Here is a 68,387-nt window from a genome sequence, read left to right on the forward strand (position 1 = left end):
ATGAGTGTAAATATGTTTTGTGCTAGATATGCCATGTAACATATCTTTGCAACGGTTATGATCTACTGAACATATTCATCCTATTTCTATGCATGTATCAGTTTTATATCTGAAGTTATAAGCGTTGGCTCTGTTAGGCAAGAGTTAAAAATTCAGTTAGCAGCTAAAACAAAAACCCACGTAACTAACAAGCAGAAACACCAGAAGCCCAAGGACACTGACAACTGTAAACACTTAATAAACTTATATGGTCAAATGTCCACCCAGGAACTCGGTTCTTAAAAAAGAACAAGCCCTCCCTTTACAGCCCTGCAGATAGCTGTAAACACTCACCCCCAACACACCCCTTCGCCTTAAGGTAGTCATAAATAATTAATCTAATCAAAACTCTTTAATGCGTAGGTTCTGTTCCTGTCACTGTCATGTTAAGTGCGTTCTCTGTCTCTAAAACAATGTTTGTCTCTGTAAAAACAAAATAAATGCAAATAAAGTAATAAAAAGAGGTATATAATTGGTCACTGTAACCCCACACCTTTAAAGCTGCTTGTCAGTCTTCCCGATACCGTAAATAAACCTTCAGTATTGTCTGTGCCTGCCTGATTCCTGGGGAAAAGAATCTCTTTGGTTCACAGCTCGATGCTTGTATTTGAAGTGTTTGCTGTAGGAAACACAAGAGGGAGATTTGGCCAACATATTGTGAAGGGATGATTCAAGTAATTGGGAATACTTAACTAACAATGGACTTTGGGAGACGCCAATCCACATCTGAACTTTCTTGGGAATGTTCAAACTAACATGTAAACAATGGTGTCGGCCTGCATAAAGCTGAATCGTTCATGGACATATGACCATGGCACCTGGAACTGGAATCCATCTTTAACCTGGTGCTTTTCCATTTAGAAGGAGGGGTGGGAACCCAGAGAGAGACAAAGGATTCCCGCACTGTGCCAAAGCTAGAAAAGGGGGTGGAACAGAACAAAGGCCCCAGTCATGTGGAATCCCCTGCTTTTCACATAAGATGCATGCTGGAACTAACAAGGACTGTACCACGGGAAAGGATTGGTCCCACACTGTGAAGGAGTCTAGTCTGTGAGGTTTAGTCTCCCAGAAAGACTGGCTACTGGGTGCTGGGAAAGTCCCTGTTAACTGACAAGCCCCTGGACTAAGTGAATCTTAGTTTCTGTGAATTGCAGGGGCTGTGGCGCAATCTCTTGGTCTGTGCTGGAGCTGACTGGTGTGTCTAGCTCAGCAAGATGGGAGTGGAGGGAAGCCTTTTCTGGCAGGGGGGTTTGTTCTCAGTGGTATCCCAGCACATCTAGTGGCAGTCTTGAGGGAGTTTCTGTGACCCAACCCGTCACAATAATCTTTTAGCATAGATGACGTGTTGTTCCCAGCTGGAAGAGTGGGACAATTTTGAGAAGCCCCCCAAGACAGAAAAGGACCTGTTTAAGAGGGTAAAGAGACCATATATCCCAGTTTTACTGTGACAATCCCAATTCTTCTTGGCCAGTTTATATCCTTGTTGAGTGCCTATCAGGATTCACGATAACATTCCACTCAAGACAATTATTAACTGGGTCCAAAATAACTAGGTAAGTTTATGGAAGATAGATCCATCAGTGGCTCTTAGCCAAGATGGTCAGGGACGCAACCCCATGCTGTGGGTGTCTCGAAATCACTGACCCGTCAGAAGATGGGAGCAGATGACGGAGGATGGATCACTTGATAATTTCCCTGTTCTGTCCATTCCCTGTGAAGCATCTGGCATTGGCCACTGTCAGAAGAGAGGACACTGGGCTAGATGGACATTGGTCTGAATCAATATGGCCACTCTTCTGTTCTTAAATTGTTCCTGTGATAGATGGGCTGGTGCAAACAAGCCTTTTCCAGGGGCTCCCTCTCTTATAAAGCTGGTGTAACCACCCTAGCAGATGTCTGTGTTAGGGTGACCATACATCCTGTTTTGGCCAGGAGAGTCCATTTTTTAAGCTCTCTCCTAGCCACCCCAACTTCTTTTTTCAAAAGGAGCCATTTGTCTAGTTTGCTTTTGGTGACTTGAGGAGGAAACGGGACAAATGCCCAGTTCTGTGAAAAAAGTGGGGAAGTGGGGAACGGAAGAATATTCGGGGAAGGTGAGTGGAGATGGGGGGTGGGGGAAGATCAGCGTTCCAGCCAAAGGTGACAGCTTCCTGAGCTCTGGGTGGGCTCAGCGCCGGCTCTAGGTTTTTTGCCGCCCAAAGCAAAGAAATTTTTGGCTGCCCCCCACCCCACCCGCACCCCCTGCCGCCCCAGCCCTGGGCTCTCCCCCCCACCCCACCTGCACCCCCTGCTGCCCCAACCCCTGGGCTCTTCCCGCCACCCCACCCACACTCCTTGCTGCCCCAGCCCTGGGCTTCACCCCACCAGTGCTGACTCCGCCCGCTTCCCCCTCGCCTCCAGCCGGTCCGGCCCTGGTAGGGTCGGGGTAAGCAGCGGGGCTCCCGGGCCGCACCTCAGCCCAGGGTCCCTCCAGCCAGGGCTCCCGCCTCCAGGACTGTCCGGGACCTGGGACGGCAGAGCCGGGGGACCGTCCGGCAGAGGCCTGAGGAGCCGGGGCAGGGCAGCCCCAGAGGGAGCGGAATCCCGGAGAGCGGGACGCGGGCCTCGCATGGCAGCGCCCCGGGTACTGGTGCCCACTATGGCCCCGCTGCTGCTGCTGCTCCTGGCCGCCCTGCCGCAGTCCGTGGGTGGCTCGGGCCGCTTCGCCCAGCCCCAACTGCGGCGCTGGGGGGCTGCCGCCCTGCGGCACCTGCAGGCGGCTCCGTGCACCCCACGGGGTGGCCCCCAGCCCGAGTGTCCCACGCTTGGAGCCCGCCCGGCCATAAGGTGCGGGCGCAGCTCCCCGACGCGAACGGCAGCGGCCCCAGGGGCCCCTGGTGCAGGATTCACTGCTGCTGCCAGGGCCGGCTGTAGGCTTTTGCTGCCACAAGCGCAAAAGAAAAAAAAAAGGCTGGCTGGAATGCTGCCCCTGAAAATGTGCGGCCCTAAGCACCTGCTTGGTTTGCTGGTGCCTGGAGCCGGCCCTGGGTGGGCCCCTCTAGGGTTCCAGCCATGTGTAACAGTATCACGTGTGGGGGGGACATTCTTGGTTGAGCAGCTGAGCGTCTCCAGTTTTCTCATTGGTAAATATGGTTACCCTAAGTGCCTGTTCTTCATGGGAGGGCGACTCAGGGCTAGCGCTGCCACCTAGTGGTGAGGTCCTGTAGCATGAGGGACAGAAGCTCATGTGTTGAGCTAGAGCTGGGCTGGAAAACAAAGTTTTTTTCACTCCATGAAAATTTTTGACCTTGTAAGGGTTCCCTCCCCACTCTGAAATTTAGGGTACAGACATGGGGACCCTCATGAAAGATCCCCTAGGCTTATTTCTACCAGTTTAGGTTAAAAACTCCCCAAGGCACAAATCCTTCCTTGTACCTTGGATTAGGTAACACTGCCACCACCAAGTGATTTAAACAAACGTTTAGGGAGGGCCACTTGGAGCCCTACCTTCCCCAAATATCCCCCCAAGCCCCTACACCCCTTTTCCTGGGCAGGCTTGAGAATAATCCCCCAAGCCCCTACACCCCCTTTCCTAGGGAGGCTTGAGAATAATATCCTCACCAATTGGTACAGGTGAACACAGACCCAAACCCTTGGATCTTAAAACGATGAAAAATCAGTCAGGTTCTTAAAAGAAGAATTTTAATTAAAGAAAAGGTAAAAGAATTACCTCTCTAAAATCGGGATGGTAAGTACTTTACAGAATAACAAAAGACTCAAGAACATAGAGGATCTCCCCTCTAGGCAAAACCCTAAAGTTACAAATCCAGGGATAAACCTCCCTCTAGACAAGGAAAATCACAAGCCAAAATAAAAGTAAGCTAGCGCATTTCCTTATTATTACTTACTAATTCTAATTGAGTTGGATTGCTTGCCTTCTTGATCTGTCTCCGGCAAGCACACAGAACAGACAGACAAAAGAACAGACAAAACAAAGCCTTTTCCCCCTCCCCAGATTTGAAAGTATCTTGTCCCCGTATTGGTCCTTTTGGTCAGGTGCCAGCCAGGTTACCTGAGCTTCTTAACCCTTTACAGGTAAAAAGATTTTGTGCCTCTGGCCAGGAGGGATTTTATAGTACTGTATACAGAAAGGTGGTTACCCTTCCCTTTATATTTATGAGAGATCCAAACTGAAATGTTTCCTTTTCATTCACTTTTTTGGGCTGAGTTTTCGTAGAAAATGGATCATTTTTCTCTGAAAGCTCAGCTGCCATGATGCTGCCGATTTGCAACCACCTGGAACCCCAAGAGAAATTGGAGTCTTTTCATCTGCCTCGTCCTCATAACATAAATGAAGGTTGGACTGATGGAGTCTATGGCTGCACTCAGCACTTCCCATATCTGTGCAGCCCACTTCACCCTGTACAACGCCTCTACAGAAGATACTGCAGGCAGTGGCTACTGTGGTGGGCCCTGGCAGCACATCACTCATGAGCCTGTGCTAGCAGGGAGCTGGAGAGGGTCCTAGAGCAGGTGTGGAGGCCCAGAGATTGTGGGTGGGGGGCCTAGCTACCAGTGGATCACTGAGATCTGTGCATAACTTTGGGGATCCCTGGATCCTTCGTACCCCTTTTCATTCCTCAGGGAGAAGGAAAAGGACCCTCCCTCTGGAACAATCCGAGGGAAATTTCCATGTAGGGAGCCTTGTGGAATCTCCCTTCCCTGGTCTGCACCCTGGGTTTGTAATACAGGACAGGGCGCTGCCGGGGAGAAATCTGGTCCTATATTATATTATTATTATTATTATTATTATTATTATTATTATTATTATTATTATTATATTTTATTTCAGCAAGATCACAGCTGTGACAGCATCATCATTACCACTTGGCTGCCTTAGAGGTAGCCCTGTGACTAATCGGAACCGTACGAACAGTGATGACAAGCCCGGATTCCAGGAATAGAGCCTGCAGCAGGGCTGGCGCTGAAGTCCAGTTGGGAAGCATTACCACACATCCCCTGTGATTTGGTCTCCTGCAGTTTGCCATTGGTCATGAGAGGTGTTAAAGCTGGTGGACACAAAGCCAAGCACCTCAGGTTCCCTGATGGCCAAGTGGCCCCCAAGGGAATGTGCAGACATGCTTCATAAAGACAGTTGCCTCCCTGTCTGAACAGATACTGCCTGCTGCCTGTACAACTTCTCTGATAACGCCTTGTCCTTTGCGGTGAAGACGTCTAGTGTCAGTGGCTCCACGTCAAGCAGGAATTGGGTATGTTGGTAGGTTTCACTGTCTTTAAAATGCGAAGTGAATGGGAAAGGCTACAGGCTGGCTCCATTCTGGATCCACTCTGATGGGGACCTGGGTAGGCCGAGGGACTTCAGACTTCCCCAGCAATATCTGAGCGTGTCAATCTGAAGAGCTTCTCAGCATTGTGAACTCAGCAACATGGCTGGAGCCCAGAAATAGGCTCTGGCAGCATATAGCTCCGGTGTTGTCTCTCCACCTCCCTGGAGTGGGGTGTGAGAGACAGCTTTTCTTGAGCTATTATTTCTTTTCCAGCAGCCTGCTATTAAAGTAGGAAGAGCCAGACTGGTTTCACCTAATACAGCCATAGCATAAATACCCCAATAGTCAACCCAATATAGCTCTACAGCAAACATCCTAACAACTGGGTTTTACAGGCACATTCATTATGGCAGCTCAGCTCCATGTCTGTCCCAATGTCATTCCCGTGTCTTATGTATTTTATGAATACAGGACATGGACATTCAAAGAGAGAGAGAGAGAGAGAGAGAGAGAGAGAAATAGACTACGTTCCTGTGTGAAATGAAGTTCCATTTCCATGAATATTCATGCATTTGACTTTGAAATCCACTTCCTGCAAACCCTCATCGTGCCTATATAACAGGTGCTGAGGTCACTATGTACTGGAGAGTGAGAGCTCCGGGAATGAATATTTCATATACTGATCCCAATGCCTGTTACCATTCCAGATAGAGGCTACAGACTGACAGAACAGAACCTGAGGAGAACCAGTCAGCTATTTACCCAAAGATAGAGGAGTTACTGGACTTTTGTTGGAAGACAAGCAACTGAATGAGGGCTGAGACGTGCAATCATTACAGGTCCTGAAGAAATCCAGATGACAAACACTACACTGTAAGTCGCACTCTAACATGAGAAGGAGAAATCATCTCTGAAAGATGAGAGGGGAAAGAAATGGTTGACATGTGTGTACCAAAGTACAGATGTGTAAATGTTATGCCAAAACATTTCATTGTAATACAAATATTATAAACTAAACTTTCATGACATGAATGTATGTTGAGAGCCAGCTGCAGAGTTGTTGCAATCTCTAAGGCAAGGAGCAGTGGTAACTTTGTGCTTAATGGCTTTTACTCTAGAAAGTATTTCAGAAGTACTCCAAAGACTATTTACAATGGGTTTGAGCTATTAACACTTGGTTCAGTGAATAGTTGTATGATACTGTCTCCTGGTAACTGACCAGAAGCTGTTTCTAACACTTACATTCAGGGTCATGAACACAATCCCTCTGCAATACCTGGGTAAGACTTTTCAAAATGTCCTGAGAGAAAAGAACTGATAGTTTTGGCACCTTAGAGACTAACAAATTTATTAGAGCATAAGCTTTCGTGGGCTACAACCCACTTCTTCGGATGGGTTGTAGCCCACGAAAGCTTATGCTCTAATAAATTTGTTAGTCTCTAAGGTGCCACAAGTACTCCTGTTATTTTTGCGGATACAGACTAACACGGCTGCTACTCTGAAAACTGATAGTTTGTGTTTCAGCAAACACTAGAGCTGAGGGGTAGGAAAGGGGAGTGTAATAGAGATTGTATGTAATTTATGCCCATCACCTGTTACACGAGCATGGCTGAAGTAACTTGCACACTCAGCTTGATATTAGTGCAAACCTAGTGTTTGCATATTCACACTTTTGTGATGCCATCCCTTAACCTGCCCAGCTGAAGTAACTCGCTGTATTACCTTGCAACTTGCAAAAAATCTACAGACCCTAACATGGGGAGAGGATGCAGATCCTGTGAGGAGGTAGAGAAGCCTGTAGGATGATCAAATTCTCTGGATTCAGTGGACATTAGCCAGGCAACGCACTTCAGCTTCTCTTGGAGGAATTCTTGTGGGTTAGCGTGTATCACCGGGAGCATTTGGTAAGGGAAAGTTAAATGAGCCCAGTTCTGATGGAATATACAAATGTAAATCTGGATTGACACAGTTGAAGTCAATGCTATTGAATTCAGAACCTGGCCCTAAGAATTTATCCCATGTACTGCAAAGAGGCAGTGGCCTAATTTGTATTGTCAGGGGTGGAGAAAATAATATATATATATATAATGAGGCAATGAAACATTTTTATAAATAGCTTCAATGCAGGACATATAAATACAACTGTTTTCACCATGCACTTGCTGTGGGTTTACCCACATGTGATCATACAATGGGCTACACTCAGAACTGGAGGGCCAGAAAGGGTGTCTGTGCGAATGTCACAATTGTAGAATCGCACAGTGCTCAAGTAGGCTGTGGAACTCCCAGCCACAAGATATCAATGGGGCTAAGAGCTTAGCAGGATTCATAGAGGGACTGGATGTTTATATGGGTAACCAGAAAAACCAATTACATTAGTGAGGATTTTTAAAAAAAAGTCTTGGAAGGACTATAAACCTTCCTGATTTACACCATAAAATATGTCTAACTACTGGGTGTCAGGGGGAAATTTTCCCTGGGAGCAGGTTATTCATAGCTGCCCATTGCAGGGTTTCTTCCACCTACCTCTGAAGCTTCTGGAACTGGCCACTGGGTAGTGGGCTAGATGGACTGCAGGTCTTACCCAGTCTGGCAATGCCTATCCTCCTATTGATGCCGCAAATCCAAGACTATGTATTTGCTGATCTTCCTTAAGCTCCCGGGAGTCTCTCAAGTTGCACTGAGAACAGAAAAATGTCTTGTTAAATATCATCTAGTCTCCTGTTCTTTTTTCTTTTAGGAAGGAAATCTCAAAACTCTTTTGAACAGCCCAGTCCATTATGTCAGCTGTCAATGACACCAAATTCAACTCTGCAGTGTTCCTTCTCACTGGGATACCGGGGAAGGAAGACATACATCTCTGGATTTCTATCCCCTTCAGCTTAATGTATGTTATTTCGATAGTAGGAAATTCAGTCATTCTGTTCATTATAAAAACAGATGCAAGCCTCCATGAGCCCATGTACATTTTCCTTTCCATGTTGGCCGTCACAGATCTTGGCTTATCAATATCCACCATACCGACCATCCTGGGCATATACTTGTTTAACTCTAGGGAGATCAGCCTCGATGCCTGTTTTGCCCAGCTGTTCTTCATCCACTTTCTTGCAAAAATTGAATCCTCTGTGCTCTTGTTGATGGCCTTTGACCGCTTTATTGCGATCTGTAACCCACTGAGATATGCCTCCATCTTAACCCTGCCGATAATAGCCAAGATGGCATTGGTGTTTGTGCTAAGAGGGGTGGCTGTAGCATTACCATTCCCCTTTCTCCTGAAACGGTTCAGATACTGTCGAGAAAATGTCCTCTCCCATTCCTACTGCCTACACCAGGACGTCATGAAGTTGGCTTGTTCAGATATCAAAGTCAACACCATCTATGGCATGTTTACTACAGTCTTCACACTGGGGTTGGACTCGCTGCTCATCTTCCTCTCTTATGTGATGATCCTCAAAACAGTGCTGAGCATCGCGTCCCACACGGAGTGCCTCAGGGCCCTGAACACCTGCGTCTCTCACCTCTGTGCCATCCTGCTCTTCTACATACCAGACATTGGCCTGGCTGTGATACACAGATTCGGGAATAGCTCTTCTCACTTATTTAAGATTCTCTTGGGCTACGTATACCTGCTGGTGCCCCCCCTGATAAATCCAATTGTGTACAGCATTAAAAGCAAACATCTTCGTGTGAGGATAATCAGGGCGTTCGTCAAGTGAAGGGTCAAATCATCACCCAACTCCAGCGCCTGTGACACAGGAGACAAAAAACATGAGTGACGGCCATGGCCAGATATTTCATCCTGGTTCCTTTTCCCCTGAGGCTCCTCCCTTTGCCTCATCTCTTCCCCTAGGGCCCCACCCCTACTACTCCCCTCTACCGAGACTCTGCTCCCTCTTCTGGCTGGAAGCCAGAGTTGGGCCATGGCAAGAGCTGCCCAGAGATTCACAGCCACTGTGAGGTGCCCCAGACCCTGCACAGTTTACTCCCCAGGATGTACAAGCCAGGGAAAGTGGACAGTCCGGGGTTCCTCACAGCAGCCTGTGCTCCCGGAGCAGCTCTTACCATGGCCTGACTCTGGCCTAGCTGGAAGGCGGAGCATTGGGGAAAGTGGAGAAGCAGGGGGGAGGGCTTGTTGGGAAGAGATGCGATACAGGATGGTGCTCCAGGGGATGTGGCAAGTCTGAAACAAATCTCACCCCAGCAAGCAAGATGGTGGGGATGTTCCTGAGTAAAGGAGGAAGATGGGGCTGGAGAGCCTGTGTTTTGGAGAAGACTAAATTAATGTGACCTAACGAAGGGGGCTCCTCTTTTAAGTCTCCCAGGCTGCGAGTAAGTCACTGCAAGGATCTCAGAGGGAAGGTCAATGTGCCTGCAGGGCCACCTCAGGCCCGAAGGAGGCACCGTGGGGTGGCATATGTCCTCAGGGACTTGGCCAGAGTGTGTTGTGCTCTAGGAAGCTGTTACCAATGGGAGCAGGTGTGATGCTATTGACATGAACTGTAACCGTATTGATCATTGTTGCAACCAAGGTCCTATAGTGGCACCAAATATTGTACAAAGGTTGTCGTGGAAGGTGTCTGTGAAAAGGTTGTGATTTGCTGGTTATGATTATGCTATCTGTATGCACGTATCATTTTGTATTTAAAGTTATAAGTAATTGTTCTATACTGTCTATATTTCAAGTTTGTGCTATACTTCTGGGTGAGACCCCAGATAATTTGGCATCAGCACTGCCTGGCCTGTTTGATGGCCCATTAAGGACCATCAGCTATATAACTGACCCATTGAGAGAAGGCAGATATGCCTTGTAACTCAGCAAGGCGTGCAGGGACATGCCTATGGAGAGAACTCTCAGGCTTTCAAGCCACGTGCTGGGCCGCTTGTGTCTGTAACAAAGGAAGCACAGGCTGCATGGCAAGAGACTATAAAAGGCAGCTGCATCTTCTCCATTTTGTCTTGAATCCTGCTTCTTATGTCAGGAGGAACGTTGCTACACACTGAAGCTCTGAACAAAGGAGTGAATGACCCATCCCAGCTGGGGATGTATTCCAGAGACTTGATTTGAACCTGCAGTTTATTCCATCACTGCTACAAGCCTGAACCAAGAACTTTGCCATTGCTGTACGTAATTTTATCTCTCATCTATATTTCTTTCTTTTATGAATAAACTTTTAGGTTTTAGATTCTAAAGGATTGGCAACAGCGTGATTTGTGGGTAAGATCTGACTTGTATATTGACCTGGGTCTGGGGCTTGGTCCTTTGGGATCGGGAGAAGTGTTTTCTTTTACTGGGGCACTGGGTTTCATAACCATTCGTCCCCATAAGGAATGGTGCTGGTGGTGATACTGGGAAACTGGAGTGTCTGAGGGAATTGCTTGTATGACTTCCGGTTAGCCAGTGGGGTAAAACCGAAGTCCTCTCTGTTTGGCTGGTTTGGTACCTTGGTAATAAAGAACACCCAGACTTCAGCTGTGACTGCCCTGCTCTAAGCAATTTGTCCACAGGTGGATAATACCCTGCCCTGCCTCACAGCAGTGGCGGGAGGATGAATACATTCAGGGTGCTCAGATACTCTGACATTGGTCTGTAAAAGGCTTCTTATCGCAGTCTCCTGTGACAGCTGCTTCTGGGAAGCCCCGTGATTCCAGCATCTTAGTGTGTGTGGCAGATGTGGGGGTGCTCGGGGGTGACAGTGAGGGGTAGGTAGTGGATTTCTGAGGGGAGCGATGAAGTGTCAGAGGGATGCCGGGAGTTTCAGCACAGTCACCTGATTGGTATTTGCAACCCGTTGAGACTTAATGCATCTAACTGCCAAACAATGGAGCAAGTGTCACTGGGGCCTCATCTTAGACGTCTGGCTGAGAGGAAGCAGTCTCAGGACAAAGGTCAGTTTCACACCTTGGCTCTGTAACATGGACATGGCTGAGCACTGTGGTGACTGGGCCAAGGCTCACACAGGTTTCAGCAAAGGCTGCTTCCACAAGAAAGGGCCCAAAAGATGGGAAGATGCTCTCAGAGACACAGGGAAACTAAGCTGTGTCCAAAGAGCTCCTTGGCTTTCCACAAGAATATAAGATGGGTCAGTTCTGTTCCTCTATCTCCAGAGCAAAGCCTGTCTAACTCAGCTTATAGTGATACGTGAGATAGAGGAGTGTAGACGTGTGACAGCTGCCTACTATTTTATAACCATTTTCTCTAATGCTTTGTGGTATTTGATAATAAACCTCCTACTTTTAAGGAGGCTGGGTTTGACTGTATAGCTATGGTCACAAATCCCCCTAAAGGTAAGAGACTTGGCTATCCAATCGAACCTGCTTGGTGATACATTTTTAGCATAGATGAGGTGTTGTTCCAAGCTGTAAGAATGGGACCATTATGAGACTCCCCTCAAGACAGGAAAGGACCTGGTTAAGAGGGTAAAGAGAACATATATCCCAGTTTTACTGTAACAATCCCAACTCTTCTTGGCCAGTGTATGTCCTTGTTGAGTGCCTATCAGGATTCATAGGAGCATCTTGTTCAAGTTGCATCCAAGAGATAACATTCCACTCAAGACAATTATTAACTGGGTCCAAAAAAATAACTAGGTAAGTTCATGGAATATAGCTCCATCAGTGGCTCTTAGCCAAGATGGTCAGGGACACAACCCCATGCTGTGGCTGTCTCGAAACCTCTGACTGTCAGAAGATGGGAGCAGATGACGAAAAATGGATCACTTGATAATTGCCCTGTTCTGTTCATTCCCTCTTAAGCACCTGGTATTGGCCACTGTCAGAAGACAGGGCATTGGGCTAGATGGACATTGGTCTGAATCAATATGGCCATTCTTCTGTTCTTAAATTGTTCCTGTGATAGATGGGCTAGTGCAGACTAGCCTGTTCCAGGGGCTCCCTCTCTTATAAAGCTGGTGTAACCACCCTAGCAGACGTCTGTGTTAGGGTGACCATACTTCCTGTTTTGGCTAGGAGAGACAATTTTTTAAGCCCTCTCCCAGCCACCCCAACTTCATCTTTCAAAAGGAGCCATTTCTCTTGGTTGCTCTTGGTGACTTGATCAGTTGGGAGGAGGAAATGGGACAAATGCCCAGTTCTGTGAAAAAAGTGGGGAAGTGGGGAACAGAAGAACTTTTGGGGGAAGTGACGGGAGATGCCAGCCCAAAAAGGGTGAGGCAGAGGTGGGGGGAGAGCGTTCAGCATTCCTGCCAAAGGTGACAGCCTCTTGAGACCTAAGTGGGCCTCTGTAGTGTTCCAGGGACAGTCAACAGTCTTGTATGGGGGGAGAAACTGGGGGTCTCCAGTTTTCTCATTGGGAAATAGGGTCACCCTAAGGGCTGCTCCACATGGGAGGCCAATGGAGGATGAGTGCTGCCACCTAGGGGTGTGGTCCTGTAGCACGAGGGAGAGGGGCTCATAGGTTGAGCGAGAGCTGGCCTGGAAAACAGAGAGGTTTTTCCCCCATGAAACATTTTGACTCAAACTAAAATGTTTCCTTTTTCTCCATTTTTTGGGGTGAATTTTCATAGAAAATGGATCATTTTTCTCTGAAAGCTCAGCTGCCATGATACTGCCCAGCTGCAGCTGCCTGGATCCCCAAGAGAAATTGGAGGCTTTTCATCTGCCTCTGCCTTGTCATGGAAATGAAGGTGGCACTGACGGAGTCTATGGCTGCACTCTGGGCATGGAAAGGTCGAAACCTCGTGACCAGTCTATGGCTGGGGTACTGTGCCCATCAGCTACTCTAACCAGCCCTCCCATCTCTGTGCAGCCCCCTCCACCCTGTACAAAGCCCTTTCAGCAGATCCTGAGGGCAGTGGCTACAGTGATATGCCCTGGTAGCACATCTCTGATGAGCCTGTGCTAGCAGGGAGCTGGAGAGGGTCCTAGAGCAGAAATTGGGGGTAGGTGGGCCGAGCTATCAGAGGATCACTGAGATCTGTGCCTAACTTTGGGGATCCCAGGATCCTGGGTCCTCTTTTTCATTCCTCATGGAGAAGGGAAGGGATCCCCATCCACCGTAACGATCACAGGAATTTTTGTGGAATTCCCCTTCCCTGGCCTGCACCCTGGGTTTGTAATGCAGGAAAGGGGGCTGCCAGGGAGAATAATATAATTATTATTATTCTATTTTATTTTATTTTATTTTAGCAACTGTGACAGCATCATCGTTACCACTCAGCCACCTTCGAGGTAGTCATGTGACTAATCAGAACCATACGAACAGTAATGACAAGCCTGGATTCCAGGAGTAGAGCCTGCAGCAGGGCTGGCGCTGCAGTCCAATAGGTAGCATCACCACACATCCCCTGTGATTTGGCCTCCTGCAGTTTGCCATTGGCTGTCTGGGGTTAAAACTGGTGCACGAAAAGCCAAGCAGCTGAGGTTCCCTGATGGCCAAGTGGCCCCCAAGGGAATGTGCAGACATGCTTCATAAAGACAGTTGCCTCCCTATCTGAACACATACTGCCTGCTGCCTGTGCAACCTCTAAGATGACTTCTTGTCCTTTTGGGTGAAGACCTCCAGTGTCAGTGGCGCCTCTGCTAGCAGGAATTGGGTACGTTGGCAGGTTTCACTATCTTTCAAATGTGAAGTGAAGGGGAAAGGCTGCGAGCTGTTTCCATTTGCAGAGGTTCTGTGCAGCGGCAGAGGACTCAGCTGGGCTGTCTGGGTGGCTCAGTGATGGGGTTGGAGGCCAGGCAGCACTAGGTAGCTTGGGAACCCCTCCCCTGCATCTGCACATGCTCCACGGGGCTGGTGAAGCTGCACAAAAATCTCACATTGAAAGTGAGCAAGCTCCGAGTGTTAAAACCCGGATGCCCCAAGTCAGGATTTCTCAAGGGGTCCTATTTCTAGAGGTGCCGTGTGCTCTGGGCCTCATCCTGCCAGGGGCTGAGAGAGACGAGACCCCATGGAATGTCAGTGACTAGTTCCCAAATTGCCTCTGGTTTATTTGCTCCTGGAAATTTAATCAGCAAATGCATTTTCAAAGGTTTTAATCTCTGGCTCGACTTGGAACGTAGGAATTCAGAGCTGCATTACTCTGTGATAGCAGGTCCAGTAGGGCATATTTCTATTTCCTAACTGGCTGAGGGCTCCAGCACTTGTGCCCTGTAGATACTGCTCAAAGTTACAGGGCTACCGGCATCTCTGCCCTTCTCTGGTCTCTAAGAACCAGATGTCAGACCTCGGACCCTGCCCTCTCATAGGGTGGAATCCCATGATCCTTCCACCCTCAGACTGTGCCCTGGGCTACAGGACACTGCAGGTCGACTCTGCTTGCCCCTGGGCTACAGGACACTGCAGGTCGACTCTGCTTGCCTCTGTGGGCTCGACACCAATGGTTCTTCCTTCTGGAAGTCTGTGAGTTGTGGTGAGACAAGTGACCAGCCAGCCTCCTTGAACAAAACTACTGTTTAGTCCAACCAGTAGGAATAAAGAGTAACATGGGCGAAAAAGAGGGTTTTCAAACAACAGTACCCTTCTAGACTCCAAGCCCTCCCACTCTGACCGGGACTCAGGCAGGCTGAGGGCCTTCAGACTTCCCCAGCCATGTCCATAACTGCCAGTCTGAAGAGCTTCACAGCATTCTGAATTCAGCAACGTGGTTGGAGCCCAGAAATAGGCTCTGCCAGCGTGTAGCTCCGGTGTTGTCTCTCGACCTCCCTGGGGTGGTTACTTAGTGATGGCTTTTCTTGAGCTATTGCTTCCCTTCCTGCTTGTTTTCCAGCAGGCTGCTGTTAAACTAAGAAAAGCCATACTGCTTTCACCTAATATAGCCATAACGTGAACATCCAAATAGTTCACCCAATATCACTATGCAGTAAAAATCCCAAGAACTGGGTTTAACATACACATTCTTTATAGCAGTGCAGCTCCTTGCCTGTCACAATGCTATTCCAGTGTGCTAGGTATTTTATGAAGAGAGGACATAGGCAGTCAGAGAGAGAGAGAGAGCGAGAGAGAGTGAGAACAATAGACGACTTTCCTGTGGGAAATGAAGTTCCATTTCCATGAATACTCATGCATTTGACTTTGAAATCCACTTCCTGCAAACCCTTATCATGGCTGAATAACAGGTGCTGAGGTCACTATGTACTGGAGAGTGAGAACTCAGAGAATGAATATTCTCTATACTGACCCCAATGCCTGTTACCACTCCGGATAGAGGCTACAGACTGACAGAACAGAACCTGAGGAGAACCAGCCAACTATTAACCCAGGGACAGAGGAACTACTAGACTTTTGTTTGCTGACAAGTGACTGAATGAGGGCTGAGACTCTGCGACCTTTTCAGGTTCTGAAGAAATCCAGATAAGAGATGCTACATTTAAGTCCCACTCTAACCTGAGAAATCATCTCTGAAAGAAGACCAGAGGGGAAAAAATGGGTTGACATGTGTGTATTAAAGTACAGATGTGTTAATGTAATGCCAAAACTTTTCATTCTAATACAAATATTACAAATCAAACATCCATGACATGTTTATCGAAAGCCAGCAGCAGAGTTGTTGGAATCTCTACTGGAAGGAGCAGTGGTAAATTTACTGCTTAATCGCTTTGGCTTTAGAAAGTATTTCAGAAGTATAGAATCATAGAATCAGAATATTAGGGTTGGAAGAGATCTCAGGAGGTTATCTAAGATTCAGTGGCATAATTTGAACACTCAGCAGTGGAGAAAATAAAAAAAAATACAGATAATGAGGCCATCAATGCAGGACAAATAAATAAATACATAAATTCAATGATTGTTTTCACCATGCAGTTGTCTTGTATTTACACAGATGTCGTGATACAATAGGCCACACTCAGAAGTGGAGGGCCAGAAAGAGTGTCTGTGGCAAGGTCACAATTATAAAATCACACAGTGCTAAAGCAGGCTGCGGAACTCCCAGCCACAAGATATCAATGGGGCCAAGAAGTTAGCAGGATTCAAAGGGGACTGGATGTTTATATGGGTAACCAAAAAATCAAATTACAGTAGTGAGGATAGTGTTAAAAGAGTCTTGGAAGGATCCTAAACTTTCCTGATTTATACCACAAAATATGTCTAACTAGTGGGTGTCAGGGGGAAACTTTCTCTAGGAGCAGGTTATCTCATAGCTGCCTATTGCAGGGCTTCTTCCACCTTCCTCTGAAGCACCTAGAACTGGCCACTGGATACTGAGCTAGATGGACTGTAGCTTTGATCCCGTCTGGCTGTGCCTATCTTCCTATCGGGGGTGTAAATCCGAGACTATGTTTTTGCTGATCTTCCTTGAGTTCCTGGGAGTCTCTAGACTTGCACTGAGAGCAGAAAGATGTCTCGTTAAATATCATCCAGTCTCCTGTTCTTTCTCCTTTCAGGAAGGAAAGTTCAGAACTCCACGGACCTGCCCAGGACATTATGTCAGCTGTCAATGACACCAAATTCAGATCTGTTGTGTTCCTTCTCACCGGCATACCTGGGCAGGAATACCTCCATCTCTGGATCTCTATCCCCTTCTGCTTTATATATGTTATCTCAATATTAGGAAATTCAGTCATTCTGTTCATTATAAAAACAGATCCAAGCCTCCATGAGCCCATGTACATTTTCCTTTCCATGTTGGCTATCACTGACTTTGGGTTATTGATATCCACCATACCAACGATACTGGGCATATTCTTGTTTAACTCTAGGGAGATCAGCCTTGATGCCTGTTTTACCCAGCTGTTCTTCATCCACTCGCTTGCAAAAATTGAATCCTCCATGCTGTTACTGATGGCCTTTGACCGCTTCATCGCAATCTGTAACCCACTGAGATATGCTGCCATCTTAACTACACCGAGAATAGCCAAGATGGGGTTGGTGTTTGTGCTAAGAGGGGTGGCCGTAGCATTGCCATTCCCCATTCTTCTGAAACGGTTCCGATACTGTCGAGCCAATGTCCTCTCCCATTCCTACTGTCTGCACCAGGACATCATGAAATTGGCTTGTTCAGATATCAGAGTCAACTACATCTATGGCTTGTTTACTACACTCTTCACGTTTGGGTTGGACTCACTGCTCATCTTCCTCTCTTACATGATGATCCTCAAAACAGTGCTGAGCATCGCATCCCACGCGGAGTGCCTCAGGGCCCTGAACACCTGCATCTCCCACCTCTGTGCCGTCCTGCTCTTCTACACACCAAACATCGGCCTGGCTGTGACACACAGATTCGGGAATAGCTCTTCTCACTTGCTTCAGATTCTCCTGGGCTACATCTACCTGCTGGTCCCGCCCCTGATGAACCCAATCGTGTACAGCGTGAAAAGCAAAAACCTTCGTGCGAGGATAATCAGGGCATTTGTCAAGTGAAGGGTCATTTCATCCCCCATCTCCAGGACTGGACACACAGTAGACGAGAAACACAAGCGACAGCCACGGCCACCTATTCCATCCTCGTTCCTTTTAACCTGGGGCCCCTCCCTCTGCCCCATCTCTTCCCCCAAGACCCCACCTTTACTATTCCCCTTTACCCAAGACTCTGCACCGTCCCCAGGCTAGAGCCCAGAGCCAGGATGTGGTAAGAGCTGCCCAGAGAGCCACAACCCTTTGAGGAGCCAGAGACTCTCCACATTTTACCCGCCCAGGATGTGCAACCCAGGGAAGGTGGATAGTCCTGGGCTCCAAACAGCAGCCTGGGCTCTGGCGGCAACTCTTACGATGGCCCGACTCTGGTTTGGCTGAGAGGCAGAGAGTTGAGGAAAGTGGAGGAGCAGGGGGCAGGACTTAGTGGGAAGAGATGGGGCAGGGAGCGAGGCTTCAGAGGAAAGAGGGAAGAGGGGGCAAGTCTGAACAAACGCTGACCCCAGCAAGTAGGATGTGCGGGGTGGGGGTGGGGATTTCTGAGTAAAGGAGGAAGATGGGGCTGGAGGGTTGGAGAGCCTGTGTTTTGGAGAAGACTAAATTAATGTGACTCCACAAAGGAGGCTCCACTTTTAAGTGTCCCAGGGTGAGAGTAAGTCATTGCTTGGACTTAGAGGGAAGGTCTGTGTGTCTGCAGGGCCACCTCAGGCCTGAAGGAGGCACCATAGGGTGGCCTCTGTCACAGGAACTTGGCCAGAGTGCGCTGTGCTCTAGGAAGCTCTTACCAATGGGCCGCTGTTAGCCCAGCCCTTAGGCTGCTCTAAAGTCTGCTGAGTCAGGGGGAGAACAGGCCAATGAATCAAACCCCTGTACCTGGCTTCTGGCCCTCCCGGCTCTCTGCAGTGGAGGAGTGAGCTCTGCTGGAGCAGCAGAGAAGTCAGCCGGGCCTGTCACCATTCAGGTGGCTGGAAGGCTGGTCCTGTGGTCTGGGCACGGCTCTGCAACACAAGAGAACTTGGTTTGATTCCCTTGCTGTGTCTTACTGTGGGAAAGCCATTGGCTGTCTCTGAGCCTCTGCTCAGGTGGATAATACCCCTGCCCTGCCTCACAGCAGTGGCAGGAGGATAAATACATTCAAGGAGATCAGATACTCTGAGACCCAAAGATCAGGCTGTGTGAGGGTTCCATAGAGCAACACCTGACTCTGGTCTATAAAAGGCCTCTTATCACAGCCTCCTGTGACAGCTGCTTCTGGGAAGACCCGTGACTCCAGGCTCACACAGGTTTCAGCAAAGGCTGTTTCCACAAGAAAGGGGCAAAAATATGGGAAGATGCTCTCAGAGACACAGGGAAACTAGGCTGGGTCCCAAGAGCTCATTGGTTTCCCTAAAGAATATAAGTTGGGCCAGTTCTGTTCCTGTATTTCCATAATAGCCTGTCTATCTCAGCTTGTAGTGAGACGTGAGATAGATGAGTGTAGACCTGTGACAGCTGCCTGCTATTTTATAATCCATTTCTCCAATGCTTTGTGCTGTTTGCTAATAAACCTACTAGTTTTAAGGAGGCTGATGGTGATTGTATAGCTCTGGTCACAAGCACCCAAAGGGAAGAGACTGAGGTGTCCAGTCAGATCTGCTTGGTGATAAGCGTTTAACATAGATGGGGTATTGTTCCCTGCTCAAAGAGTGGGACAATTGTGAGACTCCCCCCAGGACAGGAAAGGACCTGGTTTAGAGGGTAAAGAGATGATATATCCCGATTTTATTGTGGAAGTCTCAATTCTTCTTGGACAGCATCTATCCTTGTTGAGTGCCTGTCAGCATTCAGAGGAGCAACTTGTTCAAGTTGCAGCCAAGATAACGATCCACTCAAGACAATGATTCATAGTCATAGAATTTAAGGCCAGAAGGAGCCATTAGAGCATCTAGTCCAGATGTTCCGAAACTGGGGGGTGGGCCTCCCATGGCGGGTGTGAAATGTATTGGAGGGGGCGTGTGAGGAATTTTAGGGAGAAAAACTTCCTAAAATGTTCACATTTTACCCTCAGCAGTGAATAACTAGCCTAATTGTTCCCTCCAGACAGATCCGGTCTTCAGACAGTGCTGCGCATTGGACCCTAGGTGACGCTGTCCATTTTGACAGCTTTCTGATAAGTTTGTATAGTATTATACAGAGTCATTGCCAGTTGTATGTGGATCCATTTGCTATGGTGCGGTGTGCACATTTCATTGTAAGCAGGGACCACACTGGCAGTTTTGCTTTGGCTCTTATTCCAATTGATCGCTGGCTCATTCAAGTGAAGCCCCATCCCCACATATATCAGTATATGTATTTGTGTGGAGGGCGGGGGGGCGTAAACTCTTACAGACACAAAGAAGGGGGGGGTGATCAAAAAAAAGTTTGAGAACCACTGATCTAGTCTGACCTCTGTATATCACAGGGTGCAGAATTTCACCAATTTCACCCTGTATTGAGCCCAATGACTTGTGTTTGACTAACGCATAACTTGTATTAATCTAAAGCGGATCTTCCAGGAAGGCATCCAGTCTTGGATTGGAGGTATCAGGAGAATCCACCACCTTCCTCGCGAGTTTGTTCCACTGTTTAAGCACCCTCACTGTTAAAAACGTGTGCCTCATTTCCAAATTTAATTTGTCTGGCTTTAGTTTTCAGCCATTTGTTCTTTTCTATAGCTTTCCCTGCTAGATTAAAGAGCCCGTTAGTAGCTGGTATTTTGTCCTTGTGAACGTGGTACACTGTCATCAAGTCCATTCTCAATCTTGCTGAATTCTCCGTACTACACCCCTGTTCACATAGAAAAGGATAAGTTGGAAACGACAGAGCAGGAGAAAGACCTAGGTGTATTAGTCAGTTCCAGGATGACTGTGAGCCACCAATGTGATGTGGCTCTGAAGAAGGCAAATGAGATCCTAGAATGTGTCATCATTTTATAGACCTCAATCATCTCTCCCCTTAGCCATCTCTTTTCCAGGCTGAAAAGGCCCAGTCTTATTAATCTCTCCTCATATGGAAGCCGTTCTATACCCCTAATCACTTTTGTTGCCCTTTTCTGAACTTTTTCCAATTCCAATATAACTTTTTTGAGATGGGGTGACCACATCTGCACACAGTATTCAAGATGTGGGCATACCATGGATTTATGTAGAGGAAATATGATATTTTCTGTCCTATTTTCTATCCCTTTCTTAATTATTCCCAGCATTCTGTTCGCTTTTTGACTACCGCTGCACACTGAGTGGATGTTTTCAGAGAACTATCCACAATGATTCCAAGATCTCTTTCTTGATTGGTAACAACTAATTTAGACCCCATCATTTTATATGTGTACTTGGGATTATGCTTTCCAATGTGCGTTACTTTGCATTTATCAACATTAAATTTCATCTGCCATTTGGTTGCCCAGTCACCCAGTTTTGAGAGAACCTTTTGTAACGCTTTGCAATCTGCCTGGGTCTTAACTATCTTTAGTAATTTCGTATCATTTGCAAATTTTGCCACCTCACTGTTTACCCCTTTTTCTAGATCATTTATGACTATGTTGAATAGGACTGGTCCCAGAACAGACCCCTGAGGGACACCACTATTTACCTTTCTCCATTCTGAAAACTGACCATTTATATCTACCCTTTGTTTCCTATCTTTTAACCAGCTACCAATCCATGAGAGCACTTTCCCTCTTATTCCTTGGCAGCTTACTTTGCTTAAGAGCCTTTGGTGAGGGACCTTGTCAAAGGCTTTCTGAAAATCTAAGTACACTGTATCCACTGGATCTGCTTTGTCCACATGCTTGTTGACCCCCTCAAAGAATTCTAGTAGATTGCTGAGGCGTGATTTCCCTTTACTAAAACCATGTTGACTCTTCCTCAACAAATTATGTTCATCTATATGTCTGACAATGTTGTTCTTTATTATAGTTTCAACCTGCTTGCCCGGTACTGAAGTCAAGCTTACCGGCCTGTATTGCCGGGATCATCTCTGGAGCCCTTTTTAAAAATTGGCATTACATTAGCTATCCTCCAGTCATCTGGTACAGAAGCTGCTTTAAATGATAGGCTACATACCACAGTTAGTAGTTCTGCAATTTCACATTTGAGTTCCTTCAGAACTCTTGGGTCAATACCATCTGGTCCTGGTGACTTATTGCTGTTTAATTTATCAATTTGTTCCAAAACCTCCTCTAATGATACCTCGATCTGGGACAGTTCCTCAGATCTGTCACCTAAAAAGAATGGCTCAGGTTTGGGTTTGACAGTACCTCCCATAAGGCTTCATGGAAATATGCTTAGAATGTGTTTTATGCTACATATGCCATGTAACATATCTCCGTAAAGGTTATGATCTATTGAATGTATTAATCTTATTTGTATGCATGTATCATTTTTGTATTCTAAGTTATGAATGTTGGCTGTGTACTGGCTTGATTTCTAAATAACCTTAGTAGAGCATTTGGTCAGTTCCTGGAGAAAGGAATGTTGAACTTAAGTACCTAATCAAGAGACACTTAAAGGACAATGAATCTTGGAATGCTCCAATCCACATAAGAAGTCTACTTGAGGACGTTCAAGGTAGCATGTGACCCATGGCTGCTACCTGGTAAGAAACTGTGAGTCATGCATGGACATGTGACTTGCCCAGGTGACTCCTAAACTCCATTTTGGAGCTGGACTTGGCATAGGAGTGAGGAGGGGGTCTCCACCCACAAGAGGAAGTCTATTTAAACCCCTGGGAGACCCCTCCATTTTGTCTTCAGATGGCTAAAGAAAGAGCCTCTCCACCCCCACCCCCCAGGATACCTGAAAGAAATTGGAACAAAGGACAGTGACTGCAAGGGGTGTGAGTGATTGCTGGACCCAGTCTAAAAGGAGATTAGCCTGTAAAAGGGAGCATTCTGGAACTGATGAGGATCTTATCTGTATTCAGTTTGATTAGACATACATTTGCGCATTTCCCTCAGATGGCTGTTCCAAATCATTCTCCGCCATAGTACCTGTACAGAGAGCCAGAAAATGGTTTCTTACCTCTATCTACACTGGGGAGGATGGGTTCTCCTCTTTCTTCTTCTGGTGGTAACATACTGCCTGTTTTCTTAACTGTTCTGCACTGCCCTCTCTGATTCTTCAGTATGCTGTGCCTGCAATACCAAACGCTGACTTCTATCCAGAAAGTCTTCATTTTCTCCGATATAATGCAAGGTTCATACTTGGGTCTCTAGTCCTTTAACCTTCTCTTCCAATATGGAGACCAGCTTGCACTTCACACAGACGAAGTCACTTCTGTCCTCTGGGAGAAAGACAGACATGGCACATCCTATCCAGGTCACAACAGCTGATCACTCACTATCCATAATGTGTTCCTTCTAAGAGCCTCTTCAGGTGATAATGTTGTACTTACTGATCACAGAAGCCTGAAAAGCAACCCCCCCCCAACATTCTGTGGGATCTCCCCCCAGGCAAACTCCCAGGCAAACTCCCTATATTTAGCTATTCTAACCAGCCTACCGATCTCTGTGCAGCCCCATCCACCATGTATAATGTCCCTTCAGTAGATCCTGTGGGCTGTGGCTACTGTGAGAGGCCCTGGAAGCACATCTCTGATGAACCTGTGCTAGCAGGGAGCTGGAGACGGTCCTAGAGAAGATGTGGAGGCCCAGAGATTGTGGGTGGATGCAGGGGCGGCTCTATGGTTTTTGCCGCCCCAAGCATGGCAGTCAGGTGGCCTTCGCCGGCATGCCTGCGGGCGGTCCACGGTCACGTGGATTCGGCGGCGTTTCTGCGGGTGATCTGACGGTCCCGCGGCTTCGGCGTACCCGCCGCCGAATTCCCGTCAAAACTGCGGGACCGGCGGACCTCCCGCAGGCACGCCACTGAAGGCCGCCTGACGGCAGCTGCCCTCATGGCGACCGGCAGGCCGCCCCCTGCGGCTTGCCGCCCCAGGCACGTGCTTGCTGCGCTGGTGCCTCTAGCCGCCCCTGGGTGGGTGGGCGTAGCTACCACTGAGATCTGTGTCTCACTTTGGGGATCCCTGGAACCTGGGTCCCCCATTTCAATCCTCAGGAAGAAGGAAAGGGACCTCCCCTCCTGGAATGATCTGAAGGAAATTTCCATATAGGGAACCTTATGGAATCTCCCTTCACTTCCCTGGCCTGCACGCTGAGTTTGTAATGTAGGACGGGGGCTGCTGGTGCGAAATCAGGTCCTATATTATTATTATTGTTTTATGCTATGTTATTTCAGCAAGATCACAGCTGTGACAGCATCATCGTTACCACTCGGCTGCACCCAAGGTAGCCCTGTGACTAATCGGAACCATACGAACAGTGATGACAAGACTGGATTCCATGAATAGAACATGCAGCAGGGCTGGCGCTGCAGTCTGGTTGACTAGCATCACCCCAGGTCCCCTGTGATTTGGCCTCCTGCAGTTTGCCATTGGCCATGAGGGGAATTAAAGCTGGTGTTCAGTAAGTCAAGCAGCTGAGGTTCCCTGATGGCCAAATGGCCCCCAAGGAAATGTGCAAACATGCTTTATAAAGACAGTTGCCTCCAGATCTGAACAGATACTGCTTGCTGCCTGTGCAACTTTGCTGATGACTCCTTGTCCTTTAGGGTGAAGACCTCTGGTGTCAGCGGCTCCCCTTCTAGCAGGAACTGGGTACGTTGGCAGGTTTCACTATCTTTAAAATGCAAAGTGAAGGGGAAAGGCTGCGAGCTGTTTCCATTTGCAGATGTTCTGTGCAGCGGCAGAGGACTCAGCTGTGCTGTCGGGGTGACTCAGTGATGGGTCTGGGGGGCAGGCAGCGCTAGGTAGCTTGAGAACCCCTCCCCTACATCTGCCCATGCTGCTTCGTGGGTTGTTCAAGCTACACAGAAATCTGACATTCAAAGTAAGCTCAGAGTGTTAAAATCTTGATGCCCTGAGTCAGGATTTTTCAAGGGGTCATGTTTCTAGAGGTGCCGTGTGCTCTGGGCTATACCAGGGTTCTCAAAAGAACTAGATACATTCATGGAGGATAGGTCCATCAATGGCTATTAGCCAGGATGGGCAGGGATGGTGTCCCTAGCCTCTGTTTGCCAGAAGCTGAGAATGGACGACAGGGGATGGATCACTTGATGATTCCCTGTTCTGTTCATTCCCTCTGGGGCACCTGGCGCTGGCCACTGTCCCAAACACTGTGTTTAACTCACACATTCATTATTGCAGCTCAGCTCCATGTCTGTCCCAATGCCATTCCTGTGATCCACATTTTATGAATACAGAACATAGGCAGTCAGAGAGAGAGAGAGAGAGCAGTAGACTACTTTCTTGTGTGAAATGAGGTTCCATTTCCATGAATACTCATGCACTTGACTTTGAAATCCACTTCCTGCAAGCCCTCATCATGGCTGAATAACAGGTGCTGGGGTTACTATGTACTAGTGAGTGAGAGCTCCGGGAATGAATATTTCATATATCGATCCCAAAGGCTGTTACCACTCTGGATACAGGCTACAGACTGACAGAACAGAACCTGAGGAGAACCAGTCCGCTATTAACCCAGGGAGAGAGGAGCTAATAGACTTTTGTTTGCTGACAAGCAACTGAATGAGGGCTGATGAAACACACCACTTTTTAAGTCCCACTGTAACCTTAGAAATCATCTCGGAAAGCAGATCAGAGGGGAAAGAATGTTTTCTGACAAGCGACTGAATGAGGGCTGAGACGCTGCGATCGTTTCAGGTTCTGAAGAAATCCCGATGACATAAGCTAGGTTTTAAGTCCCACTGTAACTTGAGAAATCATCTCAGAAAGAAGATCAGAGGGGAAAGAATGGGTTGACATGTGTGTACTAAAGTACAGATATGCAAATTGAATGCCAAAACTTTTCATCATAATACAAATATTACAAACCAAAGGTTCATGACATGCATGTCTAGCCAAAGCTAGCAGTAGAGTTGTTGGAATCACTATAGGAAGGAGCACTGGTAACAGTTCATGGCCTTTGTTTTAGAAAATATTTTAGAATTACTCCCCCCCCAGCTGAAATAACTGTCAGTGTTAGCTTGTAACTTGCCTGATATCTACAGGCCTGCAGTTCCTGTGAGGATGAAAAGAAGCTTGTTGGATGATTGAGTTTTCTGGAATCAGTCAATCCTGATCAGGCAAAGCACTTCAGTTTCTCTTGGAGGGATTCTTGAGAGTCAGGATGTATCACTGGGAGCATTTGGTAAGGGAAAGTTAATAGAGGTTGGTTCTAAGCTGAGAACTCATCTCTGAAAGAAGATCAGAGGGCAAAGAATAGGTTGACATGTGTGTACTAAAGTACGGATATGCAAATTGAATGCCAAAACTTTTCATCATAATACAAATCAAAGTTTTATGACATGCATGTCTAGCCAAAGCTAGCAGTAGAGTTGTTGGAATCACTATAGGAAGGAGCACTGGTAACAGTTCATGGCCTTTGTTTTAGAAAATATTTTAGAATTACTTCAAATACTGGTTGCGATGGGTTTGTGCTATTCATTTTTTTGTTCAGTGAGCAATTGTATGATACTGTCTCCTGGTGACTGACAAGAAGCTGTTTCTAACACTTACATTCAGTGTCCTGTATTCATTCACTCTGCAAGACATGTGCAAAGCTTTCCAAACAGTCCTGAGAGAACAGAACCGCTGGTCTGTGTTTCTGCAGAGTAGAACTGAGGTGCAGCAAAAGGGAGTGTAATAGAGATTCTATAATTTATTCCCATCAACTGTTACACACTCATGGCTGAAGTAACTTGCACACTCAGCTGGATATCAGTGCACACCGAGTGTTTACACTATTCACCCGTTTGTGAAGCGAACCCTTCCCCCCAGCTGAAATAACTGTCAGTGTTAGCTTGTAACTTGCCTGATATCTACAGGCCTGCAGTTCCTGTGAGGATGAAAAGAAGCTTGTTGGATGATTGAATTCTCTGGAATCAGTCAACGCTGACCAGGCAAAGCACTTCAGCTTCTCTTGGAGGGATTCTTGAGAGTCAGGGTATATCACCGGCAGGGCCGGCTCTAGGCTTTTTGCTGCCCCAAGCAAAAAAAATTTTGGCTGCCCCCCCCTCCCCACACCCTCCTGCCGCCCCAGCCCTGGGTCACTGGTAACTCGCTCCCAGGGCAGGTCATTCAGCAGGAATTTTGGATGTGCACAGAACACAGACAGGATTGGTTCCCATATGGTTACAGAACTGCAGTAAAGTGGAACAATTTTCAGCTTGTGTGATTGAAGGCTATCTGGATGCATATTATAAGACCGTCCTACATAAATGAGGAAAAGTTGAGGTGCCTTTATTATTCTTTTGTTCCATTCTTTGTTTCTATGGGGAATTTGCCAATGCAATATCACTGTCTTCCTTTTAAACAAATAAAACTAAAACTTAAAAATAATAATAATAATAATAAAAAGCAATGGCTGTTGAAAATAGCAATTCCAGTCCTAATAACCACTGGGAAGCATTGCTTGCTCAATTTATTCTACTTTTTCCTACAGCAAATTACAGTGGATCAGTATATTTGATTTGGGAGAAATGAAGTAACAGCTGCGCGAATTGAGCTTGAGCTCTCCTGAATTTTGAGGGTGTTCGAATCTGGAAGGCAGGTGCTGGATTCCCTTTCTGAATATTAGCTAAATCTGGAAAAGAAAAGTCAATTTCTGCTTCCATGGCTCAGAAGTGTAAATCCTCCTACGTGCCTGGTACTGTATCTAAAGCTGCCCAGTCTAGTAGAGCCTCCCCTCCCTTACTTTTCATTTTAAATTCTAGTGGGATCCACGTACCTGCCTTGCTAGGCTTCAGATAGAGAGGGGCACTGTCCATTTAGTCCCCCCAATTGTTTCTTTCGGGGAGAGCCCAGGGCTGGGGCGGCAGGAGATGCGGGTGGGGTCCAGAGCTGTGGCAGCAGGGGGTGCGGGTGCAGGAGGGGGAAAAGAGCCCAGGCTGGGGCGGCAGGAGGTGCGGGTGGGGGCCAGAGCTGTGGCAGCAGGGGGTTCGGGTGCAGGAGGGGGAAAAGAGCCCAGGGCTGGGGTGGCAGGAGATGCGGGTGGGGGGAAGAGCCCAGGCCTGGGGTGGCAGGAGGTGTGTATGGGGGAAAAGAGCCCAGGGCTGGGGTGGCAGGAGATGCGGGTGGGGGTTGTGGGGAAGAGCCCAGGGCTGGGGCGGCAGGGGGTGCGGGAGGGGGCCAGGGCTGGAGGGGCAGGAGATGCAGGTGGGGGGGAGAACCCAGGGCTGGGGCAACACAGGGGTGTGGGGGGAGCCCAGGGCTGAGGTGGGGGGCGGCAAAAAACCTAGAGCTGGCTCTGTTCCTACCATTTACTGCAAGCTGTGGCATGGGGTTTCAGTTCTACACTCCTTTCCTGCTAATTGCGCCCGAGGGAATGCTGTGAAATGTAGTTCTTTCCCGGCTCCAGGGCTGGCTCTATAGGCAGGGAGCTAACCAAGGAACTACAGCTCCCAGGGCTCCCTGTTGGTTCTCAGCTCTCATGCTGGATTCTTCCGCCCCTGCAAATTTGCCGCCCCAAGCACCTGCTTGCTTTGCTGGTGCCTAGAGCCAGCCCTGATCACCGGGAGCATTTGGTAAGAGGAAGTTAATGGAGCCCGGTTCTGATTGAATTTACACATGTAAATCTGGAGTGATGCAGTTGAAGTCACTGTTACTGAATTCAGAACCTGGCCCTGAGAATTGATCCCATGTGCTACAAAGAGGCAGAGGCAGAATTTTGACTGAGGAGTGGAGAAAGTAAAAAAAAAAGTATCTAAAGAGGCAATGAAACACATTTATAAATCGCTTCAATGGAGGACAGATAATACAATGACCACTTTCACCATGCACTTGTCATGTTTTTATGCACATCACGATACAATGGGCCACACTCAGAAGTGAAGGGCCAGAAAGGGTTTCTGTGTGAAAGTTACAACTGTAAAATCACAGTTATCAAATAGGCTGTGGAATTCCCAGCCACAAGATATCACTGGGGATCAGAGCATAGCAGGATTCAAAGAGGGATTGGGTGCTTATAGCAGTAATTAGAAAATCCAATTTCATTAGTGAGAATTTTTTTTTTAAAGTCTTGGAAGGGCTCTAAACCCTCCTGATTTACACCACGAAATATGTCTAACTACTGGGTGTCAGGGGGAAATTTTCCCTGGGAGCAGGTTATTCATAGCTGCCCATTGCAGGGTTTCCTCCACCTACCTCTGAAGCTTCTGGAACTGGCCACTGAATACTGAGCTAGATGGACTGCAGGTCTGATCCCGTCTGGCAGTGCCTATCTTCCTATCAATGGTGTAAATCCAAGACTATGTTTTTGATGATCTTCCTTGAGATCCTGGGAGTCTCTAGATTTGCACTCAGAGCAGAAAGATGTCTCATTAAATATCAGCTAGTCTCCTGTTCCTTTTCCTTTCAGGAAGGAATGTTGAAAACTCCTTGGACCTGCCCAGTCCATTATGTCAGCTGTCAATGACACCAAATTCCAATTTACAGTGTTCCTTCTCACCGGGATACCTGGAAAGGAAGACGTCCATCTCTGGATCGCTATCCCCTTCTGCTTAATCTATGTTATTTCAGTAGTAGGAAATTCAGTCATTCTGTTCATTATAAAAACAGATCCGAGCCTCCATGAGCCCATGTACATTTTACTTTCCATGTTGGCCGTCACAGACCTTGGCTTATCAATAACCACAATGCCGACGATACTGGGCATATTCTTGTTCAACTCTAGGGAGATCAGCCTCGATGCCTGTTTTGCCCAGCTGTTCTTCATCCACTTGCTTCAAGATATGGAATCCTCCTTCCTCTTGTTGATGGCCTTTGACCGCTTCATTGCGATCTGTAACCCACTGAGATATGCTTCCATCTTAACTCCACCGAGGTTAGTCAAAATGGGACTGCTGTGTGTGCTAAGAGTTGTGGTCATAGTATTCCCACTCCCTTTTCTGCTGAAACGGTTCCAATACTGTCGAGCCAATGTCCTCTCCCATTCCTACTGCATACATCAGGAGGTCATGAAGCTGGCTTGTGCGGATATCACAGTCAACAATATCTATGGCTTGTCTACTGCACTCTTAACCGTGGGCTTGGACCCGTTGCTCATCTTCCTCTCTTATGTGATGATCCTCAAAACAGTGCTGAGCATCGCATCCCATGCGGAGTGTCTCAAGGCCCTGAACACCTGCGTTTCCCATCTCTGCGCCATCCTGCTCTTCTACACACCAAACATCGGCCTGGCTGTGACACACAGATTTGGGAATAGCTCTTCTCACTTGCTTCAGTTTGTCCTGGGGTACTTCTACCTGCTGGTCCCGCCCCTAATGAACCCCATTGTGTACAGTGTGAAAAGCAAACACCTTCGTGCGAGGATAATCAGGGTGTTCATCAACTGAAGGGCCAGTTCCTCACACTCCTCCCATTCTAGTGACCTGGGAGTCGAAAAACACAGGCCACAGCCATCTATTCCATCCTGGACCCTTCCATCCGAGAAGACATGAGCTACTGATCTCCACTCTGTAGAGAGAGGTTCAGATGGTGTCTAAGCCCCAGAGCAAGGGGAGAGCGGCTGGTGAGGGAGGAGAGCGCAGTGGGGGAAGTAGACCAAGGCAGGAAGCAGCATTTACAAAGTGACTGTGTTCATGGAGAGCCAGGGGAGTGGTGCCCCTAAAGAGCAGTATCGGTGGCTGCTCCGACCTCAGAATTCGTGTCGATACAGTCAGTAAAGAGAAGGGATGTGGATGTGGTTTCCCATTACACCTGTCCTCTCACTGTCCCGTCTCTGGCTAAACATCCAAGGGCCATGAGAAAAGCTGCACAGCTGTTCTGCAGTCACTGTCCTGGCCCTTCCTGAGCGCTCTGTGTGCTGCGTGAGCCATGGAGCTGCACCAGCTGTGGACAGGGGCTATTCCAGGGGCATAGACACCCACCCATCCCCTACGCCCTCAGCCAGATTCTTGTGACTGAATTGTGTCAGAGATGATTAACACAGGAGCCCCAGGAGAAGCCATTCAGGTATCCCCTCTCCCACTGATGGCTCTGCACACAGTACACCTGCTGAGCCCTCTTCCCACCGAGGCAGAGCAGAGCTACATGTGTGAGTGAGGGTCTGACACACAGGAGTCCTGGCAAGAGACTCAGGCCCAGATTCCCTCCATTTGTGCTGCCCCAGCTGCTTGGAAAGGGTGGAAACACACCTCAAGTCCCCCAGAGAGGCACAGCTGGCTCCTATCCCAGCCTAGCTCATGCAGTTTAGGGTGACCACCTTTTCAAAAGGTAAAAGCAGGACACATGAAGGAGTCCTGCCTCCCTGTGACCCTGCCCCTGCCCCTCTTCTTCCCCCTGAGGCTCCACCCAATCCTCCTCCTCTTCCTCTGAGGACTTTGCCCCATCTTTCCCCCCACAAGGCTTCATGCTCTGCTCCTCCTCTTCTCCTTGAGGGACCACCTCCTGGTATTCCTGAAAGCCAGAGCTAGGCTGTGTTAAGAGCCACCCAGGGATCCCGGCCCACCATTGGGAACCATGGACCCTCTATCCGCCCTGGGTGTGGTGGGGGGCAAGAAGAGGAGAAGGAGCAGGGGCCCGAAAACAGCCCCCATCCCATGACCCTGACTCCCCACAGGTACCAAAATGGAGTTTAGTGTCATGTGGTCTGATCACATGTCTTTGCATTCCCTGATGAGTCATAGCAGCCATTACCCATAGGCTGTCCCGAGCGTTCTCAGGAAGGCTCGCTTGGTAGGGGATAAGCTTCTCCTAGGGCCTATTATTTCCCCTAATGGCCCATTACTAAGAATAGACCCTTCATAACCAGCTCTCTAGACTGTAAGTATTTTGCCTAGTGGGTGTCATCCAGGTGTAACTAGACAGATTCATAGATTCATAGATTCTAGGACTGGAAGGGACCTCAAGAGGTCATTGAGTCCAGTCCCCTGCCCTCATGGCAGGACCAAATACTGTCTAGACCATCCCTGATAGACATTTATCTAACCTACTCTTAAATATCTCCAGAGATGGAGATTCCACAACCTCCCTAGGCAATTTATTCCAGTGTTTAACCACCCTGACAGTTAGGAACTTTTTCTTTTTCCTATACATAGTCAATATTCATAACCTCAGATGCAAAAATAAAAAAGGCATATGCGTGGGATAATCATATTCTGCCAGTCATAACTTTTCCATAGACCGCTCCCAGGACACATTTTGAACAAGATGCGTTATAACTATGTCATAATCGTATCACAATGATGAATATTGTCACAACTTCCTCCTCAGCGGCCCTGGAACCTGCATGGCACATATAGAAAGCTCAGGTTCTTCAAGAAGAGACAACTGCGTGGGAGCAGACTGGGGCGGGGGGCGGGGATACTGGGCTGGAGTCACGGGGGCCAGGGAGGCTCTGTGATTCTCTGGGAGGGGGGCTCTTGGAAGCCATTACCACCTGGTGGAGGTCAGCCCAGCCCAGCCGTCAGGCTGCTGTAAACTCCACTGATGCAGGGGGAGAACAGGCCAGCGAATCAAACCCCTGTAACTGGCTCCTGGCCATCCCTGCTCTCCGCAGCACAGCGAGGAGCTCTGCTGGTGCAGCAGAGAATCCAGCCAGGCCTGTCACCGCTTGGAAGGCTGGTCCTGTGGTCTGGGCACTGCTGTGGTAATCCATAGGCTGTCTCTGCACCTCTGCACAGGTGGATAATAGCCCCACCCTGCCTCACAGCGGTGGCGAGAGGATAAATACATTCAAGATGCTCAGATACCCTATGACCCTTAGCTCAGGGCTATGCCAGGGTTCCACAGAGCAACACCCCTGACACTAATCTATCAAAGGCCTCTTATCACAGCCTCCTGTGACAGCTGGCTTCTGGGAAGCTCCCTGAGTCCAGCCCCTTGGTGTCTGTGGCAGATGTGGGGGTGCTCAGGGGTGACAGTGAGGGGTAAGTAGTGGATTTTTGAGGGGAGTGTTGCAGCGTCACGGGGATCGGTGTTTGTGAGCCATTGAGGCTGAATTGATCTAACTGCCGAGCAATGGCCACAAGGGGTTCATCTTAGATGGTCTGGCTCGAAGGAAGGAGTCTGAGGGAAAAGGTTACTATGGTAACTGGGCCCAGGCTCACACAGGTTTCAGTAAAGGATGTGCAATGGGCTTGGTCACAGAGATCCCCTTGGGACTGTCACCTGATGTGCTGAAATTATCTCTGAGCTAGTTTTCCCTGCCAGCTTGGGACCTGCTCAGCAGGTTACCTGTCTCCAGGACCCAGACACCCAGTTCCCAATGGGATCCAAACCCCAAATAAATCTGTTTTACTCTGTATAATGCATATCTAGGGTAAATTCATAAATTATCCGCCCCCTATAACACTGATAGAGAGATATGCACAGCTGTTTGCTCCCCCAGGTATTAATCACTTACTCTGGGTTTATTAATAAACAAAACTGATTTTATTAAGTATAAAAAGTAAGATTTAAGTGGTTTCATGTAATAACAGACAGAACAAAGTAAGTCACAAACAAAATGAAACAAATTCGCAAGGCTAAGCCTAATACATTAAGAAACTGATTACAGGTAATATCTCACCCTCAAAGATGTTCCAATAAGCTTCTTTCACAGACTAGACTCTTTCCTAGTCTGGGCCCAATCCTTTCGCCTAGTACAGTCTTTGTTAGACCAGCAGACATCTCGGGTGATAAGCAGGGGTTTTCTCATGACTGGCAGGCCCCCCTGTCCTGCTCCACCCCCTTTTATAACCTTGGCACGAGGCGGGAATCCCCCGTCTCTCTGGGTACCCGCCCCTCATGCTAAATGCGAAAGTACCAGATCTAAGATGGATTTCACCACCATGCGATACGGCCACATGTCTCCGAGATCTCCAGTCTCCACCTCCCACAGGCCAGCCCACACGCACACGGGAAGGCCCGCAGGCAAACAAACCATCCACCATCAACCGTCACAACCAATGGGAGCCATCAAGCTCCCAATGTCCCATTGATGGCCCCACACACACACGGTGCTACCACAACAGTGACACAAGTCCACATCCCAGCTCCCCAACTCCAGTCACAGAAACAACACATGCAAACAAACATGATGAACACACCCAGCAGACCACAAGCTTTCCAATGACATCACACAAGAGACCTCTCGCATAAAGCACATTCCAGCCACATCACACTCACACTCACAAGCATACCTCCCCAAGCATGTGGAGTGCAACATCACAGGCTGCTTCAACAAGAAAGGGGCAAACCGATGGGAAGATGCTCTCAGGGACACAGGGAAACTAGGCTGTGTCCCAAGAGCTCCTTGGCTTCCCAAAAGAATGTAAGTTGGGCCAGTTCTGTTTCTCTATCTCCAGAGCAAAGCCTGTCTAACTTAGGTTGTTGTGATACATGAGATAAATGAGCATAGACGTGTGACAGCTGTCTTTTATTTTAAAACCTTTTTCTCTGATGCTTTCTGCTGTTTGCTAATAAACCTATTAGTTTTAAGGAAGCTGGGGGTGACTGTTTAGCTCTGGTAACAAACCCCGAATGGAAGAGACTGAGGTTTCCAGACGTGCCTTCTTGGTGATTAGCATTTAGCGCAGTTGGGATTGTGTTCCCAATTCGAAGAGTGGGAGAATTGTGAGACTCGCCCAAAGACAGGAAAGAACCTTGTTTAGAGGATAAAGAGACCATATATCCTGGTTTTACTGTGACAATAGAAACAATAGAGACTCCCGCATGCATCCATGGGATGGTGAGTGTGGGAGGCTGATAGGGACCTTATGCTGCCACCTACATGTGTGGTCCTGTAGCACAAAGGAGAGAGACTCATGCTTTGGGGGTAGGGTGACCATACTTTTTGGCCGAGGCAGTCCATTTTTTAAGCCCTGTCCCAGCCATCCCGACTATTTTTTTTTGTCAAAAGGAGGCATTTGTATAGTTTGCTCTTGCTGACTTGATCAGTTGGCAACAGCCAATGGGACAAATGCCCACTTCTGTCAAAAAAGTGGGGCAGTGGGGAGCGAAGGAATGTTTCCTTTTCACCCATTTTTTGAGGTGAAATTTAATAGAAAACAGATCATTGTTCTCTGAAAGCTCAGCTGCCGGGATGCTGCCCAGCTGCAGCTGCCTGGATCCCCAAGAGAAACTGGAGGCTTTTCATCTGCCTCGTCCTCGTAACGTGAATGAAGTTTGCCCTGACGGAGTCTATGGCTGCACTCTGGGTATGGAAATGTCAAAACCTCCCGACCAGTCTATGGCTGGGGTATTGTGCCCATCATAGAATCATAGAAGATTAGGGTTGGAAGAGACCTCAGGAGGTCATCTAGTCCAACCCATGCTCAAAGGAGGAGCAACACCAACTAAATAATCCCAGCCAGTGGTTTGTCAAGCCGGGCCTTAAAAACCTCTAAGGATGGAGATTCCGCCAGCTCCCTAGGTAACCCATTCCAGTGCTTCACCACCCTCCTGGTGAAATAGTGTTTCCTAATATCCAATCTAGACCTCCCCCACTGCAACTTCAGACCATTGCTTCTTGTTCTGTCATCTGCCACCACTGAGAACAGCCGAGCTCCATCCTCTTTGGAATCCCCCTTCAGGTAGTTGAAAGTTGCTATCAAATTCCCCCTCACTCTTCTCTTCTGCAGACTAAATAAGCCCAGTTCCCACAGCCTCTCCTCGTAAGTCATGTGCCCCAGCCCCCTCATCATTTTCATTGCCCTCCGCTGGACTGTCTCCAATTTATCCACAACCTTTCTGTGGTGGGTGTTGTCAGACATCACTGATGTGGTGCTCTGCTCTGTCAAATGTGGAGGCCCAGAGATTGTGGGTGGGTGGGCGTAGCTACCAGTGGATCACTGATATCTGTGTCTCACTTTGGGGATCCCTGGATCCTGGGTCCCCCATTTCAATTCTCATGGAGAAGGAAAGGGACCTCCCCTCCTGGAATGATCTGAAGGAAATTTCCATGTAGGGAGCCTTGTGGAATCTCCCTTCACTTCCCTGGCCTGCACGCTGAGTTTGTAATGTAGGACGGGGGCTGCTGGTGAGAAATCAGGTCCTATATTATTATTATTGTTTTATGTTATGTTATTTCAGCAAGATCACAGCTGTGACAGCATCATCGTTACCACTCGGCTGCACCCAAGGTAGCCATGTGACTAATCGGAATCATACGAACAGTGATGACAAGCCTGGATTCCATGAATAGAGCCTGCAGCAGGGCTGGCGCTGCATTCCGGTTGACTAGCATCGCCCCACGTCCCCTGTGATTTGGCCTCCTGCAGTTTGCCATTGGCCGTGACGGGGGGGTAAAGCTGGTGTTCAGTAAGTCAAGCAGCTGAGATGCCCTGATGGCCAAGTGGCCCCCAAGGGAATGTGCAGGCATACTTCATAAAGACAGTTGCCTCCAGATCTGAACAGATACTGCCTGCTGCCTGTGCAACCTCTCCGATGACTCCTTGTCCTTTAGGGTGAAGACCTCTGTTGTCAGCGGCTCCCCTTCTAGCAGGAACTGGGTACGTTGGCAGGTTTCACTATCTTTAAAATGTGCAGTGAAGGGGAAAGGCTGCGAGCTGTTTCCATTTGCAGATGTTCTGTGCAGTGGCAGAGGACTCAGCTGGGCTATCGGGGTGACTCAGTGACGGGGCTGGAGGGCAGGCAGCGATAGGTAGCGTGAGAACCCCTCCCCTACATCTGTCCATGCTGCGTGGTGGGTTGTTCAAGCTACACAGAAATCTGACATTCAAAGTAAGCTCGGAGTGTTAAAATCCTGATGCCCCGAATCAGGATTTTTCAAGGGGTCCCATTTCTGGAGGTGCCGTGTGCTCTGGGCTATAACAGGGTTCTCAAAATAACTAGATAAATTCATGGAGTATAGGTCCATCAATGGCTATTAGCCAGGATGGGCAGGGATGATGTCTCTAGCTTCTGTTTGCCAGAAGCTGGGAATGGGTGACAGGGGATGGATCACTTGATGATTCCCTGTTCTGTTCATTCCCTCTGGGGCACCTGGCGCTGGCCACTGTAAGAAGACAGGATACTGGGATAGATGGACCTTTGGTCTGACCCAGTATTGTCATTCTTGTCTTTATGTTCTTATGGTCCCAATCCTGCCAGGGGCTGAGCGAGATGAGACCCCACGGAATATCAGTGACTAGTTCACAAATCGCCTCAGGTATATTTGCTGCTGGAAATTTAGTCAGCAAATATATTTTCAAAGGTTTTATTCTCTGGCTCGAGTGTGAACACAGAATTCAGAGCTGTGTTGCTCTATAGAAAGAGGTCTGATAGAGCGTATTTCTTTTTCCTGACTGGCTGAGGGCTCCAACATTTCTGTCCTGTAGATACCCCTCAGAACTACAGGGCTACCGGCATCTCTGCCCCCCCTCTGGTCTCTGAGTGCCAGATGTCAGGCCTCAGACACTGCCCTCTCATGGGGTGGAATCCTGCGGTCCTCCCACCCTCAGACTGGGCCCTGGGCTGCAGCACACTGCGGGTTGACTGGGCTTGCCCGAGCTTGCCCAGCAGGTCCAAGTGCGTTCGGCACCTGTGGTTCTTCCTTTTGGGAGTCTGTGAGTAGTGGTGAGACGAGTGACCAGCCAGCCTTCTTGAACCAAAATACTGTTTAATCTGAACAGAAGGAAGAAAGTGTAACATGGGAGAATAAGAGGGTTTTCAAACAACAGTTTGTACACGTCTCTGAGTCCAAGCCCTCCCACTCTGACGGGGACCCAGGCAGGCCAAGGGCTTTCAGACTTCCCCAGCGGTGTCTGTGCTTGTCAGTCTGAAGAGCTTCTCAGCAAAAGCTGCCCCACCTCTGGACAGACTCCTAGCACTGGCAAAACAAGCTGTGTAATGTGGCTGGAGGCCAGGAATAGGATCTTTCCAGCTTGTAGCTCCAGTGTTGTCTCTCAACCTCCCTGAGGTGGTTACTGAGCGATGGCTTTTCTTGAGCTGTTGCTTCCCTTCCTGCTTGTTTTCCAGCAGCCTGCTATTAAACTAAGATGAGCCATACTGGTTTCTCCCAATATAGGTATAGCATAAACACCAATACTTAACCCAATATAGTTATACAGCAAACATCCCAAGCACTGTGTTTAACTCACACATTCATTATTGCAGCTCAGCTCCATGTCTGCCCCAGTGCCATTCCCATGATCCACATTTTATGAATACAGAACATAGGCAGTCCGAGAGAGAGAGAGAGAGAGAGAGAGAGAGAGAGAGAGAGAGAGAGAGAGAGAGAGAGCAGTAGACTACTTTCTTGTGTGAAATGAGGTTCCATTTCCATGAATACTCATGCATTTGACTTTGAAATCCACTTCCTGCAAGCCCTCATCATGGCTGAATAACAGCTGCTGGGGTCACTATGTACTGGAGAGTGAGAGGTCAGGGAATGAATATTTCATATATCGATCCCAATGGCGGTTACCACTCCAGATACAGGCTACAGACTGACAGAACAGAATCTGAGGAGAACCAGTCTGCTAATAACCAAGGGACAAAGGAGCTACTAGACTTTTGTTTGCTGACAAGCGACTGAATGAGGGCTGAGACGCTGCGATCTTTTCATGTTCGGAAAATATCCAGATGACATAAGCTAGGTTTTAAGTCCCACTCTAAGCTGAGAACTCATCTCTGAAAGAAGATCAGAGGGGAAAGAATAGGTTGACATGTGTGTACTAAAGTACGGATATGCAAATTGAATGCCAAAACTTTTCATCATAATACAAATCAAAGTTTTATGACATGCATGTCTAGCCAAAGCTAGCAGTAGAGTTGTTGGAATCACTATAGGAAGGAGCACTGGTAACAGTTCATGGCCTTTGTTTTAGAAAATATTTTAGAATTACTCCAAATACTGGTTGCGATGGGTTTGTGCTATTCATTTTTTTGTTCAGTGAGCAATTGTATGATGCTGTCTCCTGGTAACTGACAAGAAGCTGTTTCTAACATTTACATTCAGTGTCCTGTATTCATTCACTCTGCAAGACTTGTGCAAAGCTTTCCAAACAGTCCTGAGAGAACAGAACTGCTGGTCTGTGTTTCTGCAGAGTAGAGCTGAGGTGCAGCAAAAGGGAGTGTAATAGAGATTCTATAATTTATTCCCATCAACTGTTACACACTCATGGCTGAAGTAACTTGCACACTCAGCTGGATATCAGTGCACACCGAGTGTTTACACTATTCACCCGTTTGTGAAGCGAACCCTTCCCCCCAGCTGAAATAACTGTCAGTGTTAGCTTGTAACTTGCCTGATATCTACAGGCCTGCAGTTCCTGTGAGGATGAAAAGAAGCTTGTTGGATGATTGAATTCTCTGGAATCAGTCAACGCTGACCAGGCAAAGCACTTCAGCTTCTCTTGGAGGGATTCTTGAGAGTCAGGGTATATCACCGGCAGGGCCGGCTCTAGGGTTTTTGCTGCCCCAAGCAAAAAAAAATTTGGCTGCCCCCCCCTCCCCACACCCTCCTGCCGCCCCAGCCCTGGGTGACTGGTAACTCGCTCCCAGGGCGGGTCATTCAGCAGGAATTTTGGATGTGCACGGAACACAGACAGGATTGGTTCCCATATGGTTACAGAACTGCAGTAAAGTGGAACAATTTTCAGCTTGTGTGATTGAAGGCTATCTGGATGCATATTATAAGACCGTCCTACATAAATGAGGAAAAGTTGAGGTGCCTTTATTATTCTTTTGTTCCATTCTTTGTTTCTATGGGGAATTTGCCAATGCAATATCACTGTCTTCCTTTTAAACAAATAAAACTAAAACTTAATAATAATAATAATAATAATAAAAAAGCAATGGCTGTTGAAAATAGCAATTCCAGTCCTAATAACCACTGGGAAGCATTTCTTGCTCAATTTATTCTACTTTTCCCTACAGCAAGTTACAGTGGATCAGTATATTTGATTTGGGAGAAATGAAGTAACAGCTGCCCAAATTGAGCTTGAGCACTCCTGAATTTTGAGGGTGTTCAAATCTGGAAGGCAGGTGCTGGATTCCCTTTCTGAATATTAGCTAAATCTGGAAAAGAAAAGTCCATTTCTGCTTCCAGGGCTCAGAAGTGTAAATCCTCCTACGTGCCTGGTACTGTATCTAAAGCTGCCCAGTCTAGTAGAGCCTCCCCTCCCTTACTTTTCATTTTAAATTCTAGTGGGATCCACGTACCTGCCTTGCTAGGCTTCAGATAGAGAGATGCACTGTCCATTTACTCCACCCAATTCCTTCTTTGGGGGAGAGCCCAGGGCTGGGGCGGCAGGAGGTGCGGGTGGGGGCCAGAGCTGTGGCAGCAGGGGGTGCGGGTGCAGGAGGGGGAAAAGAGCCCAGGGCTGGGGTGGCAGGAGATGCGGGTGGGGGGAAGAGCCCAGGGCTGGGGTGGCAGGAGGTGTGTATGGGGGAAAAGAGCCCAGGGCTGGGGTGGCAGGAGATGCGGGTGGGGGGTGTGGGGAAGAGCCCAGGGCTGGGGCGGCAGGGGGTGCGGGAGGGGGCCAGGGCTGGGGTGGCAGGAGATGCAGGTGGGGGGAGAACCCAGGGCTGGGGCAACACAGGGGTATGGGGGGAGCCCAGGGCTGAGGTGGGGGGCGGCAAAAAACCTAGAGCTGGCTCTGTTCCTACCATTTACTGCAAGCTGTGGCATGGGGTTTCAGTTCTACACTCCTTTCCTGTTAATTGCGGCCGAGGGAATGCTGGGAAATGTAGTTCTTTCCCGGCTCCAGGGCTGGCTCTATAGGCAGGGAGCTAACCAAGGAACTACAGCTCCCAGGGCTCCCTGTTGGTTCTCAGCTCTCATGCTGGATTCTTGTGCCCCTGCAAATTTGCCGCCCAAAGCACCTGCTTGCTTTGCTGGTGCCTAGAGCCGGCCCTGATCACCGGGAGCATTTGGTAAGAGGAAGTTAATGGAGCCCGGTTCTGATTGAATTTACACATGTAAATCTGGAGTGATGCAGTTGAAGTCACTGTTACTGAATTCAGAACCTGGCCCTGAGAATTGATCCCATGTGCTACAAAGAGGCAGAGGCAGAATTTTGACTGAGGAGTGGAGAAAGTAAAAAAAAATGTATCTAAAGAGGCAATGAAACACATTTATAAATCGCTTCAATGGAGGACAGATAATACAATGACCACTTTCACCATGCACTTGTCATGTTTTTATGCACATCACGATACAATGGGCCACACTCAGAAGTGAAGGGCCAGAAAGGGTTTCTGTGTGAAAGTTACAACTGTAAAATCACAGTTATCAAATAGGCTGTGGAATTCCCAGCCACAAGATATCACTGGGGATCAGAGCATAGCAGGATTCAAAGAGGGATTGGGTGCTTATAGCAGTAATTAGAAAATCCAATTTCATTAGTGAGAATTTTTTTTTTAAAGTCTTGGAAGGGCTCTAAACCCTCCTGATTTACACCACGAAATATGTCTAACTACTGGGTGTCAGGGGGAAATTTTCCCTGGGAGCAGGTTATTCATAGCTGCCCATTGCAGGGTTTCCTCCACCTACCTCTGAAGCTTCTGGAACTGGCCACTGAATACTGAGCTAGATGGACTGCAGGTCTGATCCCGTCTGGCAGTGCCTATCTTCCTATCAATGGTGTAAATCAAAGACTAGGTTTTTGATGATCTTCCTTGAGATCCTGGGAGTCTCTAGATTTGCACTGAGAGCAGAAAGATGTCTCATTAAATATCATCGAGTCTCCTGTTCTTTCTCCTTTCAGGAAGGAAAGTTGAAAACTCCTTGGACCTGCCCAGTCCATTATGTCAGCTGTCAATGACACCAAATTCCAATTTACAGTGTTCCTTCTCACCGGGATACCTGGAAAGGAAGACGTCCATCTCTGGATCTCTATTCCCTTCTGCTTAATGTATGTTATATCCATAGTAGGAAATTCAGTCATTCTGTTCATTATAAAAACAGATCCAAGCCTCCATGAGCCCATGTACATTTTCCTTTTCATGTTGGCCATCACAGACCTTGGCTTATCGATAGTCACCATACCGACGATACTGGGCATATTCTTGTTCAACTCTAGGGAGATCAGCCTCGATGCCTGTTTTGCCCAGCTGTTCTTCATCCACTTGCTTCAAGGTATGGAATCCTCCTTCCTCTTGTTGATGGCCTTTGACCGCTTCATTGCAATTTGTAAGCCACTGAGATATGCTTCCATCTTAACTCCACCGAGGTTAGTCAAAATGGGACTGCTGTGTGTGCTAAGAGGGGTGGCCGTAGTATTCCCACTCCCTTTTCTGCTGAAACGGTTCCAATACTGTCGAGCCAATGTCCTCTCCCATTCCTACTGCGTGCACCAGGAGGTCATGAAGCTGGCTTGTGCGGATATCACAGTCAACAATATCTATGGCTTGTCTACTGCACTCTTAACCATGGGGTTGGACTCGCTGCTCATCTTCCTCTCTTATGTGATTATCCTCAAAACAGTGCTGAATGTTGCATCCCATGAGGAGTGTCTCAGGGCCCTGAACACCTGTGTTTCCCACCTCTGTGCTGTCCTGCTCTTCTACATACCAGAGATTGGCTTGTCTGTGATACACAGATTTGGGAATAGCTCTTCTCACGTGCTTCAGTTTGTCCTGGGCTACTTCTATCTGCTGGTCCCACCCCTAATGAACCCCATCGTGTACAGCGTGAAAAGCAAACACCTTCGTGCGAGGATAATCAGGGTATTCATCAACTGAAGGGTCAGTTCCTCACACTGCTCCCATACTAGTGACCTGACAGTCGAAAAACACGGGCCACAGCCATCTATTCCATCCTGGACCCTTCCATCCGAGAAGACATGAGCTACTGATCTCCACTCAGACCCAGAGCAAGGGGAGAGGGGCTGGTGAGGGAGGAGAGTGCAGTCGAGGAAGGAGACCAAGGCAGGAAGCAGCATTTACAAAGTGTCTGTGTTCATGGAGAGCTATAATGTCAGTAAAGAGAAGGGATGTGGATGTGGTTTTCCATTATACCTGGCCTGTCACTGTCCCGTCTCTGACTAAATATCCAAGGACCATGACAAAAGCTGCACAGCTGTTCTGCAGTCGCAGTCCTGGTCCTTCCTGAGCTCTCTGGCTGCTGTGTGATCCATGGGGCTGCACCAGCTGTGGACAGAGGCTATTACTTGGGCATAGACACCCACCCTTCCCCTACGCCCTCAGCCAGATTCCTGTGACTGTGTCGTGTCAGAGACCTGATTAACACAGGAGCTCCAGGAGAAGCAATTTAGGCATCCCCTACCCGACTGATAGCTCTGCACACAGCACACCCGCTGAGCCCTCTTCCCACCAAGGCAGAGCAGAGCTACATGTGTGAGTGAGGAGTCCTGGCAAGAGACTCAGGCCCAGATTCCCTCCATTTGTGCTGCCCCAGCTGCTTGGAAATGGTGGAAACACACCTCAAGTCCCCCAGAGAGGCACAGCTGGCTCCTATCCCAGCCTAGCTCATGCAGTTTAGGGTGACCACCTTTTCAAAAGGTAAAAACAGGACACATGAAGGAGTCCTTCCTCTCTGTGACCCTGCCCCTGCCCCTCTTCTTCCCCCTGAGGCTGAACCCACTCCTTCTCCTCTTCCTCTAAGGCCTTTGCCGCATCTTTCCCCCCACAAGGCTTCATGCTCTGCTCCTCCTCTTCTCCTTGAGGTCCTGCCTCCTGGTCTTCCTGAAAGCCGGAGCTAGGCTGTGTTAAGAGCCACCCAGGGATCCCGGCCCACCATGGGGAACCACGGACCCTCTATCTGCCGTGGGTGTGGGGGGGCAAGAGGAGGAGCAGGGGCCCAAAAACAGCCCCCATCCCATGACCCTGACTCCCCACAGGTACCAAAATGGAGTTTAGTGTCATGTGGTCTGATCACATGTCTTTGCATTCCCTGATGAGTCATAGCAGCCATTACCCATTGGCTGTCTGGAGCTTTCTCAGGAAGGCTCACCAGGTGGGGGATAAGCTTCTCCTAGGGTCTATTATTTCCCCTAATGTGCCAATAACCAGAATAGGCCCTTCATAGCCAGCTGTCTAGACTGTAAATATTTTGCCTAGTGGGTGTCACCGTGGTGTAACTATACAGATAAATAGTCAATATTCATAACTTCAGATGCAAAAATAAAAATATGCATAAACGTGGGATAATCATAGTCTGCCAATCATAACTTTTCCATAGACACCTCGCAGGACACATTTTGTACAAGATGTGTTATAACTATGTCATAATCATATCACAATGATGAATATGGGGGCAGTGTCAGAAAAGCCTCCTCAGCTGCCTTGAAACCTGCATGGCACATATAAAAAGCTCAGGTTCTTCAAGAAGAGACAACTGCGTGGTAGCAGACGTGGTGGTGGTGGGGAGGAGACTGGGTTGCAGTCACGGGGGCCAGGGAGGCTCTGGGCTTCTCCAGGAGGGGGGGGGGGGGGCTCTTGGAAGCCATTACCATCCAGCGGAGGTCAGCCCAGCCCTCAGGCTGCTCTAAACTCCACTGAGGCAGGGGAAGAATGGGCCAGCAAATCAAACCACTGTAACTGGCTCCTTTCAATCCCCACTCTCTGCAGCACACAGGGGAGCTTTGCTGGTGCAGCAGAGAATCCAGCCGGGCCTGTCACTGCTCAGAGGTCTGGAAGGCTGGGCCTGTGGTCTGGGCAGTGCTGTGTGACTCAGGAGAGCTGGGTTTGATTACCTGCCCTCTGTGACTGTGGGTAAGCTAAAGGCTGTCTCTGCACCTCTGCACAGGTGGATAATAGCCCTGCCCTGCCTCACAGCGGTGGTGAGAGGATAAATACATTCAAGATGCTCAGCTACTCTGCGACGCTAAGCTCAGGGCTATGCCAGTGTTCCACAGAGCAACACCTCTGACATTAGTCTATCAAAGGCCTCTTATCACAGCCTCCTGTGACAGCTGGCTTCTGGGAAGCTCCCTGAGTCCAGCCCCTTGGTGTCTGTGGCAGATGTGGGGGTTCTCAGGGGTGACAGTGAGGGGTAAGTAGTGGATTTTTGAGGCGAGTGTTGCAGCGTCACGGGGATCGGTGTTTGTGAGCCATTGAGGCTGAATTGATCTAACTGCCGAGCAATGGCCACAAGGGGTTCATCTTAGATGGTCTGGCTCCAAGGAAGGAGTCTGAGGGAAAAGGTTACTATGGTAACTGGGCCCAGGCTCACACAGGTTTCAGTAAAGGCTCTGTGATGGGTTTGGTCACAGAGATCCCCTTGGGACTGTCACCTGATGTGCTGAAATTACCTCTGAGCCAGTTTTCTCTGCCACCTTGGGACCTCCAGAACCCTGTCTTGTTGAGCCAGACATGCTAACCTGCTGCAACGCAGACCTGCGGTCTGGGACAAGCTCCCAAAACTGCAGGTTTTAGCTGAAAACTGCTCAGCAGGTTACCTGTCTCCAGCACCCAGACACCCAGTTCCCAGTGGGATCCAAACCCCAAATAAATCTGTTTTACTCTGTATAATGCTTATACAGGATAAATTCATAAATTGTCCGACCCCTATAACACTGATAGAGAGATATGCACAGCTGTTTGCTCCCCCAGGTATTAATCACTTACTCTGGGTTTATTAATAAACCAAACTGATTTTATTAAGTATAAAAAGTAGGATGTAAGTGGTTTCAAGTAATAACAGACAGAACAAAGTAAGTCACAAACAAAATGAAACAAAACACGCAAGGCTAAGCGTAATACATTAAGAAACTGATTACAGTTAATATCTCACCCTCAAAGATGTTCTAATAAGCTTACTTCACAGACTGGACTCTTTCCTAATCTGGGCCAAATCCTTTCCCCTGGTACTGTCTTTGTTAGATCCAGCAGACATCTCAGGTGATAAGTAGGGGTTTTCTCATGACTGGCAGCGCCCCCCCCTCCTGCTCCACCCTCTTTTATAACTTTGGCACAAGGCGGGAATCCCCCGTCTCTCTTGCTACCCGCCCGTCATGCTAAATGGAAAAGTACCAGATCTAAGATGGATGTCACCACCATGCGACATGGCCACATGTCTCCAAGACCTCCAATCTCTACCCCACCCCCCGGGCTGGCCCCCACGCACACAGGAAGGCCTGCAGGCAAACAAACCAATGCCCCATTGACGGCCCCCACCCGGCGCGACCACAACAGTGACACAAGTCCACATCCCATCTCCCCAACTCCAGACACAGAAACAACACATGCAAACAAATAGGATGAACACACTTAGCAGACCACAAACTTTCCAATGACATCACACAAGAGACCTCTTGCATAAAGCACATTCCAGCCACATCACACTCACAAGCATACCTCCCCAAGCCCATGGAGTGTAATGTCACAGGCTGCTTTCACAAGAAAGGGGCAAACGGATGGGAAGATGCTTTCAGAGACACATGGAAACTAGGCTGTGTCCCAAGAACTCCATGGCTTCCCAAAAGAATGTACGTTGGGCCAGTTCTGTTTCTCTATCTCCAGAGCAAAGCCTTTCTAACTTAGGTTGTTGTGATACATGAGATAAATGAGTGTAGATGTGTGACAGCTGTCTTTTATTTTAAAACCTTTTTCTCTGATGCTTTCCGCTGTTTGCTAATAAACCTATTAGTTTTAAGGAAGCTGGGGTGACTGTTTAGCTCTGGTCACAAACCCCAAATGGAAGAGACTGAGGTTTCCAGTCAGACCTTCTTGGCATTTAGCGTAGTTGGGATTGTGTTCCCAACTCGAAGAATGGGAGAATTGTAAGACTTGCCCGAAGACAGAAAAGAACCTTGTTTAAAGGGTAAAGAGACCATATATCCTGGTTTTACTGTGACAATCCCAATTTTTCTTGGCCAGTCTCTATCCTTGTTGACTGCTTGTCAGTGTAGTAAGATGAGGCCCTGAAACATAAACTCTTGCATCAGAGGCCTGTTATGAGGCCTAAGGCCTGAACTAAAGTAATGGTCAAGAATTTGCTAATATAAAGCAAAGTTAAATTGTGAGCAAAAGGCAGGCCCTGCTCACAAAAGCTGGCAAGAAGAGGGCTGATGTTGCAAATATACACATAGCTAAAAGGTACTGAGTACTAGTAATATAAACATGTGCCGGGATGGTACCCGAACATTCTGGTACTAGTACATTCCACATAGATAACAAAGAACATGCCGACCCATCCTAAAGACAGGGGCAAAAGGATAATATGATGGATAGAGTTGTTTTGATTGAACCAACATGTACAAGGTAATAGGCGGCACCTTAGTACGTAGAGGGGTTGTACCTCAATACGTTAGGAGTGATGTGTAACTTGTTTGTACCTGTGTATAAAAATGTACCTCTGAGGGGTTGTCTTTCTCTGGCCTAGGGGACAGTGGAGAATCCCGCCACTGACTGAGCCGGTCCATTGTCAGGGGGCAAATATTTGTAGTATGTCCAGTAGTATGTCAATGGTATGTATGTCCAGTAGTATGTCTGGTAGTGTCTATGGGAAATGGTTCTGATACTGTCGAGCCAATGTCAATGGTGCCTGTCTCATCTTTAGAGTTGTCAATCTGCCCCACTACAGGGAGATTCCCACATCTGAGCCATTCCTTTTCGGTGACAAATCCAAGGAACTGTCCCACATTGAGGTGTCAGTGCAAGAGGTTGTAATGCTGCACCCTATATTCATTGTAGTATTGTGATTATGAGATGTTTATGACATAATTATACCTCTGGTACAAGGTATGTCTTGTGAGGTGTCATTGGAAAAGTTACGGTTTACTGAATACGATTATCCTATTTCTGTGCATGTATCATTTTTGTACCTGAAGTTATGAATATTTACTATGTATCTGTATTTCAAATGTGCTTACTCTGGGTAACACCAACAACTAGCCTCTCAGGTAGAACAACAAAGAAGCTAGACAGGGCTGATGGCTCATAAACCAAGTTAATTGACGATGGAAGAGGTTAGCCTTCCTGTGAATGTTTCGGCCAGCCTATGAGCAACGGCTGTCATGGCTCAACAGGGCATGCAAGGGCATGGGACTAGATTTCATGGCACTGAACTCCATACTGGTACCTGTATTTTTCCACAAACTGGGCTGGGAACTTGGCTTAAAATAAAGTGTTCCCACCATATGGAAAAACTATATAATGTGGGGACTGATACCCTCTTTTGGCCTCACTCCCCGCACAAGAGAGCTCCTAGAAAAACCGAGGAAGAAAGACTGAGTTAGGGGAAGTGCTGGTCCCAGGCTAAAGGGATTTCTAACCTGTGTATGGAAACCTGGTGCACTACACGTATCATCAGAAAGGATGAGAAATTGCTATTTCAAAACCTATCTATCTACTATGGGTATGTCTACACTACGAGAGTAGTTCGATTTTACTTAAATCGAATATGTGGAATCGATATTAGAAAGTCGAACGTGTGTATCCACACTAAGGACAGTAATTCGACTTTGTGAGTCCACACTAACAGGGCAAACGTCGACATTGGAAGCGGTGCACTGTGGGCAGCTATCCCACAGTTCCCGCAGTCCCCGCTGCCCATTGGAATTCTGGGTTGAGCCCCCAATGCCTTCTGGGGAAAAAAATGTGTCAAGGGTGCTTTTGGGTAACTGTCGTCATCCAACCGTCACTCCCGCCCTCCCTCCCTGAAAGCGCCGGCGGGAAATCAGTTCGCGCACTTTTCTGGTCAGTGACAGCACGGACGCCACAGCACTGCGAGCATGGAGCCCGCTGCGACCATCGCTGCAGTTATGGCCATTGTCAACACCTCGCACCTTATCATCCACCTTTCCCAGAGGCAGATGCTGAGAAATCGGGCGAGGAGGCTACGGCAGCGCGGTGAGGACCTGAAGTCTGAGAGTGGCACAGACCTGTCACAAAGCACGGGACCCCGCGCCGAGGACATCATGGTGGCAATGGGTCATGTTGATGTTGTGGAACGGCAATTCTGGGCCCGGGAAACAAGCACGGACTGGTGGGACCGCATAGTGCTGCAGGTCTGGGATGAATCACAGTGGCTGCGAAACTTTCGCATGCGGAAGGGGACTTTCCTGGAACTTTGTGAGTTGCTGTCCCCTGCCCTGAAGCGCAAGGACACCCGGATGCGAGCAGCCCTGACTGTCCAGAAGTGAGTGGCCATAGCCCTCTGGAAGCTTGCAACGCCAGACAGCTACCGGTCAGTCGCGAACCACTTTGGCATGGGTAAATCTACCGTGGGGGTTGTTGTGATGCAAGTAGCCAATGCAATCGTTGAGGTACTGCTGTCAAAGGTAGTGACCCTGGGAAACGTGGAGGTCATCATAGATGGCTTCGCCGCGTTGGGATTCCCAAACTGCGGTGGGGCTATAGATGGAACTCACATCCCTATCCTGGGACCGGACCACCAGGCCAGCCAGTACATTAACAGAAAGGGCTACTTTTCAATGGTGCTGCAAGCACTGGTGGACCATAGGGGACGTTTTACAAACATCAACGTCGGATGGCCGGGCAAGGTTCATGACGCTCGTGTTTTCAGGAACTCTGGTCTGTTTAGACGGCTGCAGGAAGGTATTTACTTCCCGGACCACAAAATAACTGTTGGGGATGTGGAGATGCCTATAGTGATCCTCGGGGACCCAGCCTACTCGCTAATGCCCTGGCTCATGAAACCCTATACAGGCGCCCTGGACAGTGAAAAGGAACTCTTCAACTACCGGCTGAGCAAGTGCAGAATGGTGGTGGAGTGTGCTTTTGGACGTCTCAAGGGGAGATGGAGAAGCTTACTGACTCGCTGTGATCTCAGCGAAACCAATATCCCCATTGTTATTGCAGCTTGCTGTGTGCTCCACAATCTCTGTGAGAGCAAGGGGGATACCTTTATGGCGGGGTGGGAGGTTGAGGCAAATAGCCTGGCTGCTGATTACGCCCAGCCAGACAGCCGTGCGATTAGAAGAGCCCAGCGGGACGCGCTGTGCATCTGCGAGGCTTTGAAAGCTAGGTTCCTGAGTGAGCAGGGTAACCTGTGACTATTAAGTTTGTTTACAGAGAAGCTGAACCTGCCCCCGTTTCTTTACCCAGTAAATGTTCACTATCCTCTCCAGTTACATACCCCGTTCACCCCATTCGCCCCCTTCCAACACACATTTAAAAATAAAATCACTTGAAATTTGTTAATGAACATCGTTTTCTTTATTACTGTTTTCGCGGTAAAGTGTTGAACCTGGGATGCAAACTGTGGTGGGGAGCGGGTGTAGTGTAGTGATGCAAAGGACGCTTCTAAACTCGAGGAATGACAGGCTCCGCACTGGTGGACTGGTTGTTTCAACGGAGCCTGACACCCCTCCTGTTCGGGACTCTGTGTGTGGGGGCTATGTGACTTTGTGGCAGGGGGAGGACGGTTACCGATCCCCTGCTGCATGGCTCTGTGATCTAGGATAAGGACCGCTGCATAAGATCTCTAACCGCCCTCCCCCGCCACAAAGTCACATAGCCCCCCCCACACACAGAACATGAAAACCACCTCCCAGACTGACCAGGGTAACTAGTGACTGCAATGTGTCTGTACCCTGGTAAAGGTGACTGTCCTGTCCAATTACCAACCCCCTTCCCCCCCTTCAAACAGACTCTCCTCTAAAAGAACATGATGGAAACAGTAATTAACAGAAACGTATTTTTTATTAGCAACTACACATGAAACTGGGGGATGAAACTGGGACGGGGGCTTGGGTGAGGCGGGAAGGAAAGGACTTATCAAATTTTGGGGAATGACAGCTTTCTGGTACTTGAGCAGTCTGCAGGGGTGGAGTGAGAGTTTTCACGGACTCTGCCGCCCCTCCTTCTTGGGACTTTGGGTGAGGGGGGTATGGGACTTTGTGGCGGGGGAGGGCGGTTAGACATAGACTGCAGCGGGGCTCTGTCCTCCTGCCTCCGGTCCTGCAGAACATCCACAAGGCGCCGGAGCATGTCCGTTTGCTCCCTCATTAGTCCAAGCAGCGTTTGAGTCACCTGCTGGTCTTCCTGCCGCCATCTCTCCTCCCGTTCAATGTGTGATCGGTGGATTTGGGACAAGTTCTCCCTCCACTGGGTCTGCTGGGCTGCCTGGGCTCGGGAGCAGCCCATAAGTTCCAAGAACATGTCCTCCCGTGTCCTCTTCTTCCTACGCCTAATCTGCGCTAGCCTCTGGGAGTGTGATGCCAGGCTGGGTTGGGAGACAGTCGCAGCTGTGGGATGGGAAAAAGGAAGTGAATTCCTCAGAAAGATAAATTTAGTTGTGAACAAAGAACATAGTCTTTCTCTGTGAACAAGACCATGCACAGCACCTATCACATGCACACTCAGGACAAGGTCGAATTTTCGGCCTTCGCATTCAGTGCCTGGGGTCTTGCAGTGCAGATCAGAGAAGCGGGGCAGGACAGCGGAATTTGTGTAGCAGGCCGACATGGTAAGCCGTAGACTTGTGGCTGCTTAAAACTTTAATAATAGCACTGGCCTCCTTTCACGTTCAAAGCAATGCCAGTCCCTGCTGCCAGCAATCCGGCAAGCATGAACTCTGCCCCTGTCCCACCCCCTCGCGGCTGTCCCAGGGAAAGATCCCTGTATGCTGACCCTCCACCGCGTGGCTGTAAACCGCTGGTTACAGTTCTGTAAAGGAACAGGCAAGCAGTCCCAATACTAACATTCCCCTACCTAATTCAAAGTAGGTCACCATGAGCGACATCACTCTGATGAGGATTTCAGAGACGGAGAAAGAAAGGATGCTTCGGGAAAGCATGCAAAGACCAGGGCCATATGCCGCCATGCTCTGCAAGGCAATGATACCCAAGTACTTGCTTGTCTCCTGGCACGGAAATGTTTCGTACCACGGAGGACCCAATAAGGCCGCTCTCCCCAGGAACCTGATGCAAAGGCTTTCCAATTACCTCCAGGAGAGCTTCGTGGAGATGTCCCAGGAGGATTTCTGCTCTATCCCTGGACATATAGACCGGATTTTACTGTAGCTGCACTGGCAGGGACTAAACAGTAGAGCGCCTAGGGCAAAGCAATCATGCTAAAGTGGACATTGTTAGATTTTTTTTCAGTAGTTGCACTGCCAAGGACTGAAACGTTAAGCGCCTAGGGCAAAGTAATCATGCAAAACCCATTGTTAATATTGTTAATATTCCTGTTCTGTTAAAAATAAATGTTTACATGTTTAAAACACTTACCGACTGATCCTTCCCCTCATTCTGTGTCCGGGTTAATGCCTGGGGACGGTTGGTAGGGGATCTCTGTAAGGGTGATGAAGAGATCCTGGCTGTCGGGGAAATCAGCGTTGTAAGCGCTGTCGACTGCCTCATCCTCCTCATCTCCTTCCTCATCTTCCCCGTCCGCTAACATGTCCGAGGAACCGGCCGTTGACAATATCCCATCCTCAGAGTCCACGGTCAGTGGTGGGGTAGTGGTGGCGGCCACACCTAGGATGGAATGCAGTGCCTCGTAGAAACGGGATGTCTGGGGCTGGGATCCGGAGCGTCCGTTTGCCTCTTTGGTCTTCTGGTAGCCTTGTCTCAGCTCCTTGATTTTCACGCGGCACTGCGTTGCATCCCGGGTGTATCCTCTCTCTGCCATGGCTTTAGAGATCTTCTCGTAGATCTTTGCATTCCGTCTTTTTGATTGCAACTCGGAAAGCACGGACTCATCGCCCCACACAGCGATCAGATCCAAGACTTCCCAATCAGTCCATGCTGGGGCCCTCTTTCTATTCTGAGATTGCATGGCCATCTCTGCTGGAGAGCTCTGCATCGTTGCCAGTGCTGCTGAGCTCGCCACGATGTCCAAACAGGAAATGAGATTCAAACTGCCCAGACAGGAAAAGGAATTCAAATTTTCCTGGGGCTTTTCCTGTGCGGCTGGTCAGAGCATCCGAGCTCGGACTGCTGTCCAGAGCGTCAACAGAGTGGTGCACTGTGGGATAGCTCCCGGAGCTATTACCGTCGATTTCCATCCACACCTAGCCTAATTCGACATGGCCATGTCGAATTTAGCGCTACTCCCCTCGTTGGGGAGGAGTACAGAAGTCGAATTTAAGAGACCTCTATGTCGAACTAAATAGCTTCGTTGTGTGGACGGGTGCAGAGTTAATTCGATGTAACACTGCTAAATTCGACATAACTCCTAGCGTAGACCAGGCCTTAGTTAGCCTTAGTTTGCAGTTTTGTTTATTTGCTAGGTTATCTGCTTTCATCTGTTTGCTATCACTTATAATAATGTAAAATCTATCTTTGTGTAGTTAATAAACTTCTTTTATGTTTTATCCTGACCAGGGTGTTTTGACTGAAGCATCTGGGAAAATCTCAGCTCTGTACACAAAGGCTGTTACATACCTTTCCCACATTCAGTGGAAAGCGACCTATATTAATAAATTTGTACAGATCCCTGTACAGTGCAAGATGGTATAATTCTGGGTTTATTCTACAGCAAGGGTGCAAGGCTGGGGAGCTGGGAAATTGTTTGTTGTCTCCTGTTTGTCCTTGAGGGGCTTAGGTAAAGCACTCAGGTAGCTCAGTTGGGTGTGTGGCAACACGTGCTCCCATGTTGGGTGACAACACTGCCTGGAGAGGCCAGCAGCGCAGTGTGAGAGATGCCAGCCCAGCTGAATGGATAGGGGGCTCAGCGGTTCCATCGGCTCCCAGCCTGCACCCCAGGGGAGACAAACTGTCACAGAGGTTTTAGAACAAACTGATCAATTAAACAGTAATAAGTCACCAGGACCAGATGATATTCATGCAGGAATTCTGAAGGAACTCAAATGTCAAATTGCAGAACTAGTAACTGGTATGTAACCTAGCACTTAAATCAGCCTTTGTTCCTGATGACTGGCAAATAGCTGGTGTGATGCTGATTTTTAAAAAAAGTCTCCACGGGCGATCCTGGCTATTACAGGCCAGTAATCCTAAATTTCGTAGCATGCAAATTAGTTAAACCTATAGTAAAGAACAAAATTAACAGACACCTATATGAACATGATTTGTTGTGGAATTGTCAATGTGGCTTTTGTAAACGGAAATCGTGCCTTGCCAATCTATTTGAATTCTTTGAGAGGATCAACAAAAGTGGGCAAGTGTGATACGGAGGATATAGTGTACTTGGAAGTTCAGAAACCCTTTGACAAGGTCACTCACCAAAGGCTCTTAAGAAAGGTAAGCAGTCATAGGATAATGAGGAAGGTTCTCTCATAGATCAGTAACTAGTTGAAAGATAGGAAACAAAGGGCAGGAATAAATGGTCAGTTTTCACAATAGAGATAGGTAAATAGTGGTTTCCCATAGGGATCTGTACTGGGACCAGTGCTGTTTCACATAGTCATAAATGATCTGGAAAAAGGGGTAAGCAATGAGGTGGAAAAATTTGCAGTCAAGACAAAATTATTCAATATACTGAAGTCCAAAGCAGACTGTCAAGTGCTACAAACGGATCTCAGAAAACTCAGTGACTGAGCAACAAAATGGTAAATGAAATTTAGTGTTGATAAATGCACTGTAATGCACATTGGAAAACATAATCCCAACTATACATTGAAAATGATGGTTCTAAATTAGCTGTTACCACTGAAGAAAGAGATCATGGAGTCATTGTGTATCGTTCTCTGAAAACATCTGCTTAATGTGCAGAGGCAGTCAAAAAAGCTAACAGAATGTTGGGAACCATAGGTGGTGGATATAGGCCTGGATATAGGCCTACATATATCCAGGCAGTAAGATGGTATAGTCCAGTAAAGGGTTAGACTTCCCTGGCACATATGTGGCCACCGGCCATTGGTTGCAGTGTTTGCACAGAGAAGTTGTTGCTTATTATTATGCACCATGCAGGTTCCAGAGTGGCTGAGGAGGCAATATGTGTTACTCAGCTTCCTGGGTTCATCAGTGATCTCCCTGGACTCCATGGAGATTACTGATGAAACCAGGAAGCTGAGTAACACAGACCGCTGTGACAGGTTGTCACCTCCGGGGTGCAGTCTGGGAGCCGTCCGAATCGCTGTGCCCCTTAACCCTCCAACTGGGCTGGCCAATCTTACACCGCTTTGTTGGTGACACAGCCAATCTCTGCAAGCCCTGTTATCAACAACGACAGCAGCTGTTGCCATAAACCCAACTGAGCTACCTAAGTGCTTTACCTAAGCCACTCAAACACAGGCAGGAAACAAGAGCCAATATCCCAGCTCCCATGGCTTGCACCCTTACTGGCATATAAACCCAGACTTATACTGCCTTGCACTGCACAGGGGTCTTTACAGCGTAAACTCACTTTGGTCGCTTTGCCCTTGATGTGGGAAGGATATGCAACAGCCTTTGTACACAGAGCTGAGATTTTCCTCAGACACTTTACCCAAAACACACTGGTAAAGATAAAGCATAAAACCAGTTTATTAACTACTGCCACAGGCCCTGGTAGCACATCTCTGATGAACCTGTGCTAGCAGTTTGCTGGAGAGGATCCTAGAGTAGCTGTGGAGGCACAAAGATTGTGGGTGGGGGGGCCTAGCTCCCAGTAGATCACTGAGATCTGTACATAACTTTGAGGATCTATGTAATCTCCCTTCTCTGTCCTGCATGCTGAGTTTGTAATGCAGGAAAAAGGGCTGACAGGAAGAAATCTGGTCCTATATTATTAATTATTATTATTATTATTATTATTATTATTATATTTCAGTAAGATCACAGCTGTGACGGCATCATCGTTACCCCTCGGTCGTCCCCGAGGTAGCCATGTGACTAATCAGAACCATATGAACAGTGATGACAAGCCCGGATTCCACAAATAGATCCTGCAGCAGGGCATCACCACATATCCCCTGTGATTTGGCCTCTGGCAGTTTGCCATTGCCTGAGGCAGGGGTTAAAACCAAGCAGCTGAGGTTCCCTGATGGCCAAGTGGCCCCCAAGGGAATGTGCAGACATGCTTCATAAAGACAGTTGCCTCCCAATCTGAACACATACTGCCTGCTGCCTGTGCAACTTCTCCGATGACTCCTTGTCCTTTAGGGTGAAGACCTCTGGTGTCAGCGGCTCCCCGTCTAGCAGGAATTGGGTACGTTGGCTGGTTTCACTATCTTTAAAATGCAAAGTGAAGGGGAAAGGCTGCAGGGTGTTCACATTTGCAGATGTTCTGTGCAGCAGCAGCAAACTCAGTTGGGCTGTCGGGGTGACTCAGTGACAGGGGCTGGAGGGCAGGCAGCGCTAGGTAGCTTGGGAACCTCTCCCCTACATCTGCCCATGGTCTATGGGGGGCTGTTCAAGCTACACAGAAAGCCAGACATTCAAACCGAGCTCGGAGTGTAAAAACCCCAGAGCCCCGAGTCAGGATTTTTGAAGGGCTCCCATTTCTAGAGGTGCTGTGTGCTCTGGGCCCGATCCTGCCACCGGCTGAGGGAGAGGAGACCCCACAGAATATCAGTGACTAGTTCCCAAATCACCTCAGGTTTATTTACTACTGAAAATTTAATTAGCAAATGCATTTTCAAAGGGTTTATTCTCTGGCTCAATTGTGAAGGCAGGAATTCAGAGCTGCGTTGCTCCGTGGTAACAGGTCCAATAGGGCATATTTCTGCTTCCTTAGCGGCTGAGGGCTCCAGCACTTCCACCCTGTAGATACCCATCAAAGTTAGAGGCTTCCCATGTCTCTGACTCCTCTTTGGTCTCTGAGGGCCACATGTCAGGCCTCGTAGGCTTCCCTTACATGGGGTGGAATCCCGCGATCCTCCCACCCTCAGCCTGCACCCTGGGGTACAGCACACTGCAGGCTGTCTGTGGATGCTGAGCAGGTCTGTGTGGGTTCGGCACCTGTGATTCTTCCCTCTGGGACTGTGGGAGTATTGATGAGACTAGGGCGACCAGACAGCAAGTGTGAAAAATAAGGACGGGGGTGGGGGGTAATAGGAGCCTATATAAGAAAAAGACCCCAAAATCGGGACTGTCCCTATAAAATCAGGACATCTGGTCACCCTAGATGAGACTAATGACCAACCAGCCTTCTTGAAACAAAATACTGTTTAATATGAACAGAAGGAATAAAGTGTAACATGGGAGAATAGAAGGGTTTTCAAACAACAGTCTTCACCCGTTTCTGTCCCCAAGCCTTCCCGCTCTGACAGGGACCCAGATAGGCCGTGCACTTTCAGACTTCCCCAGCGATGTCTGTCCCTGTCAGTCTGAAGAGCTTCTCAGCAACAGCTGTCCCAGCTCTGGACAGACTCCCAGCCCTGGCAAAACAAGCTGTGTAACGTGGCTGGAGCCCGGGAATAGGCTCCTCCTGGTTTATATCTCTAGTGTAGTCTCTCAATCTCCCTGGGGTGGTTACTGAGCGATGGCTTTTCTTCAACTATTCCTTCCCTTCCTCCTTGTTTTCCAGCAGCCTGCTATTAAACTAAGATGAGCCACACTAGTTTCACCTTATATAGCCATAACAGAAACATCCCAATAGTCAACCCAATATAGCCATACAGCAAACATCCCAAGAACTGGGTTTAACACACACATTCATTATTGCAGCTCAGCTCCATGTCTGTCGCAGTGCCAATCCCGGGTGCTATGCATTTTGTGAATACAGAACATAGACAGTGAAAGAGAGAGAGAGAGAGAGAGAGAGAGAGAGAGAGAGAGCAATAGACTACTTTCATGTGTGAAAAGAAGTTTCATTTCCATGAATACTCATGCATTTGACTTTCAGATCCACTTCCTACAAACCCTGAATTACAGATTCTGGAGTTACTATGTACTAGAGAGTGACAGCTCAGGGAATGAATATTTTTATATATTGATCCCAAGGCCTGTTACCACTCCAGATACAGGCTACAGACTGACAGAACAGAACCTGAGGAGAACCAGTCAGCTATTAACCCAGGGGCAGAGGAGCTACTAGACTTTTGTTTGCTGACAAGCAACTGAATGAGGGCTGATGAAACACGCCACTTTTTAAGTCCCACTGTAACCTTAGAAATCATCTCGGAAAGCAGATCAGAGGGGAAAGAATGGGTTCACGTGTGTGTACAAAAGTACAGATGTGTAAATGTTATGCCAAAACTTTTCATTGTTATATAAATATTAGAAACCAAACTTTCATGACATGCAGTTATATTGAAAGCCAATGGCAGAGTTGTTGGAATCTCTACAGGAAGGAGCAGTGGTAACTTTACTGCTTAATTGGTATTGCTTTAGAAAGCATTTTAGAAGTACTCCACATACTGTTTGCAATGGGTTTGTGCTGTTAACTCTTTGTTCAGTGAACAGCTGTATGATACTGTCTCCTAGTAACTGACTAGAAGCTTGTTGTGACACTTACATTCAGGGTCATGAATACAATCCCTCTGTTATACCTGTGCAAGGCTTTCCAAAATATCCTAACAGAACAGAACTGCTGGTCTGTGTTTCAACAAAGAATAGAGGTGAGGTGCAGGAAAGGGGAGTGTTATAGTGCTTGTATCCATGGCTGAAGTAACTTGTACACTCAAATGGATATTAGTGCAAACCTAGTGTTTGCACTATTTACTCCTTTCTGACACCAACCCCTCCTCCACCCAGCTAAGTAATTGTCTGCGTTAGCTTCTTTTACTTTGCCAAATATCTGCAGACTTTTGAAAGGGAATAGGCTGCAGGTCCGGCAAAGATGAAAAGAAGCCTGTAGGATGATTGAACTCTCTGGATTCAATCAACATTGGTCAGGAAAAGCACTTCAGCTTCTCTTGGAGGGATTCTTGGAGGTCAGAGTGTATCACCGGGAGCATTTGGTTAGGGAAAGTTAAGAGAGCCCGGTTCTGATCAAATTGATACATGTAAATCTGGAATGATGCAGTTGATGTCAATGTTATTGAATTCAGAATCTGGCCCTAAGAATTTATCCCATGTACTGTAAAGAGGCAGTGGCAGAATTTGAACTCGCAGGAGTGGAGAAAATAATATATAGAGCGAGGCAAAGACAGACGTTTATAAATAGCTTCAGTACAGGACAGATAATTACAATAAGGATACATGCACCTCCCATGTATTTACACACATCATGATACAATGGGCCATACTCAGAAGTGGAGGGCCAGAAAGGGTGTCTGTGGGAAGGTCACAAATGTAAAATCACACAGTGCTCAAGCAGGCTGTGGAACTCCCAGCCACAAAATATCAGTGGGGCCAAGAGCTTAGCTGGAGTCAAAGAATGACGGGATGTTTATATGGGTAACCAGAAAATCCAAACACAGTAGTGAGAATTGTTTTTAAAAAGTCTGGGAAGGATCCTGCACTTTCCTGATTTACACCAAAAAGTATGTCTAACTAGTGGGTGTCAGTGGAAACTTTCCCTGGGAGCAAGTTATCTCATAGCTGCCTATTGCAGGGCTTCTTCCACCTTACTATGAAGAATCTAGATCTGGCCACTAAATACTGAGCTAAATGGACTACAGGTCTGATCCAGTCTGGCTGTGCCTATCTTCCAACTGGTGGTGTAAATCCAAGACTATATTTTTGCTGATAATCCTTGAGCTTGTGGGAGTCTCTAGACAGGCACTGAGAGCAGAAATATGTCTCATTAAATGTAATCTAGTCTCCTTTTTTTCCTTTCAGGAAGGAAAGCTCAAAACTCCTCAGACCTACCCAGTACATTATGTCAGCTGTCAATGACACCAAATTCAAATTTGCAGTGTTCCTTTTCACTGGGATACCTGGGCAGGAAGACATCTATCTCTGGATATCTGTCCCCTTCTGCTTAATGTATGTTATTTCTATAGTAGGAAATTCAGTCATTCTGTTCATTATAAAAACAGATCCAAGCCTCCATGAGCCCATGTACATTTTCCTTTCCATGTTGGCCGTCACAGACCTTGGCTTATCAATAGCCACCATGCCAACGATACTGGGCGTATTCTGGTTTAACTCTAGGGAAATCAGCCTCGATGCCTGTTTTGCCCAGCTGTTCTTCATCCACTCGCTTCAATGCATCGAATCTTCTGTGCTCTTGTTGATGGCTTTTGACCGCTTCATTGCGATCTGTAACCCACTGAGATATACTTCCATCTTAACCCTGCCGAGAATTGCCAAAACGGGACTGGTGTTTGTGCTAAGGGGGGTGGCCCTAATATTCCCACTCCCTTTTCTCGTGAAACGGTTCCGATACTGTCGAGCCAATGTCCTCTCCCATTCCTACTGCCTGCACCAGGATGTCATGAAGATGGCTTGTGCGGATATCACAGTCAACAACATCTACGGCTTGTCTGTTGCACTCTTAACAATGGGGTTGGACTCGCTGCTCATCTTCCTCTCTTATGTGATGATCCTCAAAACAGTGCTGAGCATCACATCCTCCACAGAGTGCCTCACGGCCCTGAACACCTGCGTCTCCCACCTCTGTGCCGTCCTGCTGTTCTACATACCAGAGATCGGGCTGGCTCTGATACACAGATTCGGGAATAGCTCTTCTCACTTTCTTCAGATTCTTCTGGGCTATGTCTACATGATGATCCCACCCCTGATAAATCCAATCGTGTACAGTGTGAAAAGCAAACACATTCGTGCGAGGATAATCAGGGCATTTGTGAAGTGAAGGGTCCGTTCATCACCTGTCTCCAGCACTGGTGACACAAAAAACATGAGCGATGGCCACAACCATTTATTCCATCCTGGATCCTCTTCCCCCTCTGCACCTTCCTGCGCCCCATCTCTTCCCACAAGACTTAGCCCCCTGCTCCTCCTCTTCACCCAAGGCTCTGCCTCCTCTTCAGGCTACAAGCTAGAATCCAGGTGATGGTAACAGCTGCCCAGGGAGTCAGCCACCTTGACGATCCCCAGACCCTCTACATTTTACCTCCCAGGATGTACAACCCAGGGAAGGTGGAGAGTCTGGGGCTCCCTGCAGCAGCCTGAGCTCCTGGGGCAGCTGCTACCATGGCCGGAATCTGGCCTGGCTGTGGGGTGGAGCCTTGGGGGAAGTGATGGAAGAGGGGCAGGGCCTAGTGGGAAGAGATAGGGCAGTAGGTGGGACCTCATGGGAAAAGGAGCAGTAGGGGATGCGGATCAGATGAAGACCTGAGCAAACAGGGAGGTGGGGGGCTCCAGAGTAAAGGAGCAGGATGGGGCCGGAGGGTAGGAGAGCCTGTGTTTTGGAGAAGTCTGAATAAATGTGACCCCACAAAGGGGGCTCTTGTATTAAGTATCCCAGGGTGAGAGTAAGTCATTGCAAGGACCTTAGAGGCAAGGGCAGGGAGCCTGCAGGGCTACCTCAGGCCCCAAGGGGGCACTCTGGAGTGGCTGCTGTCTGCAGGGACTTGATTAGAGTGGGATGTGCTCTTGGAAGCCGTTACTATCAGGCAGAGATCAGCCCAGCCGTCAGGCTGCTCTAAACTCCGCTCAGATAGGGGGAGAACAGGCCAGTGAATCAAACCTCTGTAACTGGCTCCTTGCCATCCCCGCTCCCTGCAGCACACGGGGGAGCTCTTCTGGAACAGCAGAGAATCCAGCCGGGCCTGTCACCACTCAGATGGCTGGAAGGCTGGTCCTGTGGTCTGGGCACTGCTCTATGCCTCAAGACATCTGAGTTTGATTCCCTTGCTGTGTTTGACCATGGGCAAGCCCTTGACTGTCTCTGAGCCTCTGTACAGGTGCTAAGTAATCCTGCCCTACCTCACAGCATTGACGGGAGGATAAATACATTCCAGATGCTCAGATACTCTGAGACCCTAAGATCAGGGCTGTGTCGGGGTTCCACAGAGCAACACCTCTGACATAGGTCTATAAAAGTCTTCTTACCACAGTGTCCTGTGACAGCTGGCTTCTGGGAAGCCCCGTGACTCCAGCACTGTGGTGTCTGTGGCAGATGTTGGGGTGCTTGGGGTGACAGTGAGGGGTAGGTAGTTGGTTTCTGAGGAGAGTGTTGGAATGTCACGGGGTCACTGGGAGTTTCAGCACAGTCACCGGAGCGATGTTTTCCAGCCATTCAGACTGAATGGGTCTAACTGCCAAACAACAGAGTAACAGCCACGGGGGCTTCATCTTAGATGGTCTGGCTGGGATAAAGCAGTCTGAGGGCAAAAGTCAGCTTCACATCTGTCCCTGTAACACAGACATGGCTGAGCACTACGGTGACTCCACCCAGGCTCACACGGGTTTCAGCAAAGGCTGCTTCCACAAGAAAGTGGGAAACAGAGGGGAAGATTCTCTGAGAGACACAGGGAAACTAGGCTGGGTCCCAAGAGCTCCTTCGCTTCTGAAAAGAATGTAAGTTGGGCCAGTTCTGTTCCTCTATCTCCAGAGCAAAGCCTGTCTAACTTAGCTTGTAGTGATACATGAGATAGAAGAATGTAGACGTGTGACAGCTACCTGTTATTTTAAAACCATTTTCTCTAATGCTTTGTGCTGTTTATTAATAAAACTCGTTGGTTTAAGGAGGCTGGTGGTGACTGTATAGCTCTGGTCACAAGCACTCGAAGGGAAGAGACTGAGGTATCCTGTCAGTCCTGCTTGGTGATAAGCATTTAGCATAGAAGGGGTGTTGTACCCAGCTTGAAGAGTGGTAAAATTAGGATCATAGGAACCTAAGAATGACCATACCAGATCAGAGCAATGTTCCATCTAGCCCGGTATCCTGTCTTCCCTCAGTGACCAATGCCAAGTGCCCCAGATGAATGAACAGAACAGGCAATCAAAAAGTGATCCAGACCCTGTCGCCCATTCTCAGATTCCGGCAAAAGAAATAAAAAAGTCTAGGAACACCATCCCTGCTCATCCTGACTAATAGCCATTGATGTACCTATTCTCCATGAATGTATCTAGGGCTTTTTGTACTCTGTTATAGTCTTGGCCTTCACAACATCCCCTGGCAAGGAGTTCCTCATGGTTGACTTAGTTGTGGGAGGAAATACTTATTTTTGTTTGTTTTAAACCTGCTGCCTATTAATTTCATTTGGTGCCCCCTTGTTCTTGTGTTATGTGAAGGAGTAAATAACACTTCTTCATTTACTTTCTCCACACCTGTCATGACTAAATTGTAATATTCCCCCAACACAGGAAAGGACATGGTTTTTGGGTAAAGAGACCATTTATCCCAGTTCTACTGTGACAATCCTATTTCTTCTTAGCCAGCGTATGTTCTTGAATTCAGAATAGCAACTTGTTGAAGTTGCATCCAAGATGGTGGTCTACTCCAGACAATGATTCATAGATTCATAGAATTTAAGGCCAGATGGAACTATTAGGTCATCTAATCTGAACTCCTGCAGAACGTCACCCAGTTACCACTGTACTGAGCCCAATGAGTTGTGTCTGACTAATGCATAACTTGTGTTCATCTAAAGTGTATCTTCCGGGAAGGCATCCAGTCTTGGTTCAGAGATATCAGGAAAATCCATTACCTCTCTTGGGAGTTTGTCCCACTGTTTAAGCACCCTCATTGTTAAAAATATGTGCCTTATTTCCAAATTTAATTTGTCTGGCTTCAGTTTCCAGCCATCGGTTCTTGTTATATCTTTCCCTGCTAGTTTAAAGAGCCCATTAAAAATTTTATTAAGATGATGTTAAAAAGAAAAAAAGTGAACAGAGTTTAAGCATAGAAGTTTCTGGTTATCAGGGAATAACGTACAGATTATCGAGGGTGCAAAGTTTGGTTTAAGATCAGGTGGCTTAAGGAATACATAATCTGCAATATCCCCGATTGGGGGTAAAAGGTTGATAGGTCAAAGTACAGGCATTGAGATATGAGGGTATGAAGTTCATAGAGTGGCTATGTTCGGGTGTGGAGTATAATGAGTGGATATGATGATGAGGATGGATTGACCCTCATTTGGTGAGATTTAATGTTCAGGGAGTTTATGGTTCCAGTTCATATTATCCAACGGAGAAGGTCACTTGGTCCCTTTCTCGTAGTGGGAGAAGGATGTCACTCTGGCTCACGCCTCCTGGTACTGTCGGTGGCCGGTGATGTGCTCGATGTAGATGTCCCTGGACCATCGGATGGTGTCTGAGACCATGAGGCGCCGCATGAGCCGGCTACCCGGCATTTCATCCCTGAAAAAGTGCTTGTACACTGCCATCAAGTCAGCTCTCAATCTTCCTTACTTCTACTCACTACGTCCCAGTTTATAAAGCCACGGGTAAGTTGGAAAAAACAGAGGCAGAGAAAGTCCTGGCTGTATTAGTCAGTCCTAGGATGACTGTGATCCACTGATGTGCTGCGCCTGTGAACAAGACAAATGAGATACTAGAATGTGTCAGCGAGATAGGGAGGTGTTAATATCCATATACAAGGCATTGTTGAGAACTCTTCTGCAAAACTGTAAAATAGGGGTCACTCATATTCCAGAAAGGAGAATTCAACCTGTAACTGGTGCAGAGAAAGGCTCCAAGGATGGTCAGGGCAATGGAGGGCCAGGCTTACAAGGAGACTTGAAGAGCTTGGCTAGTTTAGCGTAGCACAACGCAAGGCTCTGTGGGGATCAGCTTGCTCTATAAATACATTGGGAGAAGGGGGGTGGTGAACACCAGGGCTGGAGATGAGCTGCTGAAGCTAAAGGACAGTGTTGGCACAAGAACAAATGGGGACAAACTGGCCAGGAGTTAACTGAGGATGGGAAGGAGAAGAGGGTTTCTGACCATCCAAGAAGGAAGAATTCTGGAACAGCCTCCCAACAGGAGCAGTGGGGGGTAGGGCAAACAAATCAGCTCATTTTAAGATGGAAGTAGATGGTTTTATGCACCGGACAATGTGCCGGTGCTGCCTGCCATAGCAGGGGTCTGGACACATTGACCCAGGAGGTCCTTTCCTGGTCTATGCCCCTATGGGTCACATTCACTTATTTTGCATCACATTGGGAGCTCATGTGGAGTCACTATGACCCTGCTCTGGTCCCTGGCCAATGGGTTTGTCCCTCAATAGATTCAGGAGAAATCATGATTCAGCATTTTCATCTGGAAAAAGAATTGTCCTTGGGTTCCTGTTTAGTGATGTCTCAGGAGTTTCATTCCCTGAGTTTCTGGTAATCTCAGCATACTGAGCTGCCAGCTGCCCCCTCCCCAGACCCTAGACCCAGAGAGGAAGGATGGTTCGGGGTTAAAGTGCTGGCCTGCCACTCAGAAGAACTGGCTTCAGTTCCAGGATCTTCCACCGACGTTTTCTGTCCCTCAGCAATATGCATTTTAATACAGCTCAATGTAAAGGTATATATCTAGGAGGAAGGGATGCAGCCCATCCTTACCAGATGGGGGACACAATCCAGGGAAGCAGTGACTCTAAAAAGGACCTGGGATTCATAGTGGGTAATCAGCTGAACTTGTGCTCCCAGTGCGCCCCTGTGGCTGAAAAAGCTACTTCAATCCAGGATGTACAACCAGGGGAATCTTGAATTGGATAAGAGAATTTATTTTATCTGGGTATTTGGCAGTGATGTGAGCACTGCTGGAATCCTGAGTCCCGTTCTGGTATCTACAGTTCAAGAAGGAAGTTGATAAATTGGAGTGGGTTCAGAGAAGAGCAACGAGAACGATGAAAGGATTAGAAATCCTGCCTTAGAGTGATAGACTGCAGGAGCTCGATCTATTTAGCATAACAAAGAGAAGGTTATGGTGTGACTTGATCAAAATCTGTAAGTACCTATATGAGGAGCAAACGTTTAACAATGGGCCCTTCAATCAAGCAGAGAAAGTTATAACATGATCCAATGGCTGGAAGCTGAACCTAGATACATTCAGACTGGAACTAAGGTGTAATTTTTTTTAACAATGAGGGTAATTAACCATCGGAGGAATTTACCAAGGGCCATGGTAGATTCTCCATCATGGACAATTATTAATCAAAGCAGGATGTTGTTCTAACAACTCTGCTCTGGCGGTTATTGTGGGGCAGGTCTCTGGCCTGTGCTATACAGGAGGTCAGACTAGGTGGTCACAGTGGTGCCTTCTGGCTTTGGGATCTGCCCAGTGCTGTTAAATGCACTGCCCAAGCGCATGGGGTGTTGTACTGACAACATGTTACAGATTGCGAGGCGCTCGGACGCTGCAATAACTGGGGCCAGAGCTAAGAGCTTTAGAGAGATTTCAGCTCTGTGTGCCCCATAAGGGTGATTTGGGGCACTGGGTGGGGAACCTGAACTCTTCCCAACACCCTTTGGTGATAAGGCCTGTCATTAGCACAGCCCCCTTTGACGAGGGAGTTCTGGGCCCCTCCTGCAGCTCGGCAGTAAGAGGGGGAATCAGGACGTGCTTTCAGAGCGTGAAGGATCTGGAGAGCGTTGCCTGGCCGAACAGAGCCCTGCTGGGCTGCCCCTTGGTCTGATCCTCACCCTACCCACACCATGAGGGGGTTGTTTGGGTCCAATAGAGAGATAGCAGCAGGTGTTTGGAGCTGGGCTTCGGTCACGCCCCTTTCTATTAAGAATGTGCATGGCCTTGCTTACATGGCATGTGCATGTCTCATGCCTGAACATGAGGAGAGACCCTCTGCGCTGTGCCACAGGTACCTAGTGACTCTGCGAGCCTGTCACTGTTATGTCCGGCTGTCTGTGGCGTAACCCTGTTCCTTACAACCGGGGGCTCTGTATCCCAGTGCAGAGGGAAACAGCGTCTCTGTCACTGATGGACTGTGTGACCAGACATGTCCACTAACCAACCCTCAGTGCCTTCGTTTGTGGGTGCTCTGCTTGAGATACGGCCAACAGCACCCCCTCTTGGCATTTAATTGGGAGTCTCGCACTAGTTCCTGTCTTTCTGAGAACCCCAGCTTCAGGGATCAAGACACTGCGTGGGAATCTCAGCTTTCAGTTTTCCTTAGAAGGATTATGTAAAAAACTGATTTATAAAAAAGCTAGAAAACGTATAGCAGGTGACCCAAAAGGCTCAGACACCAAAGGCAAATTAAAATGAACCCCACGTGAGTGTATTTTTACATCTCATTATTTTAAATTAATCTTATGATTTTTGGTTGTGTTACTCATAATTTTTCAATGGGACTTGGTGATATTCGGTACCTAGTTTAAAAGATCTGAAAAGTAACTAGCAGATACCTGTTCAAAATACAAATTAAACCTAACATAGTAGATATATTGGATATAAATTAGGAATTTTTCACCCTAACTAATGATTCAAGCAGTCCACCAAGTTTCCATATGCAGACTAGAAATCCCTTTAATCTTTGAGCAGCTCTTCCCCCAGTTCAGTCTTTGTTCCTCAGGAGTTTTCAGGAGTTCTCTTGTGTGGGGAGTGAGGCCAAGAGATGATGTCACTACCCACCTTATATAGTGGTAAAATACAGGTAGCAAAATGGGGTTGAGTATCATGTGGTCTGGTTCCATGCCCTTGCATTCCTTGATGAGTCATAGCAGCCATTATCCATAGGCTGTGTGGAGTGTTCTCAAGAAGGCTCAGCACATGGGGGAAAAGCTTCTCCTAAGGCCTAGTGTTTCCACTAATGGCCCATTATCCTGAGTAGGCCCTTCACAACTGGCTGTCTAAACTGGAAGCATTTTGCCTAGTGGGTTATGGTGCCAACCTGGATGTGGAGACTGTTGGATGTAGTGGTGTTGATCCAAAAGGCAAAGGGATTGTTGGATACCAAGTAAATTTCATAATCAGAAATATGTGGACGGAGATTCCAAACAACTCTACCAGGCTGGCTGTGGTGAGCCAAATCCATCCTGCCAGAACTGCTCTCAAATTGGCATATGAAGCAGAAGAAAAACAACAAGCAGGACACATCCTTAGAGAGTCACCAGTGGCCGTATTGCTAGCCTGGGCATGGAGTATCAGAGACACCACCCAGACACAGCATATTCCCACAAAACACCTTACCAAAATCAAACAAAGAATCAAAAAGGAATTGATTTTAACCAAAGACACACAGGGACAGTATGCTTCTTGTTAGAAGGTGGATGAGGAGATTAACTGTGAACACTTTATTACCCTTGCTGTATCCCCTGACACTGGTCCTGGTAATACTCTTGGAAGCGAGACATCCATTGACAACAAATGCAGACAGATTAAGAAACAAAAAGTAGAAACTCCAAAAATGGAGTGAGATTTTGTGACAGCACATCAAATAGTAAAACGCCACATCACAGCAGTAGTAGGGGAGGATCTTACTTTGCCATGTAATATTCAATCATACCCACGAGAAAATGCTAATGTATCAGTTGAGTGGTTTAAAACAGTGAACCCAGTAATCAGTCATGTGCACGGAATCTTAAAAACATATGGGGAATAGACAGACAGGGTAACGTTTATCAATTCACAGGATAAATTGAGCGCATCCATTCACATACATAGCCTTCAGCTAAAAGATGAAGGAACATTCACGGGAACTTGGGTCATGACCCCAGGTATTAGCAAATGTATTTACCATGTACAAGTATGTGATGGTGCCTACCCAACACAAACACACACCTCACCCCATCCACTCTATTCACCACTGACATTACCTCACCAATGGAATGTCCAATTCTACAACCTTGGCCCACATCAGGAATTTTCCTGCACCCTACCAGAGAGTATATGGTACAGAATGTGGGATGGATATATGTACTACTAAAACTAAATTTTGCTAGTATGACCATGCCAATACAATGCCCCCAACAATATAAAGATTGGTTCGATTCAGAAATTAAAATGCAATTTCAATTTTGGAAGGGGTTTCAAAATCCCTTACCAAAACAGCAAAGGGGAAAAAAAGAGGTCTTATGGGGACCGTCCTGGGAGGCTCAGGTCTTGGCATGTCCATATGGAATTCCAGAGGTATCGAAAATTTCAATCTGAAAATAAACAGCATCATTGATGGAATAGGTAAGATGGTCAAAACAGGAGGAGGCATTAGTAGCCTATTGCTGGGTCAACATGCAATTACAATTGACAACATACATTCAATTGCTCAAGGGTTCAGCCATC

General features: G+C 47.8%; 5 protein-coding genes across 5 annotated transcripts; all 5 read left to right on the forward strand.

Moving 5' to 3' along the window:
- Positions 1 to 8,086: 8,086 nt before the first annotated feature.
- LOC135882177 (olfactory receptor 51G2-like) lies at positions 8,087 to 9,022 on the forward strand. The gene has a single exon (XM_065408993.1). It carries the CDS (start codon positions 8,087 to 8,089, stop codon positions 9,020 to 9,022), a length of 936 nt encoding a protein of 311 aa, XP_065265065.1.
- A 7,664-nt stretch (positions 9,023 to 16,686) lies between these two features.
- LOC135882188 (olfactory receptor 51G2-like) lies at positions 16,687 to 17,622 on the forward strand. Its single transcript, XM_065409004.1, has one exon. The coding sequence runs from the start codon at positions 16,687 to 16,689 to the stop codon at positions 17,620 to 17,622; it is 936 nt and encodes a 311-aa protein (XP_065265076.1).
- Positions 17,623 to 29,084: 11,462 nt separating this feature from the next.
- Positions 29,085 to 30,020, forward strand: LOC135873455 (olfactory receptor 51G2-like). The gene has a single exon (XM_065397958.1). The coding sequence runs from the start codon at positions 29,085 to 29,087 to the stop codon at positions 30,018 to 30,020; it is 936 nt and encodes a 311-aa protein (XP_065254030.1).
- Positions 30,021 to 41,361: 11,341 nt separating this feature from the next.
- Positions 41,362 to 45,896, forward strand: LOC135873463 (olfactory receptor 51G2-like). The gene is made up of 2 exons (XM_065397971.1): positions 41,362 to 42,288; positions 45,819 to 45,896. The coding sequence occupies exons 1-2, from the start codon at positions 41,362 to 41,364 to the stop codon at positions 45,894 to 45,896; spliced, it is 1,005 nt and encodes a 334-aa protein (XP_065254043.1).
- A 13,237-nt stretch (positions 45,897 to 59,133) lies between these two features.
- LOC135882234 (olfactory receptor 51G2-like) lies at positions 59,134 to 60,069 on the forward strand. Its single transcript, XM_065409063.1, has one exon. It carries the CDS (start codon positions 59,134 to 59,136, stop codon positions 60,067 to 60,069), a length of 936 nt encoding a protein of 311 aa, XP_065265135.1.
- The last annotated feature ends 8,318 nt before the right edge of the window (positions 60,070 to 68,387 follow it).

The sequence above is a fragment of the Emys orbicularis genome, chromosome 1, assembly GCF_028017835.1.
Source record: "Emys orbicularis isolate rEmyOrb1 chromosome 1, rEmyOrb1.hap1, whole genome shotgun sequence".
Taxonomy (NCBI): domain Eukaryota; kingdom Metazoa; phylum Chordata; order Testudines; family Emydidae; genus Emys; species Emys orbicularis.

Bases quoted from the DNA above. Each gene is read 5' to 3' on its own strand.
- LOC135873455 (XM_065397958.1), top strand. From the start codon at position 29,085: ATGTCAGCTGTCAATGACACCAAATTCCAATTTACAGTGTTCCTTCTC.
- LOC135873463 (XM_065397971.1), top strand. From the start codon at position 41,362: ATGTCAGCTGTCAATGACACCAAATTCCAATTTACAGTGTTCCTTCTC. The intron at 42,289-45,818 runs ATCAACTGAAGG...CAATGACATCAC, and splicing joins CGAGGATAATCAGGGTATTC to ACAAGAGACCTCTTGCATAA.
- LOC135882177 (XM_065408993.1), top strand. From the start codon at position 8,087: ATGTCAGCTGTCAATGACACCAAATTCAACTCTGCAGTGTTCCTTCTC.
- LOC135882234 (XM_065409063.1), top strand. From the start codon at position 59,134: ATGTCAGCTGTCAATGACACCAAATTCAAATTTGCAGTGTTCCTTTTC.
- LOC135882188 (XM_065409004.1), top strand. From the start codon at position 16,687: ATGTCAGCTGTCAATGACACCAAATTCAGATCTGTTGTGTTCCTTCTC.